Source organism: Abrus precatorius, unplaced genomic scaffold (assembly GCF_003935025.1).
Source record: "Abrus precatorius isolate BTA unplaced genomic scaffold, Abrus_2018 Scaffold7, whole genome shotgun sequence".
NCBI classification, from domain to species: Eukaryota; Viridiplantae; Streptophyta; class Magnoliopsida; order Fabales; family Fabaceae; genus Abrus; species Abrus precatorius.
Genome location: NW_020874417.1, coordinates 15,735,571 through 15,786,464, shown reverse-complemented (window position 1 = coordinate 15,786,464; position 50,894 = coordinate 15,735,571). Strand labels below are relative to the sequence as shown.

The following is a 50,894-nucleotide window of genomic DNA, read 5'->3' as shown; positions in this document are numbered from 1 at the left end:
ATTAGATAATTTTCTATAAGGATGAACAAGATGACATTTTTGTTCTTAGAAGGACAGATTTGGTGACAAAATTTTAAGAGGACTGATATGGTGGCATTTTATGTTTTAAGAGACTAATTTCGTGACAAAAAACTTTTAGAAGGCTAATGTAAAAAGGTGTGTAACTTTTGAAGAACCAGATTTAAGTTTCATTGAATGAAGGGTAAAGTTAAAAGGCAAAAACTACGTTTTGACCAAGGGTCTTTCTAAGATTAAGGAATCAATAATTTTATTTTATTTTTTGCTAGAAATCATCTGAAATGTATTAAGAAACATAGGGGTGACTGCATTTTCACATTTTTCAATAAAAACATTTTTATTTTTAATTATTTAAACCGTGACCTTACCTTTTCCATAAAATATTCAACACCAAATTATATCACATCGAGGAAAAAGAAATAGAAAATAACATGAATCATAGTTTTTGCTGTCGCTGCAAACCATTAAAAATACCACTAGCTGCAAATCAGTAATCAAAGCAGCGTACCTTTGAATTTAAGGGTACAACCATCATTACAACAAGTAGAATTGCTGTCCATGTGATGAAAAATAGATTGAGAGAACATGAAGTTCTTGAGGCATATGATGCGTACAGATAGACAATTCCGCATATAGAAGCAACATAAAATAGTGTTGACATAAAAAGTCCGAAAGAGCACCTGTGCGAACTCAATAACATGCTAATGTATCAAAATACAGACACTGCAATTAAGGTTAATGCTATATAAAATGGTCTTAATGTTATATAATGATAAATACACTTTATGGACATCTCTGCTTTAAACTCATATTGCTCCCTCCAGAAAGTACACTATCTGAGTGGACTATAACTAATTTTACTTCTACCATTACATAATGGATCAGCTCATCTCTACCACCAAGGTATTGTTTCATTTCCTCAATACATATATTCAGGGGGGATGAATTAATGATATAGTCAAATTCCAAGCTAAACAAGTTCTTCCTTTTTCTTTTGCAGTATAAAGTTGATATTGAATCCAAGTACCGTAGCCTAAACTCAAGTTTGTCTTTTCAGAAGAATTTTACAATATCATTTTCTTTTCTAATCTATATAGAGTACTTAGACAGAAAATAAACAATTTTAATGTTCACATGTAATAAACATTAGGAAAACAATTGATATACATCCCAAAGCAAATAATATAGAGTGATGGATATTTTTATATCACACAGAAGTCTTGAACCATCCAACGCAGCATCTTTTGAATTTTGTAAAAGGTAAATAAGTCTTTATTAATCCATTTATTGAGCACCAAAATAACCTTTATTCAATACTGGTTCAGAAGTCAAGCAGGTTATCCTCATCCTCAGAACAAGATATAAAAATTGACTTTAAGCTTATAAATGAATTATTGCAGCAATAATAATACGTACCTGTGCTTCCTTTCTTCATCTGGAGTCCAGTACTTACTCCACCAAGTGATAAAATGGATGACACTCACAAGTTGTAAAAGAAGAAAAAATCTGAATAGACATGAACCACAAGATGCATGTAATGTAAGTAACTATCTTTAGAGGGAAAAATTAAGCAGATGGTATTGATTGAAGTCTCACAAAGGATACAGGTGAGGTGATCAAAGAATGTCTCTCTGACATTCATTTTTGTTTTGGTTTTAAAGATAATTTAATATTTTAGCATATAGCTTTTTACTTATTGGGAGTTGTGCAACAGAAACAACTCCAATGAAAATTTAACAAGCTGATCAGCATCAAACATGAATAAAGCCTGGAAATATTTTCTTCAAATTTGATGTTCAGATCAGACAACCACCATATATGTCTTCAAATGGAACTTGAATAAGCTATCCAAGTTGGGAGGCAGTTTCAAACACTAGATATGCAAGTATACAATTCATGACTTGATACCAAGTGTAAAAGATATTAACCATACTCACAAGAAAAAAAAGAAAGAAAGAAGAGTGAAGGATCTGAGGCTTACCCTGCACCAATATGAGCAATCTCACCTGCAAGATCATAGGCATTTTATAGTTCTTATTTAATGATATTCAAGAAAAGGCAAAGAAAGAATGGAGTCTTGTTTTCAAAGAATGAAAATAGAACGATTTCTGAATCAAATGGATTGAAGACTAGTTGTTTTTCAAATGAATGACTTGTATAAGAAGTTCTTTTTGGTAACCCAAATTGTTATATAAGAACCATTCTCAAAATACAAATGACCAACTATAACTAAGATGCTAACCCATTGTGCTAAAAAGGATTTGTTTCACCAATTATATGACTATTATTACTATTCTGTGATTGTCAAAATTATGAGAAAGAAACCAACCATATATTTGAACAAGTTCTGAAGGGAAGAAGAATGGAAGTGCCATTGATACAAGCAATAAAACAAACTTTAATTCCCACGATCCAGAATGCCATGAATTTCGACCTTCACATAATTTCCTTGTTTTGACTGTAGTGAGAAACATAACTGAAAAAAATATCTGACTTCATCGTTAAGGAATATAGTTCTTATTGCAAATCAATAATTCTAAAGATTATACAGACAATCCTATCCTTTCATTTTCTTCTTCGTGTCAAATGCAACACCTAATTTCTATACTTTCACTACTTATAGTTGATAAAGAGGATCAACAGCTGAGATTTCCAATAAATAAGCAAGATTCAGAAAAATGCGGTCCATGTTTGGTTCAAATAAAACTAGTGTGCATAATACCTGTTTTTCATCTGATTGCCTATAGTTGGATGATTCTAAACCTTATTTTGTTATTTGCATTAATTTATTACAAATAGGCGTATTCTGTCAAGAATCTGGTTCAGAAATTTAGGCTTTATCAAATTCATAAATATTATTTGCATTTCAAGAAATTCGGAAGAAGATAAAAACAGTTAGTGTCTAAGTCAATGAATAAGAATTGCCTAGTTATATCCACAGATCCAGTGGTGATTCCTCTTGATGCAGCAACTGATAACTAAAAGATACATAGCATCCTAAACTCACACGAAGAACTCCCATTGTATCAAAACAATCTTCTCCTTCGTTTCCACAAACTTTGATATCTGCAGCAAGTATAAAAGAATAAAAAATAAGACTAAAGCAAATGGCCTAACATCTTGAAATTCCTTTACATCCTTAATGCATGGCATGATATTTGTGAATATAACTAATTCTAGCATCTCATAATCAAATCAAGCAAATAAAAATAACATTATATATACATTAGCGATACAGGGTCAGATCTTCACATTGCCCTCACTTCGCCAAGTCCACTGCGAAAGGATGCTACCCTGCACTTACCACCGATTGCGGTCATATATTCCACACTGTCACCACCTTGAATAGAACATCGTCCATATTTGAGTTGATTTGATATGATATGATATGATACATTGATTTTCATAAGAATTAATCTATCTTATTAACAGTTAATATTTACAAATGATAATATGTAAATGTGAATGAGGCCAAGCTCATTCGTACTCATAGTTCCAAAGGACAGAGTCTGCCATATAAACCTATCGGGGACTTAGATTCGAAAAGGACAGGAAATTGGCTTACAATGAATCCATGGTAGAACACGTTCTCCATAGTCGCGGAAAAACCAAGCAACAAGATTCATGATCAAGAATATAATGCCAAAGTAATAGCGGGCATGCAGTGATCTCTTTCTTTCCACTGCATAATCAACCTTGTTTAATTCCAAAGAAGCAATCACTTCTTCCTGAGGCATAACCCTCCTCTCACTTAGATTAACATGCACTGCTGTTGCTTCAGCTATTACCTCAGATGCACTCATTCTACAATCAGAACAAACAGTGGCAATGTCACACACCAACAGTGTTTCAAAGATCAAAGTGTGTGGCATTACAGCATTAGCCTAATGTTACACTAGAAATCTCAGATTTAAGTTCAAAGATACTGAAGTATCCTTAAGGAAAAGTCTGGAAGGACTTACAACTTATGAAAACATTTTATGACTTTTGTTTCTTTTAGCTTATTTCAAAAAATTTCTTGATCAAATTTATTGTATGAGCCTTTACATAAAAAAATAAATAAATAACTTATCGAATAAGTGATTAATCAATCTATGTACCCAAATGCATCCTAAAACTGGAAACATCCAACAATGATGCTCATCTTACAAACTACAGAAAGGAAACCAAATCTAAAAATGATGCTCACGCAAGAAATATTCAACAAGGTCTAACGAAAAGAAACCTATGATTATAACTAGAACATGGTGCAAAAGTTATGAACTCAATGTATGAAAGGCTTGTTAATGCATGAAGCAACTATAAAGTTCTCACCTTATTTCGGTTAATAGTGTGCACTCTCTGAAGCTAGCACGCACCTGAGATGGAACAATAGTATGAAGTTGTTGGTCCTACTTGTACCAGTTAAAAAGAAAATGCTCGTAATCGTACTTACTTACTTATATATATATATATATATATATATATATATTGTCTTCTCTTTTTGACTTGTGCATGGTTGTAGTAAATCTTCACATTTCGGTGCAGCTCATTTATCTTGAAGTTTCCTCCTCTTTTCATAATACTTTATTATTGACAAACTATATAGTATACAGAAAACCAACCAAGAAATATGGTAAACAAATCTAATTACCTTTTCCAAGAAGAAAAAGCCAGCTGTTTGATGAAATTGTCACCAGATGTAATATTATTATGTGTTCTCATGTTCTTCCTTCTCACAAGTACATTTTATACGAGTTCAAACTCCTAACATAGTATAATTCATTCAACTGCTATGTTTAAACTTAATTACCACTTAAAATATGCTTTATGACTACACAATAATCTATATCTTAAATCCAAATAATTTGGATAAATAGCTTACACATAGAATACAGCAACTAATCTTAATATCACTATGTGAGGACAATTAATATCTGAAAAATGTTATGTGGGCATAATTCTAATGTATATAAAAATTTGGATTGAAAGAGTTAGGATATCACAATAAATCATCATTCTACTTTATTTGTCCAACAATTACTATTAAATTCATGTATTATTTTTAAGAAAAGTACTAAGAACATAAAATCTTTAAATTTGGAATGAGAGAGTATGATTCAGATATTAGAGAACTAAAAGCATGATAGAAAAAGAATATTGGAGAAATTAGATTTTTCTTTTTCTTTTCTAATAAATATGCAGCATTTGTCATTGCTAACTTCGAAAGCTAGCCATTTTAAGATTTGATTTTCTGGCCTTATTCATTCAACAGCACATGTACAAAAGAGAAAAAAGAAAAAGAAACGTGTGGGAAAAAAAGATGCGAAAAGGTTAAGGAGATAGCGGGAATAGTTTGAAATAAAAGGGGTTGGAAAATTAATTAATAAAAATGGAATATGGACAAAGAGGCGAAGACAAGAATGGGTAGCCCCATGAAGAACTTTCCAGCTTTCCATGCTGATTGAGAAATAGGTGGACCCAATCCAAACATCTCCCCACGCGTCTTCAACGGGAATTGAGAAAACATGTTCCACTTGATTCAATCACTGCCTGCTAATTTGGTTTATGTATTTTAAGTAAGTTTTACTTTTTTTAAGAATAATGTACTTAATATTAAAATAAAATGCTAAAAACACCTTTTAAAATCTTTTTACACATTATCATCTGATAAATTTTATTACATCTCACTAACTAAATAAAGAGTGAATCTATTTTATTTGATATTATTCACGCAAAATTTATTTTAAAAGTAAAAGATGTGTTTGAAAAGAAAAATATAATAAAAACATGTATTAATACTGTTTCAAAATTTAAGCTTGACTATACGGAGAGTATTTGATATATCCACTTTTTCTCCCCTTATCATAAAGCTTTTATTAGTGAAAATAATTAGAAGTGTTTTTTTTCTCGTAAAAAATTTTCTAAATATTTAGTTGCAACATTTTTTAAAAAATAATTATCTTCCTTCGTATAATGGGTAAAATTATTGCTTGTCTTTCTTATTTGTTTGCTCGTGAACTTTTCTATTTTATATGTGCATATATCAAATTTGAAAAAGTTGTATTAATTATTGTTTCACTATTTCTGAAGTCACTGCACTCTTCTTAAAAATTCACTATTATATAACTTTATAAGTTGTGGAAAGAATATGTGATGTATCAAGTAACCAAAGAAAAATGAATTGAGCTGGATCATCATTATTAGCTAACTCCTTTGCGTTTCCTTAGATACAAGTTTTCTTGCTTTTTACTTTGCCCGTGTTTCTAAGTATAAAATGATTAACTTATTTGTAAAGAATTTGAATATACGGTTGATGTTAGGTATCATAATTGGGTTAAGGTTTGTCCTTTAGAGTGAGTCAGAGAACATGGAAGGAGTGTAGTTGTGAAACCACGTAGATTAGGTTTGGTGAAAGTTGATGAGAATTGAATTTGAAAATATGCACTATTCTTAGCAATCAGTGCTTCTGATAAACAAATGAAAAAAAAAAAAAAAAAAAACCACTGTTAAAAGGTTTCCGTCAATCAAATATTACTTATTTATTTATGAAGAAATAAGTTGAGGTTGCCAAATCACTTGTTAGTCATTTTATATTAGATCACAATCACTTTATGAATTTGTTCAACTAAGAAAACAAATATTATTAATTCAAATCCTAAATTGGGTTTTGGATTTTCTTTTTTTCATTTTAGAGTACTTTGATATAAAATATTATTTAAAGTGTAAAAAAAAGTTAGTGATATAAATAATCAAATCAATACTAGTGCATATTAAAAATGAAATAATAAATTAAATATAAATTATATTTAATAAAAATGTATTAGAATTAATTATATATAAAAAAAATCATTATAAAATGTTGAAATCAGAAAAAAAATATTAATTAAAATTGTACAGATATAACTTCATTAAAATTGAACACAATTTTGGAATTACGATTTTATTGAAAATACAAATGTATCGTTAAGCGCTATTTTAATTTAAATGATATTAATCTAATTAATTTAATATATACAATACTTAAAATATGTATTAAAAATTAAAATATATTTAGAATAATACAAAGTAATAATTTTGTATTGTATATAATTAAATTGTTTTTTTATAAAAAATAAATATAATATAATATAAATCAAAAGATAAATTTTATTATATTATTTTTATGTCTTATGATATATTATTAAATAGGACTTCATTTTTATCTATATAAATAATTTTTACACAAATTTAAAAAACTAATTAATAATTTTTTATCATCTTACTTTATGTTTTACAACATGTTAACTTTTGAGAGTTATCTATTCAAGTAAATATATATATATATATATATATATATATATATATTTTTAATTTATTTTTTTTATATTGATATATTTTATTTTGTTTTAATTTATTGAATAAACATAAAAATATATTATTTCTAAGTTGTATTATGTATTAATTTTTTTATTTGATCAAATTGTCCAAAATATGTTAATATTTTGTTAACTATTCCAACTTACAATATAAATTTTGATTGCGTCAAATTAAGTGATGGAGTTGAAATATGATAATAAATAAAAAAAATAAAATATAAATAATAATAAATATATTTGTATAATAAAATAAAATATTTATAAAAAATAAAATATATTATGTGTATAAATTATGTGTCATATTTTAAAATTTATAAAAAAAATATTTATAAAAAATAATAAAATCTCATATCATAAATATATTTGTATATTTTTAAAAATAATTCTAAATGTATTGATAATAAATAAAATATAAATAATAATAAAATTAAGATTATTATATTTTTATTATACATAATAATTATGATATATTTTTTTATAATTAAATTTAGTTAAAATGTCTAAATCAATCTATAATTTTTATTTTGATCAAGTCAAATTGATCATATTTTTACGTAAATTCAATTTATATTTATCATACATAATTATTAATTATATTTAAATAAGTAAATATATTTTTACATTGATATTTTTTAATAAATTTATTTATTTTTATGTTTTTTATATATTTTTTTTAAAAGAATACATCTTCAAATGAAAATTAGGGAACTTTCCTTGACAGTCTAAATCGTAGAACATATAATTAAAAATAAAAGTACTTATGTTTTGTGGGACAATTAAAATATATATTGAAAAAAATAGTTAATTATTATTGATATATTATTAATATCTTTGTATTTTTTTAATTAAAATTTTATTATTTTAACAAATCATAATTATATAATTTTTACATATTTTATACTAACTAACTTTTGATTAATTTATTTTTTTAATTTTTAAATTTTTTAGAGTAATCACATGCATGTTTCAATAAAAAAAAAACTATTACTCGTAGATTCAAGTATATTAAAGAAAATAAAAATATACTCCTTCAAAAAATATATGATATTAAAGAACAAAGACAAATTCTTTGTGGTTAAAAATAGTCCTTTCATATTATATTTGTATAACACAACTATTATGAAAGACCTATGATAACATAATTTTTTACTATATCTTTGAATTTGTAAACTTTTAAGATTTAAAAAATTATTATAAAAATAATATTTTAACAAGTATTTTGCTATAAAATTTTAATAAAAATTATTATATAATTTTTATTAACTTATCAATTAGCTTCTTAAATTTTTTATTTTATCAATATATGTAATTGAACTAATCATCCACACGTGTCCAATTGAAGAAAAAATAATTGCTCAAGGCAAGTTCAATGTCATGATACTTCAATTACAAGACATAAGGTAGAAATAACTATTTAAATGTTAGAAAATAAATTATTTATAAAAAATATTTTAATTTTGGTTAAATCATATTTAGATAAAATAAAGAAAAAGTAACAATATAGAAGGATTATAATATGTTGTTTGAAGAAATAATAAAAGATAATGCGTTTAAAGTTTCAAATGTCAATTTTACAATATTTACATCCAATTTTATAAAAAATTTCTAAAATAATCATGTTATCAACTATTTTCTAAATTTATTTTTAAAAATTTGTTATAAAAATAATGTCTTAACAAGTATTTTGTTATAAAATTTTATTAAAAATTGTTATATAATTTTTATTTAACTTATTAACTAGTTTTCTAAATTTATTTATTTTATGAATAAATGTAATTAGACTAGTTATGCACCTTGTAATTTAAGGTAAGGTTAAAGCTTTTGCAAGATATAAAGTTGAAATAAAGATTTTAATATTTATATATGGTGTTATTCACGTTGTATTGCGACTATGAATTTAAATTTACATTCTCTTATACTTTTTTTCTTTCTTATTTTATCCTTTAACTATAGTTTTTTTAATTAAAGATTCAGATATGGTATTATTTGTTGTACTGCGATTGTAAAAAATATATTGCCCAAAAAATAATTAATATTATATTCCTTGTGCATTATAAGAAAATGTTTATTTTACAATTACAAATTTCAAATGTAAATATTGCCATAAAGATGTTCAATACTTCGTAACAAGGTAATTAATTTGTTAATATAATTATAATACTAATGTGTTTTAATTTTTAATTTTAATCTTAAATTAAATAAATTATATATTATTACATTAATTTTTACATATTATATATATTCGTCTTGAGATTAATATTAAAGACTTTCTTAATTCAACTATATTCATTTTATTTGACCAATTTGTAGAATAATTAGGACAAGTGAAGTTAAAAGACCTTTCAAATGGTAAGCAAATGTGTAAAAATTTAACTTAAAAATCTAATCATATGATTGATTATATAAATAAAATAACTTAAAAATATATATCTATTTTTATAAGATAATTTTTTTAAGAGCAATGATAATGATTTGAAGTTGTCTCAACTACTTTTATATATCATAGAAATTTCACATATTTTTTAAGTAAGAATGAGTACTTATTTTAAAAATTCTATAAGAAAGTTTCATAGTACATAAAATTTTAAAGTTTAGTAGTAAGGTAATAAAAATATGTTTTTTATAATTTATTTATAAAGTTTATAAGTTTAAATATCTTTTAACTACCTCCAAATAGGATTTATTTCAAAAAATTATCTTAGAAATTTTTTTTTCATTTTAATGCCTAACTAATTTTTTTTTTCAATCTTATACCTACCGTTAACATGGCTAACTAATTTTTTTTTCATTTTAATGCCTAACTAATTTTTTTTCACTTGATGACATGGCTAACAGTTTGTCACATCACCGATCTCTCTCATCCACCTCACCATTAAACCACTACATCAGGATTCCACATCAATATTTTTGAATTTAAAAAAAGAAAAAAACTAAAAAATAGAAAATTAAGCGCGTAGTGTTAATACTTAGGAAAAAGTTGAAGAAGAAAAACTTAAACCACCATTGTGCAGTTACTCAATCTTGATCTTCAAGTGAAATATTTCTAAATAAAAAGTAAAAAATTGTTGAATCCCTTATTTGATATTGTAGTTTGTTTCTCACCTTTATAAATTCTTTATTTGCACAAATATTATCTTGAGAGTTTTGTGCTAGGTGCCATGAAGAACTTCTTCTTCGAAGGTTGGTCAGGTATGACTCTGCTTTAGTAAGTATTTGTTTCAAATTTCTAGCCCCTATTGATGGTTCAGAATGATCTAATATACTTGTTTATTAGGATATTTTAATAAAAAAATTTCTACATACTAGTTAAATTTATTGTATTTTTTCTTTTACTAATTACTAAATGTATTATATTCTCTCATTTTAATTTTGCATGCATAGTGTTAAATTTTGATGACACACATATTTGTATTAATCTACATAATTGTTTTTGTGAAACCTAATTCTTATGATCTAGACGTAGGTTAACCAATTGGTTCAAGTAGCACAAAAATGCCAGAGTGCACTTGCTGAAAGTGGATCTGAAATATGAGCAGGATAAACTTTATTTTCATTTTTTATATTTACACAAAAGAAAGAATTTGAAAAATATAAGTATAAAAAATTAAGTTGAAAATAATAAGTTTTTCAAATGAGAAATTAATATATAAATTATAAATTTATAATACACTGTCAAAAAAATTTAAAACATACAATAATTTTTATTTTATGTTTTTTTAATTATAATTTAAAAAAAAATTATGCTAAACAAAAGACAACATTAGAAGACTTTAAAGATTGAAATTTTTTTATTACATTATGTAGAAATGCTTTTAAAATTTTATATAATTTAGAAAAATAAAACGTGACAACATTTTCATATTTTATCAAAATACTTAATTATGTTATTATATATATTTATATATATTATTACTTCAATATAGATCTTGTTATTACATAATATTTATCTAAATTTTATATGTAACTCGTATTTTATACTTAATTTTAATTGACATAAAGAACAATTTTTCCTTTAACTTCTATGTAATTTTTAATTTAATTTTTTTAAAATATTTAATATTATAATTATGATTACAAATTTAAAATGTTTAAATAAAATAAAATTAATGATAATTTATATTTGATAATTCTATTATAATGATTTATTTATTATTAAATGTTATAATAATGATTATAAATTTAAAATTTTTAAATTAAGAGTAATTAATTATAATAATTAAAAATATTTAAATAACATTAAATATCATAATAATAAAACAGTAATATGTTTATAAAATATATAAATATTTTTTATTTAAATTTTATCATAAATGTTTGATTTATATTTTTAATATTTTTATATTATAATGAATGAATAAATAAATAAATTATAATGTTTAAAATTTAAATTAAATTTAACTTTTATATTTAATATATATATATATAATTTAATCAGATATTTTTTTTATCTTTTTAATCTTTCTTTCACATTTAATAATTATTTGACAAGTAATTTTCTTCTTTAAGTTATGAATTATAATTCTTTTAATTATTTAAAACAAAATAATTTAATAAAAAATATAAATAAAATCTTGTAATGTACCGTATTTACTATTATATGTCAATTCAAAGAATTTAAATGTATTTATTGACCTCAATTAAATAGAATATTGTTTAAATGCCTTATTGTTTCTACCTTCAACATATCTTTAGAATTATGCAAAGATTCTTTAGGCTTTAGAGTTTTTGTAGTCTAAGTAGTTGACTTTAATGGTTTATTTGGATGGAATGTTAAATAAAGTAAAAAAAATTGAAAAAAATTTAATATTTAGATAAATTAAAATAAAATACAAACAAAAAAGTGATAAGAAATAGTTAAATTATATTAAAATAATTATAAAAGATTAAAATTTTAAAAAATATTTAAATCTTAATAAAAACATTTAGTTTAACATTTTAATATTTTTAAATTATATAAATATTTTTAAAAATTTAAAAAATTAAAACTCTCTCTGAGTTCCTCCAATTTTGATAGGATTTTTTTATGTCATCCCAAAAAACAAAAATTTCTCTCCTTTGTGATCTCCTTATTTCTCATTCCTTTCTTTTTCAATAAGAACTTAAAAGCGATGTTTTTGTTGTTCTTCTTGAGTTAACTCTCTTAAATTCTAACTCAAATTCTTAGAGATTTAAATAGTTCATTTAGCTTTAAGTGAGGTTAGACCTTTTACATTTTGAATCATTGTCAATTTTGATATCTATATATCAATAAGGTTCCTTAGAATTGTTCTAACTTAATCTTCCTTGTCAAACTCTTTACCAAGAGCTTGGAGACCATTAGTTATTATTTGAAATTTGCAAACTATAGTTTTTATTGTCTTTTTCACCATCATAACTTCTCATATTGATATACCAGTATATAAATATTTATTTTTCTAACTTGGTATGTTTCTTGTTGGTGTTGTTTGAATATAACGCGAGTAAATGCGGAGAATTGGAAGAACATCTAATGTACAATGAGATTAATGAAAAATATACTTGTTGGACAAAGCACAATGAGATACAAAGTGAAAGCATATCATATAACATGAAATCGAGTGTATATTACTCAAAGACATTAATTAGATATGAGAATAATCATGTTGAAGACATTTTGAATGTTGTTAAAGAAGATCTTAGAGATTGTCCAAAGGTGTTTAAGAGGCTGAAAGATGATATAAAAATACCATTGTACAATGGATGTACAAAGTTCACAAGATTGAGTGTTGTGTTAAAATTTTATAACTTAAAAGCCTCCAATGGATGAAGTGATAAGAGTTTCATATACTTGCTAAGTTTATTAAATGAGATGCTATCAGAGGATAATGTGCTTCCTACAAGAACATATGATGTTAAATAAATACTTGCTTCAATTGGATTGACCCATAAGAAGATACATGTTTGTCCTAACAACTACATTTTGTTTCAGAATGAGTATGCATATTTAAGAGAATGTCCAAAGTGTAATGAGCTACAATACTTAAAGAAAGAATCTATATCAGCAAAGGTTGTGCAAGATTTTCTAGTAATACCAAGATTAAGGCATCTATTTCGCAGTGCATAAAATACAAAGTAGCTAACTTGGCATGCTGAAGGTAGGATTAGAGATGGAAAGCTTAGACATCTAATAGATTCTCCTTAGTGAAAAAAAAATTGGATGATGAATATGAAGATTTTTTGTAGTAGAAACACGAAATATACATTTTACTTTGGCAACTGATGGAATGAATCCCCATGAGATACAAAGTAGCACCTATAGTACATGACCTGTGATTTTAATAAAGTATAACTTACTTTCATGGCTTTGCATACAATGAAAATATATTATACTTTCTTCGTTGATTTTTGGTCCTGAACAACCTAGAAATAACATTTATGCGTACTTGTCTCCTTTAATTGAAGATTTGAAGTTGTTATGGAAAATTGGCATAAAAGTATATAATGGGTTCAAGGAAGAATCTTTCACACTAAAGACAACGTTATATAGTACAATTAATGATTTTCTTGCATATGACAATTTATCCAAATATAGCATAAAAGGACAATGTGTATGTCCGATATGATATGAAAAATACATATTATATCAGACTCGAACACTGTTATAAGAATGTTTTTATGGGGAGCCATAGGTGGTTGTCATACAGTCATCCTTTTAGAAATATAAAAAAAACCTTTTAATGAAAGTTTTGAAAATGATGATATCCTTATTTGAAAAAAAGAGATCAAATCTTTGAAGAGATTAAGCACATCACAACAAATTTTTGTAAGCCATTTGCAAAAGAACTTCCAACTGCGGGTTGGAAGAAAATGTCAATTTTCTGTGAGTTATCATACTAGAAATCACTACACTTAAGACACTTCGTTGACATTATGTACGTTGAAAAAAATGTTTGTGAAAGTGTCGTTGGTACGTTATTGAACATCGTAGGAAAAAAAAGGATGACATCAATACAAGACTAGACTTCGTAAAAATGAGAATATGGTATGATTTGACACTATTGAAGAAGGGAAAATGCACACTTTTATCACCTAAAGCATGTACCCTTTCTAGAAATGAAAGATAAGCTTTTTGTGAGGCTTTTTATTCAGTTAGGGTTCTTAAGGGGTACTCATGAATCATAAAAAGCATTGTATCATTGAAGGACCTGAAGTTAAAAGGTTTGAAGTCTCATGATTGTCATATCTTAATGAAGAATTTGATTCCAGTTGCAATATGTTCTATTCTACCAAAAAAAGTTTGCATAACAATCACCAAGCCATTTTTTTTAAAGGCAATTTGTTGCAAATTGCTTAATCCTGCGAGATTACTAGCTTTGCAAATCCAAATATCTAAAACTCTCTGTGAGCTTGAAATGTATTTTATTCTTTCTGTTTTTGATATCATAGTTTATTTGTTCATTCACTTGGTTGAAGTGAGAAAATTTTGTGGCCTTATATATATGAAATGGATATGTATTCCATTGAATGACAAATGAAGATTTTAAAAGGGTATGTAAAAAATAAGAGTCGACCAGAGAGTTGTATTACTGAAAGATATTTAGTTGAAGTTGTTGAATTTTGTAATGAATACTTGTCAAATGTGAAATCAATTGGTCTTCCAAAATTGTGTCACACAAGAAGAATATTAGGGGAATATAGCACTGATTGTCAATTAATAGAGGTTCCCAGACTACAATAGGATCAAATGCATTCATATGTTTTACAAAACACCCTTAAAATTAAACTTTATATAATCATGAATAAAGACATTCTGAAGCATAACAATTTTAACAGATGTGATGATTGGATTAAAAAAGAACATAACCAAATATTTATGTCATGGCTATAAGAGTATGTATTTGAACAGTTGATTAAAAATAAAAAGTTAGTTATAGAGAAGATTAGATGCTTATTAAAAAGGTCCTTATATTGATACATTTTTTCATACCTTTTGTACTTAATCAATGGGTTCACATTTTACACAAAAGAGCATGATGACCAAACTACAATACAAAATAGTGGAGTGCTTCTTATTGCTCAATCACTACATATCTCCATGCAAAGGATAGAAACTCCATTTATGCAAATATGTCATAGTTTAGGGTAATTGAACACATAAAAATTGGATTATACAAGGTTTTAAGTCGTTGTGTTTGGATGCAAGTGAGTTGACAAGCAATGAGGTTCGAATTGACAATTTAGGCTTTATAAGAGTTGATTTTAAAAGGGTGGATTATCAAAATAACTCATTTATTCTTGCATCATATGCTCAACAAGTGTTCTACATCCCAAATGCTATTGGCAAGTAATGGGTCTTGTCAAATAAAATCAATGCTTGCACAGATGGTGAAAGCATGAAAGAAGAAGTTGAGGTCGAGGATGATTCTTTCATAATTGTAGAGCAAACATAAAATAGTGAGATAGTACAAGATGATGGAAACTTTTATGTAAGACATGATCATAAAAAGAATATTTGGTTAAATCCATCATTTCATACTATAAAAGAGTCATAGGAAAGATAGTAATGTTTCTAAGAAAAGAAAAAGATGCACATAAACATCAATATTTTGACTTTATTATTTTAATTGAAATGTTAAATTTTATATCATTATTTACAACTAGCAATGTTCATTTTTCTAGAGATGACTTCTTCAGATAACATGGAAGGAAGTTCATCTTCTAAGTCTCAAAAGTTGAAGAACACTTGACAAATAATTAAACTCAAGGCCATTAACAAATCAAGGAAATTAGGACAAAAACTACTAGTAATGTACACATTGCTCAATACTTTTATGTGTCTTTTATATTTATATTATGAATTTATGTCCCATCACTTTATAATATTGTATAGGTTGGATGAAATTCGAAAGGCCAACCCATTGACCCTAACATATCCAAATTTGTACATTTTGTTGAGTTTTATGTTTATATTATGAATTTATGTCTCATCACTTTATAATATAGTATAGGTTGGATGAAATTTGAAAAGCTAACCCATTGACCCTAACAGATACAAATTTGTACACTTTGTTGGGTTTGTTATTGGAAGTGCATTGTCATTTAGTTATTCTAATTGGTCAAATGTGCCTACCAATCTAAAGAAATATATATGGGAGCAAGTAGAAGTAAACATAACTCCTTTGAGTAATTCTATATTACAAATATGATTGTGCTTTCTAATATGTGCTTTTTTTCAATGTAGCAAACCTTTGAGGTGCAAGAGATGTATAAAGATATTGTACTTGTATTGATCTTTGTGCATTTTGTATACGAATGAAGAAACATATCAGAGGCAAAGACAATATTATCATTGGATGGAGTTTGTTAGGCAAAGCTCTATTAAAGATTTTAAGATAATTTAACTTTATTTGCTTCAATTTTTAAACTATTACTAATGTTGTTATGATGTATTTGAACATTTTATATCGACTTGTCGTAAGAGAAAGAGCATATCATATACTGGTTGGGGACACTTCACACACAAGGACTCTTCCTCCAAACCATGATAAGGTCTCAATTGAGGTAGTGGAACGACGTGAAGAAGAGTATACATTGCTCATCCAAATGAAGAAGAAAATATTTTATACTTGAGAGATGCAATTGTACTTATGTTGTCTGACCATTATCCTTAATCACTTTACAACCAAAGGTATGTATGTAAATTTCTTTATAAGTTAGATAACGTGCATAATTTATAAATGTTTAAAAGCATTGATTTTAAGTTGCACCATTATCAAGTAAATGGGTAAGAAGAAAAACAAGCCAGACTAAGGAATAGATTGCTGGTCCAAACAATAAGAGTCTTGTTTCTTCATCACACCTTACTGAGTTGGTATAGGGCCAACTTGTTGCATAATTTGACATGATGAAGCTTTGGGTGAGAAGCGATCATGCCATTGATACTACTTCCATCCATATGGCTACTGAACACTGGGGAAAGGAGTTTTATGGTGCCGTGAGAAAGGAAAATATATTGGAGATCATATGTCAATATTGGTTGAGTGCCTCTAGCATTTGCCTTTACATAAGGTAATTGTTCTCGTGTAATTTGTAATTGAAAACTTTATTTTATGTTCATGTCCTTATTTCCTGCATTTCTATTCTTGATTTGTACTACAAGATGTTTGTGTGAACTTTTGCATGACACAAATAAGGCAAGTAAGTTTTCATTTACATTTTTGTATGAAGTGGACGAAAAGCTCAATCTGACCCCACATTAACAAATAGCTAAAATGTTAAAGTATCATATAGGTAAAAATCACTTAGTTTTCGTACCTTATAATATTGGGTGAGTCGTTCTTATGAGCATGCATATTTGTTTTTTAATTTTTGTTCTCATTTTTATTCTTGTAATTAACATAAAGGTATTCATTATTGGTTGGCAACGTTGGGTACTAGTTGTCATCAACATCTCTAATGAGACAATGTATTATATGGATCTACTTCGCCAACAGTTTAAGAACCAAACACATCTGCACAATCTATTTAACAAGTAAGCATGTATTTTAATACTCTATTATATATGAATGTGCTTGAATTGTAATATACTTCTTTCATCCTATTTTGTTAGTGCTCTTATCACATATCAAGCAGAAAGGCGGTTCAGCCCTCTAGGACAAAGATGCATCAAATAAGATGGGTCATTGTACAAGTATATTTTCTAAAAAACTTTTTTACTTGTTACTTATTACACTATCTATAATTTTGTGTTAATTCAGGTTTTTATATATATATATATTTTTCTTCCATAAAGTATTATAAGCAAACAAATAACGATGACTATGGATATTATGTGTCTTTTCATTGGAAATACTTTGCACCATGGACAAACTATAATCCTTGCTAACTTAAGGAGTTCATATGCAAAATTACTTAATAATTTGTATTTGGTTTACTTAAATTCTACCTCATTTTCTATTTAAAATTGACTAGCTTTGTGTATTTTTTTTTTTGTCTCCAGTATTTTTCAGAGTTTTAGTTCTCAACATTTCCTGACAATAGAATTCACCAACTCCAAAAGGAGTGATGTGCATATATGTACTATAGATATTTGAAAGACACATTAAGTACAATAAAATCTTAGTGATTTTTAAGAGTAAAATATAGATATATAGTTAAGGCAATTTACAAGCGTATAGACCACTTTTTATTATTCATTGTGGTTTAATGTAATTATATTAATTTTGACCTCTTTTGTATTGTTTTGTTGATATTTTGAGATATTCAATTGTTCCCAATGATTTAATATCAATTATATTTAAGATATTAAAATTTTATACTATTTTTGAATTATTGATTATAGTCTATCAGGTATAAAAAAATTTGTAATAATCTCAAATTATTTAAAAAATATGCCAATTTTTTTTAAATATTTAGAGAGCAATTCAAAGAACTACAATTAGAACTTGACTTTGGAGAGCAGATCACAAATAATGGCTCTCAAAACTTGACTTTGGAGAACTCAAAAGTAGCAACAACTCTTAGAAGTATTTTTTTTAGAGCAGTTCCACGTGAAACCATTCTGAGAAGTGCAGATTGAAAAATAGTTCCACGTGAAACTGCTTCCCAAAGTTTGAAGAGTGGTTAATGGCTGAACTGCTTTCTAAACAAAACTTTAGAGAGTAATTCCACGTAGAATTGCTCCCAATTTTCACTTTTGAGTGTTATTTAACCATTCTTTTAAATGCAATACACTTGCATAATGTGACATTTTAGAGCAATTTAAATGTTCTCTAAGTTGAGACAGAATTGTTCTTACATCTCTTTTCTAGCGTAGTGGTATGAGCTTCTCACATCTCCTTTGTAGTTTTGCAACCATGAACCTTTTTCCATATTCATTTCTAACAAGTGCACAAATACATAGAAATTTGACGTCTACGTTTAGTTGCATCATGTTAGTTTATTCTATAGTTCATTTATCTTCAAGGATAAGCATCCTTTCATTGATAATGATGAACCATAAAGCATGTTGAGTGGATTTGATGAACAACTCCATTATCTCTCCAAAGGATATTATTCTCTAAAGAAGGCTAGAGAATGTGAGTAAGAGGCTCCTTCTATGATCAATAGCTTGTTGAAATCTAACATATCTTTCTTGATTCTTTCCTCTATACTTGTTTGGTGTTTAACTAAGAGGTTGATCTCTAATACCAATTGAAAGAGAAGAATATACAAAAAAAAAAAAACATAAGAAGGGAGGTTGAAATAAGTTTAACATGTCTTTCTTGATTTTTTTTTTCTCACTATAGAGATGTTGTAGGTTGACATTCACAACTTTAAGCATGTATTTAAGGAGTAGATAATCATTCAATTTCTTTTCAAAATATAGATTCTCACAAGAATGTGTGAAATACAGACAATGTTATTGATAGATTTTTTAAAAGTTATGATTTGTACCAACATGTTTATTATTGGCAGGTTGTGGTTGACATTTTAGTCATTAAGGTGAATATTATCAATGTGTTATTAAAAATAATAATGTATTTATTGTAAATTTACTAACGCGTAAGTTAATCTTTTAAAATTAATTAATCTAAAAATTATTTTAAATATATGATTTAAAGTATGGATGTTTGTTGTTACTTGCCTTTTACATTTATTATATAAGAATTTAATTATAAAAAATTAATGAAACAATAATAAAATAAGGCTTAAATATGTTATTTGTCCTTATAAATGTAGGCTGTTTATGATAAGTTCCTATAAAAAATTTTGTTGGGATGTAATCCCTAAAAAGTTAAAAATTTAGGATTTAATTCCTGCTATTAACTTCATCTCTATTAAGTGCTAAACTGACTAACGAAGAGTCAGCTCAGCACTCTACATGATGTCACGCCATCAGTCACAGGCTAAGTAGCATGTCACGTCATTTATTATTTTTTATTATTTAAAATTAAAATTTGCAAATAAATTTATGAACCTATTTTATATAATTGCATAAAAGCTTTTTCCCTTTCTCCTTCCCCTTCCCCTTATCCACACCTTTTCGGCACCTCTCCTCTACCCGTATCCCTTCCCTTTCCCCCACCTCCACTCCCTCCTCACATCGTCATTCCTCCCCCACCCACTTCCATTCCCCTAATCCGCACCACATCTCTCCTTCCTCACCCTTTCCTATTCCTCCATCTGAACCACCCTCCCTTCTCATTTCTTCCCTTTCCCACACTCCTTTTCCCTCCAATACTCGTATTCTCACCCCAAGCCGCACCAACCCTTCCTTCATCCCTTCCCATTCTCCTATCTGCACCATCCTTACCTCTTCCCCACACCCTTCTCCCTCCAACACTCCTATCTGAAACAACCCTCTACCCCACCCACTTCCATTCCCCTATCTGCACCACTCTCCTCTGCTACCCTTTCCCACTCCTCCATCCACACCTCCCCCTTCCCCTTCCCTTTCCCCACACCCCCACCCACATTCAACTACCCACCTTTCTCCCTTTAACACCCACACTCTCACTCATATTCACACCACCCCTTTCTCTACATTCCTTTCTCTCTAACACTTACACTCTTACCACCATCCGCACCATCTCTCTCTCCCATACTTTTTCCATTCCTCCTATCTGCACCACCTTTATCTCCTTTCCTTCCCCAAAACGGAATGATAAAATCAAATAGAGTAATAATAACATAGGCTGTGACTGGGCCAGTGGCGCCACGTGGAGTATTGAGTTGACTTTCCGTTAGTCAGCTCAGCACTTAATAGAGAGGGGGTTAACGACAGAGATTAAATCTTAAATTTTTAACTTTTTAGGGACTATATCCTAACAAAAATTTTATAGAGACTTACCACAAAATGTCCTACATTTATAGGGACTAATAACATGTTTAACCCTAAAATAAACAATAGTAAAGAAAATGTTTTAACAAATTATATATAAAGTGTAATAAATGTAAAAAATATATGAAATAAATTAACAATAAAAAAGTAGATAAATTTTAGCTAAACTCCTCGTCTAGCATTATCAACAATAATAACATCATCATAATTCGATCCATCAAAGTCATTTGTATCATCCGTAGGCTCTAAAAATAGGTCGAAGAGACATCTAGGGGAACTTCTTGCCAAAATTAAAGGATTTTGAAGCTTGCATGTCTCTGAAAAAGATCATGACATCAAGGGTGATCTTCTTTTGCATCCTCCAAAACTTGTTCTTTTCTTTCTTGACTTCTTTTGTTGTTACTACTCCATGGACAACTTAAGCTATCATATCTTCACTAGCTTCTGCTTCATAACTGCTTGCCCAACCACTTACTCCTAGAGTTACTAAAAGTGTTGTGTCTGCTGCTCTTACTGAATCAATTGGGCTTGCTACTACAACTCTTAGTTAAGGGCATCACATGCTTCTTCAAGGGACCATCCCAGTTGTAGACTCAATGATATAGGATGAGGATCTACTATCTGAATAATATTGCATCCCATACATACGACCCTTTTAAGAGTAGCCAAACACCTGGACCTAGACATCCCCATTGTTTGGAGGAGGAGAGATGCTTATATCAAGCCCAATCTATGTCAGATATTAGGTTTGTTTAATACCATTGAACTCCAAATTTTCTTTTACCTAATTCAACCCATCAATTCCAAGCTTCATATGCATTATAAACCCAACAATTTTTATTTTATTTTTTACATTTTAGAAGTCAAATAAAGAAGCAAACTAATATAAAATCTTTGAAAGATAAAGGACTTACTTTTATAACAATGATTGGGAGAGAAAATAGAAAGAGAAACAACAAAGATCAATGGAGTGGAGTTTAGGGAAGATGAAATGCAAGTATATGAGAACAATGAAAAGGGAAACATAAGCACAGCTTCACATCCAAAAAAATAGATTAGCTCTAAAGTACTCCTATTTTGAAAAATGTAATATATTGTGGATGCGAGACAATATGAGTTTCTTTCTAATTTGTTAATGAGTTAGTGTAATATAGATCATTGATTTATCTTGAAGATGATGAAATTGAGTAACTCTAAGTAAATTTTAATATGTTAATTTTTCATATTGAATTCTTCAATTTCAATTTATGACATGCCTTAATATTACATTAAGAATCTTTTACAAGAATTATTATGTATTCTAAACTTTATTTTAGATTTTTTAAGGAATTGAACTATTCTTGGTTACCATACGTAACAATTTTATTTTTATTTTTATTATTTAAGTTTTCATGTTATATAAATTCTTAAAAAAAATAGTTAATTATTAAATATGCACTTAATATTAATGAATGAGTTTCTCAAACATTATATCAATATTACTAAATAAAAATAAATATTTATTATATAAAATAGTAATAAATTAAAGAGATATATTTTTTAAAAATTAAATTCAAGAAAAAAGATGTTCAATAAAAAATTACATAATTAAGAAAATATTGTTTAAAAATACTTTATCTTAAAATAATTTTCATAAACACTCTAGTGTTTAGATGAGATAATTAAAAATTTTAGAGAATTTAAAATTTTAAAAATTTAAATTATATCATTTAAAATATTTTATTTGAATAGAATTGTTGAGTTATATTCTATTTTAAATATTTTTGTTTGAATAGAGTAATTAAATTACTTAAAAAAATTTAAAATATAAAATTATCATTATATTTTACTTGAAAAAATTAATTAAAAATATAAAATTTAAATTATTAAATTAATTATAAATAAATAATAATTTGATTGGAACACACAATAAATAAATAAGGAAATTCTAAATTTCATATTATTAAAAATTCCTATTAAAATTCATAAATTTTGAAATTCTTTAAAAATAAATGTCCAAACAACTAATTTTAATTGATAAAATTATAAATTCACTCAAAAAATAAATTATTCACTTTATATTTATATATATATATATATATATATATATATATATATTTTGCTATTAAAGAGAGCTAAGAGCTCAAAAAACCTCACAAACTAGGAGATGGACCTAGGAGTTCAAATGCCACAAGTATTCAAATACAAGGAGGGAAGAACGCTAGGGGCTTGCTTAAAGGTGACTAAAGGTGAGGAAAATTTCAAGCCAATCTTGGCTAATCTATTGACACATTGGTTAATTTCTCTAAGAATATGACTCATTCTAATAGAATGAATACTGTGTAAAGTATCCTTAATTTTACAAATCACAGGGAATAAGTAGTGAGAGTCATCAGAGATAGATTGGATGTTTCTAAGTGCATCCTTGGAATCAATTTTCTATCTAAACAATAGTTTGGATTTGCTGTTATAGAAGTAACTAAAGGTCATGGTAAATGCCTAGAGTGCTGCCTCCAATGGAAAGCAGGGGATAGGGACTTGTAGAAATCAGCCACCAATTCACTCTTTTAGTCATGAAGTAACACCTCTACAAGCAGCCTCATGCATATGAGAACGAATAGCTCCATCAGGATTCAATTTCAGCTGTCCCCTTAGAAGAAAGAGCCACTTAATTCTAGCATGGTCCCTAGCTAGATTAGGGAGGTGAAGCTGCATTTCTTGCAACAAAAATAAGAATATTTAGTATCCCTAGAGATTTTGTGGATTAGAATAAAAACCTGGTCAGAAGAATTATGAAACATATAAGCATTTTTGGCTTTTCACAGGTGCCATAAAGTAAATATAAATTTTTTTTGCCATGTGGAAAATCTGTTGATAGTAGGATTTGATAAGTTCTCATATAGCCAATCAAATAAACTTGCAGGAAAAAAAACCAGGCCCACTAGTCAGAGAAAATAAAGTGATTCCAAATGCTTCTAGCATAGTAGCAATCCCTCAAAACATGCAATAAGGTTTCTGGGGTACTATCACATCAAAGACAAACATCAAGGTCAATCATGTCCCTCCTAGCTTTCTCCTCATTAGTGAGAAGCGTGCCATGAGAGATTTTCCAGAAGAAAACAACTTTAGGAGGGCTATCCCATTTGCAAACATAATTAATAGTATTAGAGCATGGAATTGGAGAACTAGGGGCTTGAGATATTAATTGATAAGTAGATTTGATGGAAAAAAGACCATTATTGGAGGGGGCCAGGAGACTGAATCATGTTCTCTGGATACGTTAGGGGGCTGAACGTCAATTGTCTCACAAGTATGCTCAGGAAGCAAAGAGTAGAGTTTGTCCGAGTCTCAAATGCCATGACTCGAGAAAAAAGCCACAGGAATGTCCAAATCCTTCTCAGAAATAGGTTGTAGAGAGTGGGATTTCAGGTTAGGATAGCTAGGAACCTATTGGTCCATCCAAAACCTAATAAAAAGGCTATTTCCTATTCCCCAATTTAGATTCTTATAAAACAGAGGGCAAACAGATATAATATTCTTCCAAAAGGGGAAAACCTGTGATTAGTGCTAAGTTCTATATTTTTGCCAATGGAAAATTTTTATTTTTTGTTACATAAAACCTAAACCCACAGGTCACTAGGAGAAGAAAAAAAGCCTCCAGTAGAGTTTCATAATATAGGCTTTATTAAATGTGGAAAGATCTATAAAACCTAAACCCCTTTAGTTTTTAGACCTATAGATTTTATTCCAGCCAATAAGATGACATTTTCTAGTACCCAAGGAACCTCAAATGAATTTCTTATAAAGGCTATTAATTTGCTCACAAACAGTGCTAAAAATGAGAGTGGTTTACGTAACATAAAAAGATATGCTCAAAATGCAAGATTAGGCCAAGACAATCCTACCAGCTAAAGATACGATTTTCATCTTCCAAAGGAAAAGTTTCTTCTTGACTTTATCAATTAAAAAAGAGAACTGGAACTAGGAAGGTTTGTGGCAGCTAATGGGAATGCCTAAATATTTGCCAAATTGGTTGTGGACTTAATACCTAAAACCTTACTAATCTCCTTCCTAATATTAGGAAAAGTATGCTTAGAAAAGAACAGAGAAGATTTACCAGGATCAATTTGTAGACCAGAACCTAACAGAAAGAATGTAGAATATTTTGGATGGTAGAAGCTTGAAAAAGGTCAGCCATAGTGATTAGGAGAAGGTCATCAGCAAAGAAGAGGTGGGAGATATGTCACACTTCAGAAGAGAAGTTAATTTGACTAGCAAGTGTACTAGTGATGATGTAGCAAGTTATAAAAATGATAGAACTGTGTTAGAGTCCTAAGTATCGTCCTCAAGGAATAAAAGTGCTCAATTATCACTTCACAAGGCTACAATTAGTTGAGCTTCATGAATTTCAGATAGAATTTGGAATTAAAAGTAACAAATATTAAATTCAGAAAGGAAACAGAACACTGAACATGCAAATGTGTGATTAACAAATGTGGAAGACATAGCTAGGGAATTGTTTCACCAAAACTTCAATGTTGAATCAATGAGGTTCTAAACTTTCAAGTAATTAGAAGGAATGACAATCAGTTTCATGTTATATTATTCAAAGGTTAATTCATTAACTTAATGAACCTAACATTCAATCTAATCACTCTAATTCCTTAGATCTGGTTCAATTAAATGTTGCATTAGGTGTTAGAAACCAGAAGATTGCAGAATCAAGTTATCTTATCCCTAAGACATCTATAATTCTGGTAATTGATTCAGATCTGAAGAACAAATTCAATTTCCATTGACAATAGTTCCTTTGTAATTAGTTAATCAAATTTCCATTAAATCACTATGTGAATCTGCAGAATCAATCACTCAATTCATTCAAATACTCAAAATTCAGATCCATAATCGATTCAACACATTCGTTTTGGATTCACAATCCCTAACTATGAAGAATTCAAGCAACTACTACAACAGAAAAAGAGAAAGAAAGAGAAGAGGAGAATGAACGCAAAAGAGTCATCTTCAATTGATCTTCGATATGATTCCTCTAGGTTGAAGCTCGGTGTTCGTCCCAATCGCTCTCTCAGACTCTTTACACACTAAGAAACTAAATGGAAACAAAAAATGAATAAAAGAAGTAAAGATCTGAGCTTTTTTACAATTTATAAGTTTCCTGCCATCTGCACATTATCACTCTTCTTCATAAGAGTAGCCACGCAGAGGCTTATCTGGTGTTATGTAAGACTGAAATGATCACTTTCCTTCATAAAAGTGGCAACGCTAGAAGTTGAGTTATGCGTGTGGTTACTTTCATGAACAAAAGTAGTCACGCGCAAGTTGCAATGCTGAAGGTCTCTCTAGAACAATTACTCTTGTTGGCGAGAGTGATAACGCGCTACTCGCTAAACATGAAGCTTCTCTGGAACATCTACTTTCACCAGCGAAAGTGATAACGTGCCCTTTGTTTTGAATGAGGTTCCTCTAGAATGTTCACTTTCACCAATATTAGTGTCAACGCACAACTTGCTATGTTTAGAACTTGTCTGGAACGTTCACTTTCACTAGCGAAAGTGACAACGCGCTTTGTGTTCTGCTGAAACTCTCTGGAACACTCACTCTTGTGGATAAGAGTGATTACGCACATATTCCACTCCACATTTAAGCTCTGGATTAATCACTTTCGCCAGTAATAGTGATCACGCCCAGTTCCAACTCTATTAAACCTTGTTCTTTGCATCCAGTTTTGCTACTTTTCTTCTATCTTTCTATTGATCTTCCATCTTCATGAACTTTGCTCAGATTTTCTTACAAAAACAAGATTGAATTATTAATTTCTATATAGAAAATTCATGAATGCTAAAATAACAATGTATCTAAAAGAAAACCTTAACTATTCTATTTTTATGAGTTTTTCTACTTTTTCCAACATATTTTCTTTATCAAATGGATTAAAACTACAGTAAAATACTAGTAAAAATATGGATTTATCAAGATACCTATGTCATGGCACCCAAAATAGAAGGGGACCCTCTAATTCCTGATAATACTGTGTTGGATGAGATGAATGAGTCTCTCTATAGAAAAAATAAAATGTTATAGGAAAATCGGGTCCCCTTGGCGAATACCTCTAATAGGCTTAAAGGTCCTAGTTTATTTCAATTAATTTCTAGAGAAAGGGAAGTAATGTAGTAATTAATAAGATTAATCAGATTAGGGTTAAGGCAACCCTACCTTAAGTGTCAATGATAAAATTCCACCTAAGCTTGTCATGGGCTTTCTCTAAATCAAGTTTGACAATAATGTAACAATTTCTGCCCTTAAGGTTATGAAAGTAGTGAATAATTTCCTAGAGAATCAGGGCATTATCAATTCCATGTCTGCCATGAACAAAACTCATTAGTTGGCAGAAATAAGATGGGGCAAGGATTCCCTTAACCTATTAGATATGATTTTAGTTACAATCTTATAACTAACATTGCATAGACAGATAGGTATGAACTCTTTGATGGACTCAGGGTTATTAGTTTTGGGAATTAGGGTGATACAGGTCTCATTAACATCCCTAATTTTCCTAGGTCCTGAAAAATAGCTACAACAAAATTATAAACATGTTGACCCAAAATGTGCCATTAGTTTTTAAAAAATAGGGCATGAAGCTCATTAGGTCCTGGAGACTTAAAAATTGCCAATGCTGAACAGTGCATACCTGACTTTTTCTATAGAGATATCTAGAGAGAGAAATAGTTGCACAGACTTTGATAAAAGGGGAAACGAGGTGAGGGTATCCAGTTTGAAACCCTGAGGATTAGGATCAGAGTATCAAAATAATTAACAACCAAAGATTCTAGCCCAGAAGGATCATAGACCTACTTCTGATTATCATCTTTAAGGGCTTCAATCCTATTTTTAGTCCTTCTACCTTTGGTAGCTCTATGAAAAAATCTAGTATTCCTATCCCCTAGAGACATCCAAGTAGCCCTATAATGTTGGTACCAAAAAGCTTCCTCTTGATCAAGAATGAGTTGATAATCCTTCCAAAGAGTTTTTATTAAATCAATAAGGAAAGGATTAAAACTAGAACCCAATTTCCTAGAAATACCTTCAATTCTATAGAGCAGGCATTTTTTGCTTATGGAAAATGTCCAAAAATATATTTGCTCTAGTTAGAGATGTTCACTCTAAAATTAGCTACATTGTCAGCCCAAGAGTTAGACAACAACTAGAAATTCTTCACCTGGATAGGGAAGTCAAGGTGGGATAGCCAAGGATTTAGGAATTTGAATCCTCTATTATTTTGAGTGTGAGACTAAGTATCTCTAATTTTAACCCAAAGGCCAAAGTGATCAGATGTTAGGAGGGGAACATGGATTACAAAACTATTGGGAAAGGATAGATGCTAAGATTCATTTGAAACAACTCTGTCCAACCTTTCTTTAGGGTTTCTCTTATGCCAAGTGAAAGGGTTACCCTTGAAACCTAGATCAAAAAGGCCACACTGAAAGAGGCAATCAGCAAAACTAGCTAGGGTCCTAGGATTATGGAGTTACCCCCTCCCCTCACTTTCTCAGAATTGAAGAGAATAGAGTTAAAATTACCAGCCAAACTCCAAGGATAACTAACAAAGGAACTAAACTCTAACAATTCCTTCCAACAACCATCCTTGAGGTGTTCTAAGGGAATGACATACATAGAGGATAAAATCCAATTTGCATGACTAGTGATTTTAATTTTAAGATGGATAAAAAACTTAGATTTAGGTAGAGAGGCAAAGACTCGATTACTATTCCAAACACGCCAGATGCCACTAGAGTAGCCCATTGCATCCATTATTTCATAATTATCTAGGTCAATTTTGGTTATAATATTCTAAGCTTTATTAGATCATTTATAAGTCTATAAAAAGATCTACCCTCAGTCCCATTGCAATTCTAAAACAAATAGTTCATGAAAATCATGGAGAGGAGTATTGAATAGCATCTTCAACATGATAGGATACAGTCTGAACAGAAAGCTTACAAGTAGCAGAGGCACTGATATTTTAGTCAAAGGTATCAACATCCATTGGAAGGCCTTGATCAGGGGGTTTGTCAACATCAGAGTCCTGAGAGGCACTGATATTTTGGTCAAAGATAACAATATTCATTGGAGGGCCTTGGTTAGGGGGTTTGTCAACATCAAAGTTCTAAAATTTCTAAGAGTTATTAATGTTCATTCCTAACTAATCTTGGATAGACCTACTACCTAACAAGTTATTAGTTATTTCTTTATTCATCCTATGCATAATGAAAAAAATTTCCTTATAATTATGATTTTTTTGGTTTGGGATGATAGGCTCAGTATATTCCTCATTCACCATCCTATGCTGGCTAGGCCCTTTTTTCATTCTTGTTACTATACTTAGTTTTATACATAAGTTTGTTTTTTAGGATTTTCCTTGGAGGGTTGCCCTCATTTTTGTTATTTTTAGTGGCTTTTCATAAGCCTTTTATTCTCCAAATCATTCTTATTTTGATTTCCTAAAAGAACTTCATAAGCTCTTTACTCTCCTTATCATTCTTAGTTGAATTTTCTAAAAGAACCTCAAGTTCAGCTGATATTTCTTGAACTAAAATATATTATTTAAACATACTCTTAAGTTGTGTTTGGATTATGTAATTACAACTTTTAAAAAATTTAAAATTTAAAAATTCTAAATTATATAATTGAAATTTCTATTATTTAAAATATTTATTTAGATAGAATAATTATTTTTTTTTCATTTCAAATATTTTTGTTTGAATAAAGTAATTAAAATACTTATATTTTTTAAAAAAATTACCACAATATTTGACAAAATTAATTACAAAAATGAAATTTGAATCGTTAAATTAATCGTAAATAAATAAAAATATGAATAAAACATAATAATTTTTTTAAAATTTTTACTTCTTTTAGTATTTAAAATTTTTTAATTTAAATTTATTAAAAATATCTCTTAAAATTATTTAAAATTTAAATTCTTAAAATTTAATATTGAAATAAAAAATTTCAATTTATAAATTCATATGAAAAAAATTATATATTTTTTTAAAATTAAAATTATTCATTCAAAATATCTCTTTCAAACATATTATTAGTCTTTAAAGATAAAAGCAAAGATAAATTAAGTGAAGACAAAATTTAAATAAAATAATACAGTATTTTTAACAATATTATTCTTTAACTAAAATTAAAATTAAATTAAATAAAACTGTCATGACAATAAAGTCCTTTTTTAAAAATATTCAACAGAGTTTCATTCATTGAACTTAAAATTTATTATCACAACGCCAACTAATTCTAGGGATGGTAATGGGTAAGGTATTATAGTATCCATCTCCATACCCGCGTTTTAAAAAAAATACCCGTATCCAGCGCCATACCCACGTAGATATGAATATTAATCTCCGTACCTGTACGCTTTGGGTACTCGCATACCCATCATGTACCCATTATCCGCACTTGTTTGAGAAAAAAATATTTATAAAGAAAAATATGTTTATATAACTTCACATAAGTAGCATAATAATACAAAAATTTAATATGTAGTTGCCGAATAAGGTACAAACATAGATAAAAAATAAATATTCAAAGATCATAAATGTTAAATGCATCTTAATATAATAATTTTCTAAACTAAAAATCTTAGAAACAATAAGCGAAACTAAACACACAAGTTATTTGTCAATGATAACCCTATCTTGTGTGAGATTTGATCGATTGACAATGTCAAAGCGACAACGAAATAAATCTGCATAATAGTTGTCCCTCCGTGTGGGATCACTTAGTGACCTCTTGTGACAACATTGACAACTAACTCTAATAAATAACGTTTCATAGTTGTTAGGTTTTAATGAGACAAACATTGAGAATGAGAATAGAATTAGAGTAGAGAAGTTCAATACTAACAACAGAAAGTAAATATATAAAATATTTTTTTTAACTTTTGAATTTGAAATTGTAAGAAAAATAATAGATTTAATTAAAATAATATATATATATATATATATATATATTAATACTAGTATTTTTAACTCATATACTATACAAAAATATTTTATAAAAAATACTAATTTTTGAAAAATTATTTTAATGAATTAAATATTTATAATGTATATAAATTTTAAAAGAAAGAATTTAAAAAAAAGATAAATGGTCACAATAAAATTTTATAATAAAGAAATATACGTGTATATTAAAAAATTATACTTTTTTATCTGAAAAATTAACAATAAAAATTACCAATAATTTTTTATATTTATATCTTTTCAAAAACTTATTTGAACATTAATAAATAGTAAGAATAATATTATTTAGATTCAATAGATTATAGTTGTGTTTGTAATACATATGTTACAGAGAAAAATATTATTTTAAATTAAAATATAAAAAATAAAATTTAAATATTATTAATAAATAATAAGTTTATGGTAATAGTAGGTGATTATAAAATTTATAAAATATTTATAATATATTTATTGTTTATCATTCACTTTATGATTTAAACATCAATATAATTTTATTAACAAAAATATTTGTGTGAAAAATATTTTATGTGTGTCATATATAAATAATATTTTAAAAAAAGTCAATCTCATATTAACTATTTAATAATTAAATTGTATTAGCCTAATTAAATGATATAAAATAGTAAATAAATTTTTCTATTAAAAATATAAACTAAAATAATTTTTTTAATTTACTTTATTATTAAATATATTTTTATATTAATCTTATATAACTTCACATAAGTAATATAATAATATAAAAATTTAATGCATAATTATAAAATAAAGTTCAAGTATATATATATATATATGCGAATATGGAGTATAGTGGGTACTTAGATACCCATACCTACACCCATCTTCATTAAAATTTGTAAATTTTTACCCATACTCATATAGCAGATAAATATCCTACCTATTATAAATTTTGTAAGTGAGCATAGAGTATTTTAGCTATTGTCATTCCTAACTAATTCGTTCACGCTTAAACGATAAGCCAAAACAACTCTTCTAATTTATTCACTGTATAAGGTGGTAAATTTTGGGACAGTTTACTAAATATATTCCTAGATTTTTTTTAAATTTTTTTTTAGAATATGGTAATTCTTTACCGAAGGGCAAGAACCGATTTCTTTCTCACTTTCTCCGATCGAACGTTTTTCTGAGAAACCCTAATGTCTTTTCTTGAAGAATTTCAAGCCAGTAATTTATTACCTTCCCTCTCTCTCTGTCAATTTCTCTTTCAGTAATCGCAAATTTAGGACTTTTGGGGTTCAATTAGGTATTTGTGCTTTCAGTTTCGCAATAACGTTTAACTTCGCTTCTTCTTTTTTTTTTTTTACCTGCAGATTTGGATTCACTACCCGTTATTCTTCAGAAGAAGTATGCGTTGTTGCGAGATCTAGATAAGAGCTTACATGGTAATTGAAATTGTATAATTTAATTTTGTTATTTATTTTTGCTCCTTGTATCAATGAAAACATTGATTATTAATAGCCTCTATCTTTTTTATATCGGGGGCTAGGGTATATTTGGATAATCAGCTAAATTAAGCACTTATTAAATATGCTCCAATCGCACGAGAGCTTATGACATAAATTTGATTACGAAAATTATTGGAATAAGCTAAAACAAGTTTACTTTGATAATTTATGGCAAGAAACGAATAAAAAAAAGTTAAAAAGTGCTTTCGAGAGTTATAAGCTATTTCTATAAGCTCTTCCAACTGCTCCTCAGTGAGTCTAATAAATTTTTACTGGCTTAATTGTCATTCTCTAGAGCAGTTTGCTGAATGGGATTTTCTCTTGGAATATGTGTCTATTGTGATTCAGTGATATGATAATTGTTGAACTTTCAACGGAATTTTATTGTCCTTTGGATGTGGGTGTTTTCTGCCAAGGTTTCTGGGTTTCAGAAAACTGTGGCTAGAAATGATTGTCCGTTACAGTTGTGCTGCTATAGCATGCAAAATGCAGAGTTGCAGCCATGATGGCTGCTACAAAAATTGCTGTATCAGGATTGCTCAATGATGTGTCTGTACACTGTTAAACATTGGCTAGGCTGGATTTTTTAATATCTCTAATAGTAACTTCGATACATCTTGATAAGTTTGTGACCAAAATTTGTTAGACCTTATTTTTGGTTTATTTGATGATCATGTCCTGTCAGTGTTCTTTTCATTTATATTGTATATGTTGCTTATCCATATAAAAGGTTTCGACAAGTTTGACGTCGGTTGCCAAAAGCCTAATACCACCCTCCTCCTTTACTTGGGCTTGGGACCAGCTATGGGGCCATAGGCCGAGTTTATGCTGCTTATGATTACCCATAAATGTGATTAGATATTAGATATTAAATTCAAGGCACAGTGCATAATTTTTTTATTTTTGTGATATCTTCAATGCCTATTCTTGTATTGCAAAAGGAAAAAGAAAAAGGTTTTAGTTGTGAATGTCTGTTTCCTTGTATTATATCACATCTTGAGTCTTGTTTGAGATTTCCATGCAACATAAGCATCACGATTTGTATGAGCAGATATTCAAAGGCAAAATGAACAGCGCTGTGAACAAGAAATTGAAGATATTAAGCGAGGAGTTAGGTCTGGAAACATCACACCTAATACTTCAGTTATTAGATTCTCTGATGAAGCGCTTGATGAGCAAAAGCATAGCATCAGGATTGCTGATGAAAAAGTTGCCTTGGCTGTCCAGGCGTATGATTTGGTAATTGGTAGTCAACATATCTCATGCATTTTTGAGTCTTCTTTTGATGCTTGGCTTTAAATAGATCTGCTGAAATTGATATTGTGATTTTTATCTAATACATACTGTGATATAGCTGGATCAAGGATCCAATTTCCACTGATCTGCTATTTGTACCTTGCTTCTTCACTATTTTTTACTTTGTGTTGTCAATGTTTTTCTTTACACTCAGGAGTTCACTGCTAATGTAATAGTTGTACAAACATGATTTACTATAATTTTAATGACTTATTTAGTTATTTTCAATTTGTTCCACACAATTTGACTTAAAATATTGAAAGCTGGATGAGGGGTTGTATATGCAAGTGTTAATGTTTGGTAAGATAAATTCGGTTGAGTAATAGATAGAGTATATTGGCATAGATTTTGGATAAAGTTAATGCAAACAGGTTTCTTGCTTTGTTTTAGTAATTATATATTCATGATTTTTTGCAGGTAGATACACACATACAACAACTTGATCAGTATCTGAAAAAGTTTGATGAGGAGCTTCGGCGTGGTATTGTACTTTCTACCTATTTGTGACACTCCTAATCTGTAAATGTAATTAATAGTCTTCTGAAAGGGTTGAAGTATATTGTTTTTGACAAAAAGAACATGCTACAATAACTGGAATGCCTGCTTCAGGTCCTGATGGTAATACAAAATCTGGAAGGGGTAATGAAAGTGGAACTGGTAGAGGAGGGCGAAAAAAGTATGTAACTCTTCTAGAAATATTTTTGATTGATTTTTTGATAGCTTATCACATCTGTGATGCTTATCGATTATGCTTTCCATTGTTGCATTCTCGCATTGCCTAAATAGTAATACTGATTCTTGCCAACATTTATGCTACTCTGCGATATCCAATATGATTGACATGTGGGATTTATCTACAAAATAGACTAGTTATTTGAAAATAAGGAAGCCAAGGTTAATAAGCCTTTTGATGTAGAAAAATTGAGAAGTTCAGGAAATTCTTTCCCATTATCTTAAAATAGAGAACAGATTTGAATATTTCAGACTAGTGAATGAATAGACAGCTGTCAATAGGTTGCAGAAAGAAATTAACATTATTCTACCACTGTCTCACTTTTATGTACCCACTTCACTTAACATGTTTCTGGTAACTGTGGAGACCTATATAATTTGACATTTGACATACTTGGTTGGTGCTTTGTTGTTTTGTACTTGTACGTTGTTGTCTGGATACCTTACTGTCGAGTTACAGTCATATCAGTCTTATGCGTTGTTTGGTTGAGAAGTGAAATAGAAAGAAATGAAATAGTAAGGATTGAAATAGGAAGGATGTAAATAAAAAGGAAAGAGTAGAAATGGTGTATTGCTAGGATAAAGAGAAATTGAAAGGAAGTATCACTTCCCTCCGCATGTTTGGATGAGCAGTACAAAAAATATTTTCAATAATAAGTAAAAATAAATAATTTTAATTTAAAAATATAAACTTTTATTATAAATTTTTATCTTAATATAAAATTATTTATTTATTTTAAATTATTTTTTAGTTATAAGATTTTTTATTTTTTAAACAATTAAATTAAAAAAATTGCAGCCCTTCGCCAGCTGCATTTCACGTCTTACAAGCCATTTCAATGTGAAATCCACTGAAATAAAAACTTTTCAACACTATTTCATTGTAAACAAATGAAGGAAATGTGCAGAATTGACGAATTTCATCCTTGCTATTTCGATCACAGTAAACACAGCATTAGTATCTTCATATGTTGGTAAACCTCATTGACTTAAATAGTCCCAATTCTTTAAGGATGTGAAAGTATGAAACACTAGATCCTCAAACACTACTATCAGGCACAAAATCCCATAAGTGGAATATTTGGAGGCCAAATCTTGTTTTCAAAATATTTGCCATAATGAAAAAACTTTGAATCATTACATCTGATGTAGTAAAACATCAGGGTTTAGTTTTATCATTGCATCTAACTACCCTTAATAATGGTATCAGATTGCATATTTGTCTTAAAACATTATCCTTGACACAATTAATATTTTAAGTTTATGAAGTGAGAAAGTAATTTTTATTCATAACTTTAGCTTTCTATTTCTTCTTTCTCATGTTCTTGTTGTCCCATGATGGATACATTTATTCTTCATGTGTGCTAAAATATAACATTAGAAAGCAATAACTGAAATAATAAACTGCAATCTTATGCATATTTTGAATTAACTACAGAACACGCCAAACAGCAGTTGTGGCAGCAGCAGCAGCAGCCGCCACAGAAGCTCAAACTACATCTGCAAATCCAACTGGCATGGATTTAGATTTACCAGTTGATCCAAATGAACCCACATACTGCTTTTGTAACCAAGTTAGCTATGGAGAGATGGTTGCCTGTGATAACCCTGATGTATGTATTTGTCTTTTCTTTCATATATTTATGTCCATTTTATCTACATTCTTTTATATCTCCATAATCTCTTCAAATTTACAGTGCAAAATAGAGTGGTTTCATTTTGGTTGTGTTGGTTTGAAAGAACAACCAAAAGGAAAATGGTACTGTTCAAATTGCGCAGCAACAAGAAATCGCCGAAGAGGCAAATGAGGCTGACCGAAGAATAAGAATAATGTTAAAATGACAATGTATATATATTTTAAATATTTCTAGTAGGGTAGTTATTTTGTTTGATGTGTCAGGGCATTGAAACTTAGCTGTTATTGTTCGGGAAATTTTGAAATTACAAATTTCCAATAACTTAGTGTTTGTTTGCACATTCAATTGGCTTTGCACATGTTTGCACAATTACTATGACCCTTTGGTCTATGGTACTTCTGGAAGCCATCGAATGGTTTTCTTCTTTCATTGTAGATCAGGCTTGAAAAAAAACGAAATTTCTTGTGTATTTGTAGCGGAGAATGTTTCTTCCACCCTGATTATACAATTATTACACAGCAGTTGAATTATGGCATTTGAAAATGTAATTAAATGTTTTTATTGTTTGTGTAGACATTGGGTATCCTCGAGTGAAATGAGTAACGGGAATAACGTGTAAAAAGAAGTTTGATCAGTTGCAGAATGTTTGTTAATTTAAAGCATTCTCAAAGATCCAAGATTCTTTCTTTGATTGTATGCTATTTGAATATGACGGCATAGGATTTTGAAATTCGAAAAAGTATTATGGAGAAGCGTCTGTTACACTTTTAAGGATTCCTTTTCAATTTTCACTGCTGTTTTTTTAGCTTTAGATAGAAACAGTTTAGGTGACATTTGGCCTGTTTTTTTATTCAGTTGATATCTTTTTATTTATAACTAAAAAAACATATTTAGGCAAAGGTTTTGGTGGATTTGTTGTAAATGTTAATCAGACTAAGATCATAACAATATCTTGTGTGTGATCTAATTTGTACCTAGTTTGGCTGATTTTGCACAATTTGGTACAGCGCCTCAATTTGTGGGCAGCTTTCCAAGCAAGCAGGTAGTTTGCATTTCAAGTGATCTTAATTTTGTCAAATTAATTTTCATTGCAATTGAATTTGAAGTTGAGTAATTAATGTTTGAAATTTTTCATCTCAAAAAAAATTTAAAAGTAAAAATGAATATTAAACTTTTAAACTAACGAAGTTTTCTTGAACTCTAGAGATTACAGAGATTTCAAAGTGAAAGTCGGGGTTTGTAAGCTTGTGAAACACACTTTTTCCTGTTGCTTTTCTACCATATATATCATCTTTATTTCTCAGCGGATTCTTGAATCTCTTATTAAAGTGCCAGTCATGGCTTCGTGTTCTTTTAATACTGCTTCCCTTTGAGCTTTAGCTTCTCTTCCAATCCATTGTTTCGCTTTCCTTTTATAGTATGCATTATACCTAAAATTCCCTTGAAGCGACATCTCCTTTTCTCTCCAAGATTGGTTTTATTTGTCTCTTCATTTCGAAGATTGTTCCTCCTTGAGTCCAATTAGATGGGGGTGTCGCTAGCTACCTTTATTTATTAGTAATCAAGGTCGCTGTCTTAGAACTTGCTCTTCCACAATCTGCCGGATGCTATTTTGTTTCTCTGGGCATCCTTTATTCCCTAGCCTCATGGGTCCCTTTTCCCATTCCTTTTTTTTACTCTTAGGTTCCTGTATCTTCTTTTTCTATTTTGCCCTTGCTGCATTATTCATTTCTCAACAATTGCCCCGCTGTAATTAGCCATAGGAGAGCATGGCCAAGTGCACTAACCCGTTCTGCTTCTACAATCAGAAACGCACCTTTGGTCTTTGTAATCCTCAGTTCCCATTCAATTAATTCATTAACTGCATTTAGTTTACAAAATTCATTCTGGACTGCCCTTCTCTCATTATTACTTGAAGGGACTCTAGGTTTTTTAAAATTTCCTTTCTCATTCTCCCTTTTCGTCTTCTCTTACCCATGGTCTATACCAAGACTGTTAAGGCTACCCATATCACCGTACCCTCCAATTCTCCCAGGGATTCTGTCACTACCCTTGCCCTTGAACCCCTTTCTCGTGGCATCTCATATGGCATTTGGACGGCTCTTCCTTCGCCTTTACCCTAAGGAAAGTGGCAATTGAAAGCTTTTGGATAACATCCCTTTTCCTTTCTGCCTTTATTTGAAATATGTTCTTGGAGGCGTTCTCGACGCATGCAATAGTCCTATAGCGGCGGGGCTGTTACCTGGGGTTGTTCACCTTGCCATACTATTGTTGAGTCTCCTTCCCCAGAGTTAGCTCCTTCGTTACACTCCTGCCTAACCCACGAATCTTATCCTCGCTTTCCCCTATCCTCCGTAACATGACAGCGAGCCACCGACGGGTGGTAGCAATGGGTAGAACATGTTTTCGAGGTGGACTAAACCTTCGCAGGCATTTTGGACCATGCGGGAGTGGCACATGCCGTTAAGCTTTCTACTGATATTGTCGTGACTCATACTACAGAGAACTTATTCTTTATGGCTGAACACTGGTGTACCTCCACTCATGCCTTTGTTTCCGCTTGGCGTGAGTTTGCCCCAACCTTAGAGGATGTTGCCATACTGTTCCGCCTTCCCATTTTTGGTGATACAGACGTCTCTTCTTTACATTTTCCCACTCACATTATAGCGCAAGCCTTGTCCTTGAAGAAGGCTATTGTGGAAAGTGCTCGCTGGTCTTGGAGCAGCCCCCAACGTAAAGGTTCGATGAAGTATACTTTCGCAACTTGGATTCACTATTTTTTCGGCAGCTTTGACCATGGCGCGTTCATAACCAGTCCCCCCTCCCTTTGGATTTAAGGCGTGCTGCTTTTCTTGCCTTCTGGCTTAGCCACTATGTCTTTCCTGGACCGCCTTGGGAATCTGTGAGTTCTAACGTCTTTGTTTTTGCTTGTTTGCTGGCAAAAGGGTGTCGGCTTCCCTCGTCTTCACTATATTTGGGCGGCCTTTATGGGTGCTTGGATTAGATATCCGAACATGTGTTTGTCCTTTGGTCATTTTTTCCTTTACAGCTTTTTTGATGTGGCTTTCCTCCAACTTTTCTTTTTTGAATGCTTCCCTGAGTACGCCCTGCCCCGTAGTTTTGCGCACCCTTCAAGCATATCGACCCTGCCTTGGTCCCTTGTTAATGTCCTCATCCAATTCTACCACTCAAGCACTTTGCCCTTAGTTTTGTATAAGTTCCAGTCCTTTGTCATATGTCCTTATATTCAGCCTTTGCCTGGCATCGAGGTGTTAGACATTTATGATGAAGCTTGCTCAACTTTGCACAGGACTTTCACCTCAAATGACGTTTACAATTTTTGGGATGTATGTTTGTCTCTTGGCTACCTTCCAGGCTTATTAGATATTGATTCATATGGCCCTCATGGTGGCGCTTTATGGCCTTTTGAGTATCACCTTGATCATGTCATTCATCAAGTTGGTTGGGATTAGACCCCTTGCCCGCTTTTGTTAGACGTTGTTGACTTGTGTTCCTGCATGCAGTGCGTTTTGCCAGGCGATTTCACGTCGCTCCCTTATTTCAATCGCTCTTTAGTTACATCCCTTAAGTGTAATGGCAGTTTTTTATACACCTGGTCTACCTTTCAATACGCAGTTTTGGAACATATACGTGTTTTTAAGCAACAAAAGGATACCCAATCATTTCCATCAGATTCTATTGTATTTCGTGATCCCTTATGTAACATATTTTATGTTTACATTTAATATTTTATTTTGATTAATAAACATTTTTCATATGCTTTATTTTTATAATTTTTATTATCTTTTATTTATTTGAATAAATTGGGTCTATTACAAATAAATATTTTTATTTCAAATTTTCGGTTATTCTGACATCTGACTACTCTTTTGGGCATAACTTTTTCTACGGATATCATTTTTCATTGATTCCAGTTGCATTGGATTCTACACATCCAGGGCTTCAAAATGCATATATGGATAATTGAATTTAGAGTTATTTTTTATTTTTTTTTATTTTTTGAAGTTGAGACAAATTTGCTGAATATTATTGTGGGATTGCATTTGGACTCTTGTTATTTAATAATTATATTTGAACTTTTAGATATTATTGAGGCTCGCATTTTGGCCACTTAATTTACCCTAATCAGAACCTATAAATAAACTAATAAAGTTCTGAATTAGGGGGAGGATTAGACACTTTGAGCTTTTGAGATTAGGCCAAAATCAGAATCCTTGTTTTAACTTTCTCTCGAACTCTCTTGTTCTTTTCTCATTCTTGCGCTAATTGCTCCGAGTTTGTTCTCTTTTTTCTCTAATTTCAGAATTGTTTATTGCGATCATGATTGACCTTTCTGTTGTTAGATTTCAAATTATGACTCAATTGATGTTTTAATTTGATAATTAATGCAAATTAGGTTAAATTATTATTTGATTTAATTTGTAACTCTATTTAATTAGGTTATTTGATTGAATTAATAATTGAATTGAGTGATTGTTCAAATGTGCATTTAAATCTTTAGATACTGTGATAGTCGAAGTTACACGCAATTGATATTCTATGGATTGATATTTCTTAATTTATTTTTTTACTTACTTTAATTCTGTTTGTAATTTAATTTGATTAATTGCAATTTTCAAAACCCTATAAACCTTATTTGCATTTTTTAAAAGAAAACCTCAAATTGAATTTGACTGAAAATGTGTTTCCGTGAATCGACTTAGGTTTGGCTCTATACTACAAAATTTTTACAAAACTTAGTTATTTTGATAACGATTAAGCAATCTTCTATCAACCCTTACTATATGACTTCATTTCCAAGTGTTCAACCTAGTAAGCTCTTCCCCTTTGCTGTTTACCTTATGCCATTTTCTTATCATCTTCTTCTTTTGCAACGTGGTGCGATATTTTATTTGATTCATCTCTTGCTTATGTAGTAACTGTTAGTGGTCTAACAACTCGCAAACGTAAACCTACTCGCTCACTTGAAGTGCAATCAGATTCTTTGCTCAGGAGCGACAAACTTGAAATTAACCAAAATAAGCATGCTTTAAGTGCTTTTTTCGCTGCAAAGCACTCTTCTTGTGCTCGCGAGACGTCTTTTGTTACTTTGAGCGCACTGGGTGGTTTGATGCATCGCACACCTCTTCAAAATCTTGGCGTGCCTTCTTCTGCAGGCCTCCCTCCTTCTAGCAAAGAACCTTTGATTATTCCTGCTTGTCCTTATACTAGGCTGCATTCTTCCTCTAGGCCATCTACCCGCGCTCTCCTGTCTTGGTGGATTTAACAGCCGTTGAACCCATGGTTTCTGATGGTTCTTTATCTGATTCTATGGTTGAAATGAATGCGCCCGTCTTCGGTGATGATGTTGTTTTTAGTGATGAGATACTGACGGTGCGCTAGGTGTGGATGGCAAGAGCAGCTCTGATGATGAAGAGAGAAATTCTCCTGATGTTGCAGAACAAGAGGCTAAGGGTGCTTAGCACTCTAACTCGTCTTCCCCTGGTGCTGCACTTCTTACTCTTGGTTGAGGCGTGACGCAACTCCTTCAGTTGTTTCCGGTTTGGGCGTTGCTAGTAAGTTATCTACATCGTCTTCTTAATTTTATTGTTGTTCTTCTTAATTTTCATTCCATCTCTTCTGCTTCCCCCTTTTTTTTGGTGGCCTGTCTTGTTATGATCCTTGCCCTGCATTTGGTGGTGTTGCAGCTCCCAGTGTGGTTGTTCATGAGACTTAATGTTTAGACACTGATCTTGGGGTTTTGTCATCTTGCGACTCAATTGTAGCATCATTCTCTTCTTTCAGTTTTTCTATTAAGGATGTTCAGTTGCTAGAGATTTTTGTGGCACGTCATCTCGACTTTATTCTTCCATTGTCTTTGCCTTCCCAGCTTCATTGCATGACTTATGCTGAGTTTTCTATCTTTTTACGTGCTCTTTCAACACATTTTGTCTTTGATTGGCTAACTTCTTCTAAAGATGAGCTAAATGACTATATGGGTACATCTAAGGGCCTTGGCTTTAAAGATGTTTGGCTAGATTCTATCTATTTGTAGCTTGGTTGCCTTATTCCTTTTAAAGAGGAGATTTCTCACTTAACTGTTATGAAGGATGAGCTGTCTTGGGAGGTACACCACATCTTTCTTGAGGTTTCTACCTTAATTTTGCAATTAAGCGTGGCTTGCTTGAAGTTGGCCAAAACTAAGGGTGAATTAAGTAAGCTTGCTTCCCAACTTGATGAGATGACAACGACACATTCCATGTTGCACTAGCCTTTCTTTATTTAGAGCGTTTCTTTGCTCTTTCTCTTTTTTTCTTATTTCAAATTAAATTTGATGACCATAATGATTGTCTCTGGATACATGCATCTTATTGTTATTTTAGTAACCTGCATGCCTTTTTTGAGGTAGTTTTGTTCTTGTTGTGCCTAATGTTCTTGATGAAGAGCGTTTATCTCTACGCTTCCATATCTTGTGCATTTCATTTTCATGCATTTGTTTGCGTGTTTCATTTTTGCACTTTCGATTGCATGCTTAATTTCACATTAGGGAGATAGAGTGGGTTGGGGCTTTGTCCCCTTCTTTGCTTTTCTTGATTAATTCCACTTTTCCCTTTTCCTTGTTCCAACTTGGCCAGTTGGTTGAGGGGATTTCAAGTTCGAGTGTGTTTGGAAAGGGTTACCCCTCCTTCCTTTCCAATATCAAGACACTCTTTTAGTTTTTTATTTCTCGTAATTTTAGGTTTCATGTTGTGTTTGTATTGATTATCCATTATTATCATGCATTATTTTTATACGTTACTTGGCTTAAATCTAAACATGTTTGTTTGCGCTTTCGACCTACACTTAACAACAGCATTATCAGAAATAGAGCACATTTGCATATTAAGACACATGTAAGAAGTAAATATAACCACTAATACGTTCATCAGGCATAAGCATGCATATGTATATCAGTATTTACATCAAAAAGAATATGCATCTATATTAAAACTAGTCTTCCTATGACAATCATTACGCCAGCTACTAAGCAAAATAAATGTGCACATCTGTTTGACTTTATGCTTAGCTGCCTCTTCTTGTGCGCCTTTATCCGTTCCTAGCTAACTAAAGAAAAACTTTGTAGCCTCTTATCTTCATTAGCCCTCTGGCTAGGGCGCTCTTTGTTTCTTGCACTCCTCTTTCTTCCTCTACAACAATGTTTGCAATCTCCACCGTTTGCACATTATGCCGAGGTAGCAGCCATTTGTGCAGGTCTAACTCTTTTTCCTTTCCTTCTGGAAGCAATATTTTTCCTTCTTTGAACTGTTGCTGGAACACTTTTCAAACTATTCAGCAATCGACAGTTGTGCGAGACCTCGTTTGGTGAACAAGACAGAAGGCGAGGTCTTTATTTTCTTCCTCAGTCAATGCTTTTCGTTCTTCCCTTGGCCTTAGAAGGCCATCCCTTAGCTAGGTCTCTGCTAGTTGTCTTGCTTGCATTCCAAAGATCGGGAGTAGGGGTACTTCTACCTTCATCCACCTTGCATAGTTTCGCGGAAGAGATTTGCATAGTTTCGCGGAAGAGATACTGTTTATATCTCTTCCTCTTTTCTTTATCATCCACCACATATACGTCTCCAATTGGCTCTACATTCTTCATTTGTTTCCCTTGCTTCTTCATTGTGACTCCCACATCTATTGCTTGCTTCATCAGTTCAGAGAAGGTAGTTATACATATTAGAAACATGAATATTTGAGACTCATCCTCTACATTCTTTATGCATCCGTACACTAGATCCGCCTCTGGCAACGTCTCCTTACATTGCATAGCCTTATCTTAGTATGTTTTGAAGAAAGTCACTAGGCTCTCATCGATTCTCTGCTTAACGCGGCCTAGGTCCATAATGTGTAAGGAACCTTCTTCTTCTAAGAACTTCCCCCAAAAAACTCTTTAACCATTCCCTTCTACATGGCCACAGAGTTTGGCTTAAGCTTTGTGTATCATGTGAACGCTCGTCTAGTCAATGATTTAGAAAACTCACACAGTCATAAGTCTTTTTCGTTGCGGAATATCCCCAAATCATCCTGGAAGGCCATTAGGTGTTCACAAGCGCTGTCAGATCCATCAAACTTTCTAAATGTTGGGGGAACATAGCAAGGTGGGTATGCTTTCCTTGCTACTTCTTGATTGTAGGGAGGTTCTATCTCTATGTCGTTGTCTTTTCCCCTTTGCCTTTCTAACAACCCATGTTGTATCTCTTGGTGCGTCATCGGGACCTCGTTCTCATCCTAAGACCTAACACTTATTGGGGGGGTTACAATATTGCTGCTCTAGGCTAGGCGTCTGTGCCAGCAATCTTGCTATGGTCTTCGCCAAATCTCATTGGTTAATAATGAGGGAGTTTAGTACAACTAGAGGTACACTAGCCATGGGTACGCCTTCTTGGAATTCCTCAATAAGAGGTACTAACTTGGTTGTCGAAGTTCCCAGACCTAGTAAGAGGTCTAGTTCTGGTATTTGGCTAGACAACCTCTCCTGCGCCTCATTAGGTTGGTTTGCTTCTCGTTCCCTTCCAAGTAGGAAATTATCTAGGCTAAAAGATAGCCTCCTGGGTGTAACGGGACGTGTTTCTTCCATGTTCAAGTGTGCTTCCCCAGTGGAGTCGCCAATTATTTTTGAACCACAGAGATTACAGAGATTACAAAGGATTTCAATGTGAAAGTTTGGGTTCGTAAGCTTGTGAAGCACACCCTTGCCTGTTGCTTCTCTATTATATATATCGCCTTTCTCTCTCAACGGACCCTTGAATCTCTCACTAAAGCGCTAGCCATGGCTTCCTGTTCTTCTGACACTATTTCTCTTTTTAAGTTTTAGCTTCTCTTCTAATCCATTGTTTTGCTTTCCTTTTACGGTATCCATTATAGTTGAAACGCCCTTGAATTGACATCTCCTTTTCTCTCCAAGACTGCTCTCCTTTGTCTCTTTTCTTCAACGATCGTTCCTCCTTGAGTCCAATGAGACGGGGGTGCCACTGTCTATCTTTATTCATCAGCAATCATGGTCGCTACCTTGAAACCTACTCTATTCTTCTATAACCCGTTGGATGCTTTCTATTTCTCTGGGCGTCCTCTATTCCCTAGTCTTGTGGGTCCCTTTTCCCATTCCTTCATTTTACGCCTAAGTTCCTGCATCTTCTTTTCCTATTTTTCTCTTGCTATATTATTCATTTCCCAACACAGAGAAATTACATTTTTCTTCTCTCCTTAAATAAAATAATTCTAAGTTAAACTAATCAAATAAGAATTTAGCTTACAAAATCCTGTTTATAGTAACTTTGAGAACTTGAAGAACTTTTAAACTATTTTAAGGTTGTAGCCTACAAGGAATGTTGCATGAAAAAGGGTATAAAAGAGAGAGAAGGATGCACCATTAAACGTGTTCTTCAAGAGAGGTGGTTACTAGTTACTTAGTTTATCTTTTCATGACAACAAGAAAGAGAAAGAAATTTTGGATACTACAAGCAATTGTTTCTTTTTAATATGCAAGACCAAAAGAGACAAGATAGCAAGATTAAAGTGATTCTTAAAAAATAAACAATTTCATACTAAAAACAAATACTTTGGTCATACCAACCACCTATGACATTAACATGTGAAGGTTGTCTTTCAACTCTTGATCGAGTCAATGGTTAAGCTTAAGTGAATGCACATTTAAATTTCTTCTTACATGATTGTCTGGCTAGGTAATATGCATCAATTTTTGCATAATATTATAAAGATAATAATTCAATCAATAATACAAGTTATAACATATTCTAGTTAATCTAAAGTTGGAGTTAAAATTATGTGTACCTAAAAAGAATATGAAATCCATAACCTCCAAGCTTTGTAAAATAGCAATAATTCTGATAATTCAATTTTATGAATGTATTTTACTCTCTTACTCAAGTTTTTTGATAAATAAAAACTTTTATAGCTAAAGTCGAATGTGAGTAAAGATCGTTTTTTCAACACTAAAAAAATGAGTCAACCCATCATAACTATTTTAATCAAAAGTACAACAATGATATCTTAACACATGAATTAAGAAATCTGATAATTATTTTAAATCTATTATATCCTTTTTCCCTCTACATTAATTTTTTTACTCTACGAAAGAAAAAATAATACTTCACCGATAATGTGAAATGGGGATTCTTCAAAAAATAAGATATCGCTTGTCTCTTTATGAATGTATAGAGAGTAATGCAAAAAGAGTGGGTGTTGAAAAATTAAACATATTTTTGTAATTCGTTTGTTAATTAATTAGAGAGGGTAAAATTGGATAAACAAATTGGTACCAAAAAAAAAAAAAAAACTAAAATGACAACGAAAGTGGGACAAAAAGAGTATTTAAACGATTAACATGCAATTAAATTATGTATTTAGTCTTTATTTATGGATTAGTCTATGACTAAACTCTCATTTTAATCCCTGAGAGAGTTTAAGTTCAGCATTTTAATCCCTAAAATATTTAAAACGTCTTATTAGTCCTCTAACTTTCTTCTTCGTCATTCATTTTAGTCCCTAATCTCAGACTCTATTAAGAAAGAATAACAAAAATTAACTTGTCATGTTAAGTGTCATGTCAAAAGCCTAGTTGGAAAAAAAAAACATCATTTTTGGAAGCCTAAGTATATATGCAGAATCTCACCCAAATTCGTTTTTGAAGTTGTATTTGGCAGTGGAATATTTAGATATTGAAGTTTGTTATAGCGGAAGAAGTAGAATCAGATGGAGAATTTGATAAAAAAAAATTTCTTAATCACCCTAAGTCATTTTTTGTTTAGGGGACGACGAATCCTAATTTTACACTTTTAGGGATGACAAACAACCTATTCATTTCCAGCAAATCAGCCTCTAGCTTAGGAATGCTTTCCAAGTCACTGGACAATCTATTGATCTCATCTCTACGTTCAGAAACTGCAGAATCTTGCTTCCACATAACAACCTTCAACTGTTCAATCTCTGAGTTCTTTTTAAGTTAAAAGACTTTTTAGATTGTCCCTATCTTGAATCAGCCCCTTTCCTTTCTTAACTGCCATAGATAATTTATCCCTAAGCATGATAGTCTTCTCCTCTAATCCTTTAAGATCCTACAGCAGAGAATTCCTTTCTTCACTTAGTGTTACAATTTTTTTATATGTCATTTTCAACTCAATTGACAACCAAGAACCCTAACAGTGGAAGACTAGAGGTGTATAACCTTAACACCACCCTAACGACATCATTTCTGCCAACTAGACTTTCAAAATGACGTTGTTTCTACCAAATGGGCTTCTGACATGACACTTAATATGACAAGTCAGCTTTCTATTACTGTTTCTTAATGAAGTATGAGATTAGGAACTAAAATCAATGATGAAGAAGGAAGTTGAAGATTAACGTGATATTTTAAATTTTTCATAAACTAAAATGTTAGATTCAAACTCTCTCAAGGACTAAACTGAGGGTTTAGTTATTAGTTTATATACTTAAAAAATTTACATTTTAGTACATGTATGAGTGCTTTGTTACGTTTTAATCCTTATTATTTACGTTTTATTTCCTACTGTTAACTATGTTAAAGAGTAAGGATCAAAACACTCATGCAAGGACTAATTCATAAACAAGTATTAATTATAGGAATCAAATATATATTTTAACTAAAAGTAAAAAAAAAAGAATTTTGGTGGACTTGGTTAGGAAAAAAATTAAAAATGAGATACCAAATAAAATAATCGTGAATTTTAGAAGACTTGAAACTTGTATATTTAATTCAAAGATCATATGGGTTAAGATCAAATGATAAAACTTATTGATATAGTGAATAAATAAATCAATAAAAATAAGAACAATAATTATAATTCAAAAATACTAATAATAATTAACATAAAATTAAGTAAAATTCTTGATTAGTAAAAAATCTAGCATTATGAAGATAAGATCAAATTATTATATATGTATTTTTTGAATTAAATTTGGTGTTTTTTATTTTTTATTTTTTTTTAAATTACACTTAGTTAAAATACACATTTGATTTTTATATTTGACATATACATTAAAAAAATTGTATTTAATATACCTAAAACAATTAACATTTTAGCCCTTACATGAGTAATTTGTTACACTTTGATCCTTTTTATCATTAATGTCATTATAATGACATCGATCAAAACATAACAAAACACTTGTACATGAACTAAAACATTACATTTTTAAAGTAGAAGGATTAATTTGTAAACGAGTGTCAACTATAGGGACTAAATGTATAAATTAAATTAACATAATTAATCATGTGATATTATTCTAATAATTAAATAATGTTAATCCATACAATAAAGGAAAAATCTAACATTTTGACACTTAGATAAATTTAAATCATTAGATATACAAAATATCACTATAATCAATATTAATTATGATCAAAGAAATAATAAGTTTCTAGCTATGCATAAGTTACATATGATAGAGATAAACATGACAAGTATCAAGAAACTCAAATTTCATTAAAAGATGGATAAACATCACTCACATCCAAGAATCATTGTGTAAATTCTTAATCAAGTGTCCAACAAATGTGTTTCTGAGACTCCCTATTAGTTGATGATTGAAAAGAAGTTTAAGAAACTTGCACATTTGGAATTGTAAGGCATAAGTGAGACCTTATAGCACAATGTTGAATAAGCATGATTCTAAAGTTGTCAACAACTATTTTATTGGCTATTGCGTGGGTTCCAAAGGTAGTAAATTCTATTGTCCTTCTTACTTTACTAGAGTGATAGAGTATGATCATATTGTTTTCTTTGAGGATGATTTGAACCTTGAACCATAGGAGCCTTGCACCATGACCAATCACTCTTGAAGAAGATCATGATGTAGTTCATATGTCATATTTTTGTACCAACAATTGATGTAATTTCTGTAATGCCTAATATTTCTTTTTTCAATATATGATAATTTTCATAAAAATTTCTCAATGTAAAGCAAGTCCTCATCTCAACATCTAAACACATATTATATTACATAGATTCACAATTTCTTTTTCCTTATCCACGCCCTGTGGCCACAGCTATTTGATGCCTCTACCCTCTATCTTGAGGTCTTACACATCTATATAAATAGTCGTTGGATGACCCAATGTAATACGAATACAACGTATGCAATAGACAACTCCTTAGCAAAGGTAATGGTCAGGAATCAACTCAGGAAACGAGTGTGCATCCATATGATGCATTCGTCCACAATATTCTATGCACAACCCCGAATGTCACTCACCATCCTGCATTTCCCTGAAATATCCATATAGTCTTCATCTTCCACACCCCTAGTGTATCTCTGTAATTATTTATATCATATCTATAACACCTTAAATTTAATTTCAATTAAATAGTAACTTTGCAAATTTGAACAACCAAATTTTCATAAAATACTTCGAAATAAGGGAAGGGTTACAAATTAACATCAAATGACTGCTACAAGACTAGTTCAGTTATAACATATTCAAAATAAAAGCTAAGTCCTATAGCAGTTCCATCCACCCCTTCACTAAGTCCGGTGCTGATTATCTTGATTACCTGAAAAATGAATGTAAGGTTGAGTACTCTACACAACCCAAAAACACACAGTCAACAGAGAGTCTCACCTTTAGCACGTTTTCAATACATTAACAAATATAATTTCAGGCAGCATTATCACACAGTTCATGTCAATTTAACACTGATGTGCTCACAACATTGGCAACATTTCATATCCATGAGTACAATACACAAACTCGTGCATACGCACACTACCCACACTTATTGTGGCATTGTGATCACAGATTTCCACTATGAATGGTCATCGGTTACACCCACTTCACAGATACTACGTGGGTAGTCATGGGTTGCTCAGCAAAGGTAATGGTCAGAGGTTTAGTCAGGAAGAGAGTGTGTGGCCTGTGGTGCACCCATTCCACAGTCGGTGTCACCACCACTCCCTCTTCCCTAAAGTATTTCTACCGTCCTCATCTTCCACACTCCCAGTGTATCACTGAACCATTCACAGCACATCACAACAGCGCTAACACGCCCATTCACACATATTCCATTCACGCATGTAATGATCATGCTCACACACAGCACACAACCCACATTGTATTTAAATACACGGCACTAGGCCCACATTTCCATATTTGTACACAATATTCATTCTATCATGCAACATCTAGCATACAATTCATATTCATCCATTTCAGGTAAACACACACAATATTCACATCTCACAGCACATGGCCCTTATCACAATTCTCAACCAACTTTCATTCTCTCCACATTTTCTACCTTCTAACTCAGCCACAACTCCGTATTCAATCAATTTCGCATAAAAAGAGTAGGTAGAGTCCCCCTTACCTCGGATTGAAGACCCACACGCTAAATCCACCAAGAAGTGCTTCCCTTCATGGATTTCGTCCTAAACACATGGAGAAACTCCATGAGAACCCAGGGAAACCACAAAAATAGAGAAAGGGATGAAAAACTGAAACCTTAACCATTAAAACTCACCTCCAAGTGTTCCCCACACGGATTCAACCTTCAATCTAGCTTCTGAATGGCTTTGGAGGCAATTTA

At 30.6% G+C, this 50,894-nt stretch overlaps 2 protein-coding genes across 3 annotated transcripts in view; one reads left to right on the top strand and one right to left on the bottom strand.

The window, feature by feature from the left end:
• LOC113871539 (probable serine incorporator) overlaps positions 1-3,067 on the bottom strand; it is a 7,726-nt gene extending 4,659 nt beyond the window's left edge. Inside the window, exons 1-5 of the mRNA XM_027508632.1 lie at positions 3,008-3,067; positions 2,348-2,507; positions 2,000-2,024; positions 1,435-1,524; positions 527-698 (exon numbers count right to left, since the gene is read on the bottom strand). Coding sequence (XP_027364433.1) covers positions 527-698; positions 1,435-1,524; positions 2,000-2,024; positions 2,348-2,507; positions 3,008-3,040 — 480 coding nt within the window. The 5' untranslated portion in view covers positions 3,041-3,067. The remainder of the gene's footprint in view (positions 1-526; positions 699-1,434; positions 1,525-1,999; positions 2,025-2,347; positions 2,508-3,007) is intronic.
• A 29,024-nt stretch (positions 3,068-32,091) lies between these two features.
• Positions 32,092-36,789, top strand: LOC113872950 (PHD finger protein ING1). Of its 2 annotated transcripts, XM_027510855.1 has the most exons (7): positions 32,092-32,342; positions 32,489-32,560; positions 33,675-33,862; positions 34,337-34,400; positions 34,529-34,595; positions 36,090-36,264; positions 36,349-36,789. In XM_027510855.1, the coding sequence occupies exons 1-7, from the start codon at positions 32,315-32,317 to the stop codon at positions 36,457-36,459; spliced, it is 705 nt and encodes a 234-aa protein (XP_027366656.1). In that variant the 5' UTR covers positions 32,092-32,314; the 3' UTR covers positions 36,460-36,789. The 2 variants fall into 2 exon arrangements, with proteins under 2 accessions (XP_027366656.1, XP_027366655.1); XM_027510854.1 differs by having other exon boundaries at positions 32,223-32,342; positions 36,090-36,789.
• The last annotated feature ends 14,105 nt before the right edge of the window (positions 36,790-50,894 follow it).

Bases quoted from the DNA above. Each gene is read 5' to 3' on its own strand.
- LOC113872950 (XM_027510854.1), top strand. From the start codon at position 32,315: ATGTCTTTTCTTGAAGAATTTCAAGCCA. The intron at 32,561-33,674 runs GTAATTGAAATT...TTGTATGAGCAG, and splicing joins TCTAGATAAGAGCTTACATG to ATATTCAAAGGCAAAATGAA. The intron at 34,596-36,089 runs GTATGTAACTCT...AATTAACTACAG, and splicing joins GGTAGAGGAGGGCGAAAAAA to AACACGCCAAACAGCAGTTG.